The sequence below is a fragment of the Tiliqua scincoides genome, chromosome 1 (genome assembly GCF_035046505.1).
Source record: "Tiliqua scincoides isolate rTilSci1 chromosome 1, rTilSci1.hap2, whole genome shotgun sequence".
NCBI classification, from domain to species: Eukaryota; Metazoa; Chordata; class Lepidosauria; order Squamata; family Scincidae; genus Tiliqua; species Tiliqua scincoides.
In genome coordinates, this window is record NC_089821.1 from 50,677,041 (window position 1) to 50,749,129 (window position 72,089).

Genomic DNA, 72,089 nt, shown 5'->3' on the forward strand with positions numbered 1-72,089 from the left:
CCTAACCAGGTCTACTCAGAAGTAACTCCTATTTTGTTCAATGGGGCTTACTCTCAGGAAATTGTGGTTAGGATTGCAGCCACTGTCAATCAGAATGTGAAGAAGGAAGCATCTCATCTTCGTCACTGAGGCTGAACTGCTCCTAGTCAGCGAGGCTGCACGCTGACTGCTCCTGTTGCCCTCGTTAGTGGGAGGGGACACATGGCGGCAGGGGGGGGCTCGCCCTCCGGCGCAGCGGGGGCTCTTTGAGTGGGAGCGGCTCCAGCGTCCCCCTCTTCCTCCCGCACCCCCGACCCACCGGGAAAGCTGAGCCAGCTAGCTCAGCCGGGGAGGACAGGCGCAGGGCGGGCAACTGCTCCTGTTTCCCTTGTTAGCGGGTGGGGACACATGGCGGTGGGGGGGCTCGCCCTTGGGGGCAGCGGGGGCTCTTTGGGCTCCAGCGCCCTCCTCTTCCTCCCGGGCCCCCGACTCACCGGGAGTGCTGAGCCTAGCCGGGGAGGAGAGGCGTGTGGCGAGCAGCTGAACTGCTCCTCATCAACGAGGCTGCAGGCTGGCCGTTCACGCCCTCTCCTGCATTCTCCGCGCAGTCGCAGGAGGGTCATAGCTGCGCGTGCGCTCCCCAGCCAACAACCGGTTCTCCGAACCAAGAGGTGAACTAGGAAGCGGTACTATAGAACCGGGGCGAACCGGCTCAATCCCACCACTGGATGGGACTGAACACATCATTCAGCTGTTATGGCTTATCACCGCCATCATGAATTTTGAAACCTTTTTCAGTTCTGAGGGTGAGCAATCATTTAATAATAACTTAATTTTTTCCATATCTGGAAGACCCACCTTATTAACCTGGATGGGCATTAGATAGGTAGAGCGGGTGCTATTATGCTGAGGACAATAAAAAAGTATGTGCGGGAGAAATTCAACCAACCCTATGTTACAAGGGGAGAGACGATCTTGATAGGGAGTCTTATACCTCCCAACTGTCACCCTTGAGGGAATAACGTTGAACCTTGCCAGGGTTATGGCACGACGTTCTGTGGGGTCTGACAGTGAGGAGAGGTAGATTGCCATTTCCCTAACTGGTATGGGATGGAATAAGGGCGAGCAAACCTTTGTTGCCTGATCATTAAGATTTTGAAATTCAATATCCAACAGTCTGACTGTGATGCTCCGATAGGCCTCAGCATTTGAACACATGTTTAGATGGTAGTGAGATCCCTATTGTCTCAATTTTCTTCCTTATATAGGTTGACCATGAAGAAAGGACGAGCTCGCCTAGTATCAAATATAGCAGTCTGCCTGGTGGCGAATTGTAATGAATGTGCAACCAATATCGGATGGACAAAAGCCAGGCTCTGTTTAACAAGAGCTTTTGCAAGTGGCGGCATATGGGCACACCTAGGTAACCCCAGGATTGCCCTAAGAAATTTTGCCTGGACTCATTCCAGCTCATGGTTTGCTGCCCTAATCCAAATTGGAATGCCATATAGTAATTGCACAACTGACTTGACATTAAAGATCTTAACTGCCGCAGGAATGAAACAATTACCTTTTCTATGGAAAAACCTAAGGATAGCTTGGGAGGTAGCATGGGCTAGGTTAACTGCCAGTTTATGATGAGTACACCAAGATAAATTATATTGGAAGTGTACCCCTAGATATTTAAAACTCTTGACCTGTTCAATTTTCTCACCATTTATATTCCAGGTAAACGGGTTGCAGGATTTAGAGAACACTAATATCTTAGTCTTCTGGGTATTTAACTCCAATTTATTTTTTGAAAGGTAGGCAGAGCTTCTTTGTAATGGTTTTTTGAGGCCAATATGTGTTTGAGAAATCAACACACCATCGTCTGCATATAATAAAATGGGGATATAGGCTGAACCTAGCTTGGGACAGTGCCTGTCAGCTTGAAGAAAGAAGGAGGCCATATCACTTTAAAAAAGAGGAAAGAGGAAAGGTGCCAGAATGCACCCCTGCTTCACACCCTTTTCCACCAAGATTCTGGGTGTCCACTTCCTGGATGATGTACATTTAACCTGACAAGTCGTCCCCATGTGGAGTTTTTCAATAAGGGCTAGGAGCCTGGGATCTAGCTTTGGACTAGCTAGTTCAGGGGTGTCAAACATAAGGCCCGGGGGCTGGATACTGCCTGCGGAAGGTTTTTATACAGCCCTCAGGCTTTCAGCTGCTGACGTGTTACTGCTGAAAGGGCAGCACACATGAAAATTAGGCTCTCCTATATCTTGAAATACGTATGATCAAGATTCATATATTTTCTCTTTTTTTATTTGCAGCTAATGAGTTTCTAAGTGAGAAAAAAGTGTTTATTTTTGGTTATGACCTGTTTAATGACATCATTTCTTGCCTAATGACATCACTTCAGGCCCTCAGCAGACATCATTAATGCTTTGTGGCCCTCCATATGAAATGAGTTTGACAACCCTGAGCCAGTTTCTCCCATAGTAGGGCACAGTCTATGGAGTCAAATGCTCCTTTTAGATCTAAAAATGCCGTATACAGTTTTTGCTGATTGCTCTTAGTATACTTTTCAATAAGGTGGGCTAAAACTAATGATCAAGGGTTGAGAATGCCTTGCGAAAACCGACCTGTTCAGGGCCCGGTAACCCTTGGGCAGACATCCAAACTGATAATTTTGCCAGCAGATGTCTTGCATAAATCTTCTCCAGGACTGAGAGCAAACTGATGGCCCAGTGATCTTTGTGATCTCCTCTTTTATAAATGGGAACCACCGTTGCATTGGTCCAAGTTTCTGGTATCATGGCGGTTTGATCTATCATTGTGAAGAAGGATGCTAGCATGGGGGCCCACCAATCAGGTTCAATTTTCAGAGCTTCAGGAAGTATCAGATCTAGGCCTGGTGACTTTCCAGACCTTGAGTGGAGAATAAGATCCTTCACTTCCTCAGAAGTGACTGGCAGCCAAAATGGCATTTCTTGTAAGGTTGAGTCGGGAGAAGTGACATTACCAATCCCTACCTGCTGAAATAAAGAAGTGTAATAAAAACACTAGGTTTGAGGGGAAATGACCATTGGAGTGGGATTGGGTTTCCGGAGGAACCCTGTCACTATGGACCAGAACTGTTTGGAGTTTTTATGGTTAACTGCTACTATTAACTTTTCCCATTGTGTAAGAGCATATCTCTGTTTATTTTCTTGAATCAGCTGTCTTAGTTGATTTTTAATGGCAAAGTATATATCTGGGATCGTAACTTCCCCAGAAAGTCAGTACTGATGATAAACCTTCCGTACCTGGTTTTTAAGCTTCACACAATCTCTATCAAACCAAGAAGATGGTTTTGGATTCTTTCTATCAGTCTCACTTTCAGGATTATGGATTAAGGAAAGTGAGAGATAGGTAATTAGTGCCTCATAGATTTTGATCGTTTCCAGGGGGTCTGATTTGCTCATCAGATGTGTTCCATAATTTAGGCAGATCTCAGATTGTAATAACTTCCTCGCCTTTTGGCCAGTACCACTATTCCAAAAGACTTTTTGACAGAATTCATAGCTGGTCCCACCGATGTCAGAAGACTGAGACTGGCCACCACTGATGCTTATCTTTAGGAGTAATGGGAAATGGTCACTCATTATAAAATCATCGACAGTGAACTCCATTACATTAGGCCTTAAGGTAGAAGGAATCAAGAAATAGTCGATCACACTGGAACCCTTGGCTGAGGCGAATGTGAATTCACCTGAATTACTAAATTCAGCAAGCCCATTCAGCCAAATTTTACTGGATTTAACACAGAAATTGGCCATCTGAATACCTGCTGTGTTGTAATGTTTGTCCTTAGAGCTTCTATCCAAAATTAAGGTATCCAAGAAGAAGGCCTCCATGTCAATGTCCAGGGCTTTATAGAAAACTAGATCCATGTCACCAACCCTGGCATTTGTATCTTCAGCAAATAAGCACTCAGTAGATGGAAAATCTTCCTCCAATTCCTCGGCCAAAGAGCTCCAGAACTGAAAAAGGTCAGAATTATTCTGGCTGGGAGGAGCATATACATTATTATTATTGGGGTTTCACTGAGTAACAGTTTAACCACTTGAAAATTATTACCGGTTTTCTTAGTGGCGACAATTTCTGAATTTATTTTAGAGGACACAAGAATGGCTAATCCAGCTTGAGCTCGACCCTTGGCATTTTTTTTTATAAGAAGGTAAGGTATAGGTTTTGAAATCCTTAACCTGAAAAGGAGTCAAACACCATGTCTCCTGTAATACAACCACATCAAAGCCACCCAAATAATTCAAAAAGGCCTGATCACTAGCTTTGCTCCACCAGCCTGCTATATTCCATGAAAGGATCTTTAGGGGCTCTGAAGGGGAGGACTTTGGTGGTGCAGTTGAAAGTCAATCTGCTGAGAGGGTCTGTGCCCCTCCATTGGCACAACTATCTGCATAGACCCATTACTGGAATGATGGTACTGGGTTTCAGCTGCAGATTCGTGACTCTCCCCCTTATGTCCAGTTCCAGTTCCAGAATGCATTTTATCCACATCCTCTGGTGAGAACTGAGATAACTGCGCTGGAACTTTCTCTACGTTAGCATTTGCTGTCTGAGGATTAATTGGTGGAAGAAATTTAAATGTCATCACCCCAGTATTCTCCAGTTCTCTGTTTGGTTGGTAAAGACCAATAAGAGTGGACTCCCTAGATGGAGAGACCAAAGGATTAAAGGACAATTCCTTAGGGTCAGAGATCCGCACCGCATCTACAGAGAGTGACCCTGGTGAGGGGAGACATCCATGAGAAGGGGAAGGAGGCAAGCTTCTTCCACCTGGAGGCTCCTGGTGGATCTCAACCTGAATGAGCAACTTCCGAAGGGGGTCTGCTTCTAGGGATGATGTTTGAGAATCTTGTAGAGATGAGCTTTTCAAAGATGCAGAAGAAGAAGGTCAATATAATGTCTGTTAATTCCTGCCAGACCATCTCAATTTTTTTGACCAGCTGTAATTGCTTTTGTCGAGGGAGAACTCTGTACACCTCCAGAGCCTCCCTGGTTAGCGTGTCCTCGTCGATATCCAGTTGGAGTAGCAGGTCCATGGACTGGGAGCTTGTATCACTGCTGGGAGAGCCAGTATTCTGAGGAGGCGTTGTAGCTTGTGAAGAAACATTAGGCAAACACTGAGTGATATCACCAGTGCCTAAGATCTCCTCTGAGCTGAACGCTGAATTCCTCAGAAGATGATTCCTGGCACTGTGTCTAAGGCAGGCAAGTCATCCTGTACCTCTGTGATTGAGTTTGTAATCCTCACAGGGCACCTAGGAGTGGCAGGCATTATCTCCATTGGGCAGTCTGCTTCTGTGTGTGCACTGCTGATGTCCAAAGGTTCGCATGCTTGGCAAAGAAGGCCATTTTGGTTACTGATGGAATTGGCTCCAAGGATACAGCAGTTCCAGTTGAAATCCAACTGTTCAGGGAATTGTGCAGGTCATCTTGAAGTCTGAAGGTCTTCTTCCGAGGCAGCAAATTTACTGGTACCTTGGGTGGAGGCTTGGGAACCAGTGATTGAGCCTGGGAACTGCTGCTAGATACTGTGCTTTTCCTTTTAGGTTTTCCTTTCCCAGCTTCTGGGCATTGGACATTAGGTTTGTTGACATAACATCCAAGTGTAATGAGGACCAAGGATCAGCTGTGTTTTCAGCAAGTTGATTTCACTTATCACCTGACTGAGGGCTGGGCGGCTGGCCAAAATTGGCCGACCTTGGAGCTGCAGAAGAAACTGATAATGGAGGCTTCAGATGGTTTCTCTGGAATAATGGCTTAATACGCATTTCACCAAACATCCGGTTTTGGAAAATATTGAATTTTTCAAGAATGTGCTTCCTTTCATGAAGCAAGCGAGGAATCCTGTGCTTTACTTTGATTATTTATACTTTTTTAATTTGCCTGATGATGTCACTTCCACCATGACATCACTTCTGGTGGGTCTTGGACAGATTGTCATTCTAAAAAGTGGGTCTTTTACAGCACTCCAGTGCTAAAAGTTTGAGAACTGCTGCAACAAACTGTTAGTAAGTTGATACCCGGGGGGGGGGGGGTGTGTGACACAACTAGTGACCAAATTCACTAAAATCACAATTTGGAAGAATAATACCATCATGTTATCTATCAAAAAATGTGTAATTTCATGCAGAATGTGTTCTCTTTGTTCTATCGAAAGGTACAGCCAAAAAACCAGTGGGAGCGGAGTGATGGTACATCACCATGACCACCACCTGGGGTGTTGCCCCACCCACTACATGGGGGGTGATGCGTTGGCATCTCACACTGGGTGACACTAACCCAAGTGACGCCACTACTCTGGGGGTGGTTCAGGGCAGAGGAATAAGATCTGGGTGTATGCCACTGCCATCAAGATGCCCCTCCCACCCCCTGCCCAGCCTACCCTCCCCAAACTGCCAATGATCCTATTCCCTGAACTACCATTTCCCTGAACTGTTCTCACTGCTGACCTACATGCAGATGGCCCTGAAGCAACCAGCAGTTGCACAGCTCTTGCACCACTGGCCCAGGATTTATGGTGGCATATTGTGAAATCTGCCACCCTGATAGGATTGTGTGTGAATCAGCTGTCAATGTGTGAATTAGCTGTCAGGATTGTATTAAGAAAATCAAAAGCTTGAAGTTTTATTCTCTATACTGCCCCCTGAATAGAGAAGATGGTCATCATGTGCTTAGGGAGTTCCCATAAATTCCCATAAAATATTGTTCACAAAATGCCACAGAGCAAGGGATTTTCCTATTAATTCAACTGCCCCTTGATGGCCTTCTTTTCATTCTTGCTTTTGCCTACACTTCTCAGTCAGTGGCTTTTATTTCTACATTTTTGCCTTTGACTCTTTTCTTGTACAAATCTCCCTAATCTAAACCTCCATAGGGCTGACTTTGCATTCAGTGTCATTTGTCAATTTCATTGATTGCTCTCTGACCAACAATAGCAAAGGCAAACTTGAGGAGTCAGCAACACAGCAATTTGGCTTGTACTTTAAGAACCTCCAATTTAGAAGCAGGGAGCTTTCACGTTTTCCAGCTATGGGACCAACAAAATGAATTTTAAAAAAGATAAAAAGACCTACACTCAATCCACTTTCTTCACTCAACAGCAATTTTTTCCCTATTAATTCCTGCTCATTTTCCATAAGATGACTCTCTGGTGGAGAACCAAAATGAGTTTTGCATGTTTTAAATTATTTTAAATTTGATTTGGCTTCTTGTTAGGTCTGTGCATGCACATGAATCAAGCAAAACCCCATGTTTGCTTTATTAGGATACTATTACAGTTTCATAGATGATGATGCATTTCATTAGAGCCTCTGGTTCCTATCCCCTCTTGTAGCTGCTGGAGCACAAGACTTATAAGAGCTACTGCTGTACCCTGTGTGAGGCAAGTACAGCACTCCTAAGCACAGAGGAAAATCTCTTTTTTACAGCTTCTACCTGGAGCGATGCTGTGCTAGGTACCTGTTTCATGGGCATCATGGGGGACTGGCTGACCTGATGCCCCACCAGTTACAACATCTTTGCTGGTCACTTCAGCACTGAATAGGGGAGTTACCAGAAGGTAAGAGAACCATTGAGTCAGTGGCGTACTTGCGGGAGGGGAATGTTGCAGGCACCAGTTTTGAGGGGGGTAGTGCTGTGATCTGCTTCCCTTGCCACTTTTTTTTGTGCGGACCAGAACTGCACTGAGAGTTCTGCACTTCTGCAACCACTGTTGGCATGTTCCAGGGGTGCCCAAACCCCAGTCCTTGGGCCACTTGCGGCCCTTGAGGTTTCTCAATGTGGCCCTCAGGGAGCCCCCAGTCTCCAATGAGCCTCTGGCCCTCCGGAGATTTGTTGGAGCCCGCACTGGCCCGACGCAACTGCTCTCAGTGTGAAGGCAACTGTGAGCCCTCTTGTGTGAGCTGTGGGATGAGGGCTCCCTCCACTGTTTGTTGTTTCATGTCTGTGATGCAGTAGCAGCAGCAAAGGAAAGGCCAGCCTTGCTTTGTGCAAGACCTTTTATAGGCCTTGAGCTATTGCAAGACTTCATTCATTCATATAAGTTTATCTTAAACATATTCATTTATGTAAACTGATGTAAATTTATTCAGATTTTAAATGTAAATTAATTCTTTTTCCCCCCAGCCCCTGACACAGTGTCAGAGAGACGATGTGGCCCTCCTGCCAAAAACTTTGGACACCCCTGGCATGTTCCATGCCAATCTGAGCCACTGTTGGCATTGTTCTGTGCCAATCTGTTGACACTGTTCTGTGCCGATCTATTTCGCACTGATTTCTTTAAAGGGGAGGAGAAGAGGGTGTCCCTGAGAATGGCCAGCTGGCTGGCCGGAAGCAGCATTTGCCTCCTCCGATTTTGGAGGCAGACACTGCTTTTAGGAAGTCACTGCTTCTAGCTTCGATGGAGCCTTTCATGCCGCTTAGCAGCAGCGCAAAAGGCTCCATCGGAGTTCTTTGCTATTGCTAGAAATGGCACTCAGGAGGCAAGCACCACTTCTAGTGGCCAATTCCAGGAGGCTAGGAGTGGCACCCACCTCCTTGAAGGGCTGCTAGAAGTGGCGCTCGCCTCCTGATGCTGCTTCTAGCAACGCAAAAAAGCTCCAATGGAGCCTTTTGAGTGGCTAGCAGCGATGTGAAAGGCTCCACCAGAACTTGGACCGCTTCCTTCCTCTTTCCTTTTTTAAAAAGGGGAAAGGAGGAGGCGACCCAAAAGTAATTGCCATAATATGATGACCTCACTGCAATTACTTCTGGGTCAGGGGGGTGCCAGATGGTGGGGCAGGCCCTGGTGAGAAAAGCACTAGGGCTGCCACTGCGCTGAGTCATTGGAGGGCATTACAGGGGCTGGTGAGTTGGTGGTGATGGCGGTGGTGGCACTTCCAGGTTTGCACTGCCACAACTAAGTTTAAAAAGGGGTTTTGGGACTTACCCATCTGTGGCAGCAGTAAGAACCCAGGCTTTGCAGCATCTCCAACTACCGCCCTAGTGGGTAAGTCCCCAAACCGATTTTTTTGTTTAGTTGGTGGTGACACAAATCCAAAAGAGCCACAGCTGCTGACACCACCAACTCATCACTTTCCCTTATGGGGGAAATGGTGTTTCCCACTGCCCTGGGAGGGTTGTGACCCCCCAGGTTGGGCTGCTGTATAGTCAGACCACCAGTCAGATGGTGGCTGCTGCTGCTGATCTATTACAGAAGAACCAGGAGCAGAACAAAGGAAGCTCTGGAGCCAGAGCACCACAGATTTCTCTGCCTTACTGTCTCTGTAGAACAGATCACAGAACTGAGACTCAAAACTGGTCAGGTAATGGGCGGCCCAGTCCTATCCCCTACCAGCTATAAGATGCAGCGGTGCTGATGGAAAGGGAGAGAAATGAAGCAAGGTAAAGACAGGCCTCCACAGGTCAAAAAGAACAAAAGTAAAGGTATGAGATGGGCAGTCACTGAATCAACTGCATTGTGGACAATGCACTACACCCGCCCCCCCCCCGTGTCCTCCAAATGGTGTTGGGCCTACTTTCCAATAGGTGCAAACTCTTTGCACCTTCTTGTCTCAGTTCATCACCTGCTCCAAGCCCACACAGATATCCCCAATGCATCCTTTATTCAGATATACAGAGCACACATCCTATCATATTAGCCCCCCCACACACAACTTTCCTTTCTTCTCAACTACTTGGCCACTGTCCCTTCTTCTCACCAACTTTCCTTCTAACCCAAACTAACTTCCCTTCTAATCCTGCATTTATTTGTATCCCGCCCTCTCCCATTCAGGATAATTTCACATGTTCAAAACCAAGCAGATACAAATCTGTATGCCACATATAACTACAATTTCTTTTGTACAATTTCTTTTTTCTCTTTCATTTTTACTGTTGTATACCACTGCAATAGACCCTGATCACATGGATCTCATATGCACACTTAAGCATGCGTGTACCCTCTCCATTTTAATGCACATAGTCATTCCACAGTCATCTGTGGCCAAATAGTTTTGCACATTTAAGTAGGTCTTAACAATATGAAAATCCTATTTGATCAACAGGAGAAAGGGTATAGGCTACAAGGCTGCTATCATACCACCTTCAACTCTTAAAACTATAATCTATGCCTTCTTTCCTTCCTCTGTCTTTATACAGCTTAACCCAATTATAAGTCATGATGCTCTTAGCAATATCTCCTTTTCTTCCCCTTCCCCACCACCTCGCTCCTGGTTTCCAGGAGTCTCAGGTGATCTAAATGAACATATCTTACAAAACACCATGTGTGAGCCAAAATACTCTTTGTGTGCCCTTAGTATGACAGGATCTTTGATTTTCCACATTCTTGTAGTGAGTGAAGAGAACAAGGAATACAGTAACAAGAGGGATGAGCATCATTATATTTAGGCCAGGTAGATGAACCAGGAGTACCTGTAGGGCTTGTGAAAGTGACACGCTTTGGAAACGCCTTGGACATTATTTTTCTCTTGGTTCTGGTGATTTCTCCTTTCTCCCCTTGTTTGCTTTTGCAAGTGCACTTGTTTACTTCAGTACATTGCTGCCTAGAAAAAAAGGCACATTCACGAGAGGCATGTCCTGTACACACTATGATGTAGTGCTTTTGCTGCTCCTATGTCTTTGTGTGTTTGATCTTTGAACTCATGGGAACTGCTTTTGCTTCCATTTGCCGTCCTCTGCTCCTGCATCTGAGACTGCACAGAAAACTGTCACAGTGGCCCCTATTCTTCAGCATAAAGTAGAATTTCTTTATCCAGACTGACTGATATATTTATACTACCTACTTTCAGTACAACTGCTCAGGATAGGCAAACATAACATGTAGTCCAGAAGTCAAAATGTTGTTGACATGATGAATATTTGCTGTTGAGAGTATGAATATTTGCAAGTAACCTATGTTTCTTGACAATGAGTTAGGATACCATAGACTGCAACGCCAGCTGATCACAGTCAGATCAATTGCTTATGTTCATATTTCCATTACCTATAATTAGCGTGACTTTCATATGTAGAATATACAGGTGGGGCCTCCATATCCACAGATTCTGCATCCACGGATATGGCTCAACACAAGTCCACCAGACACACATGGAGCCAGATTTGGCCCCACCTGAGCCCTCCAGAGTTAACTGGAGTAGAGCTCCAGTTGCATCTGGAGGACTTTCTGAAACTTGCAGAGGCAATGCACATCCACCCACTGCCTCTGCAGGCTTCAGAATGGCCATTTCTGGCCAAAAAACATGACCAAAAGAATTTTTTCTGGCCAAAAAATTCCTGAGGGAAACTGGAAATGTTTTTGAGCCATATAAAGCATTCTGAGGTCCAGGGAAGCCCTGGAGGGCCTCAGAATGCCTTATATGAATGAAAAATGTCACTTCTGGTTTCCCTCAGGAAACTGGAAGTTGCATTTTTCGATCAGAAATGACCATTCTGAAGCCTGCAAAGGCAGCATGCAGATATGTTCTGCCTCTATGGGCTTCAAAAGCCCTCCAGAGGCAATGGGAGCAGAGGTCCAGTCACTTCTGGAGAGCTTAAAGGGGCCAATCACTGATTTGTTTTTCTGTAAAATTTGGTATCCATGGGAGGGGGGGGGGTCCGAGAATGAATCCTCCGCAGATACTGAGGCCCCACCTTTACCTAATAATGAACATGATAATCTTTTTTAAAAAAATACTGTAGTTACATGGGATATGAAGTGATTACTTAATTAGAAGTTGAAAGGGAGAGTCCACCTGGAGGTTATTTAAAACCACAATAGTCAAAACTCAGCTAGAATGTATATCTCACTTTATGAAAGGTATGGACAAGTCTGATAGAATGTCAGCATGGTCAGTGAGCAAGGCACTGACCAAAAAGGCAAAAAGGTTTTTTTAAAAGTTGGAAGTCTTGCTCAAATATGAAGAAGAGAAAGGAGCACAAGCTCTGGCAAAACAATATAAGTTGAGAATGAGGCATGGAAAAATGCTAAAAATATGAATGCAAACAATGAAAAAGTCTTTACGCACACTGAGTTGTCTCTTAAGGACTTCTTTTGTGGAACAAGGGGGAAGGGGCAATTTTTACTGATCTCCCTCCTCTCTGTATTTTCCTGACTATCTGCTATTGAGAGTCCCTCAGCCTCCTCTGTTTTGAAGCTGCAGAGCACTGCAGAGGGAAGAGGAGCCTGGCAAAAATGGTTCCTCCCTTCTTTGTCTAAACATGACTTATTCTGCAAACAGAAGAAGGATAGAACCCACTGGCAGCAGGAAATCAGGCAGGAAGTCAGCTAGCCCATGTGCTGTCAAAGGAGTTGAGGATTACTAAAGAAGGAGCAGAGGACTGCAGACAAGCTGAAAGAACTCTTTGTATTGATCTTCAATGTGGAACATGTTGGACTGATCCTCATTCCTTAACCTAACTGTGAGAGAAGGGTGGCTGAAGAATGAAGTTAAAGAGAGGTAACAAATGATGAAGTTCTGGGCAAAACTGACTAATCAAAAATTAACAAGTCACTGGCTTCTGGTGAAGTATATCTGAGGATTTTTAAAGAATTCAGATGTGAAATTGATGGTTTCTTCACCAAAATATGCAACTTGTCACTAAAATCAACCTCTTTCCTGAAGAGTTAGAAAATAGCCAATATGACACATTTTCTTAAAATACAATTTACAGAAAGTCAGGATATTGCAGGTCAATTAGCCTAATGCAGTGGTTCTTAGACATTTCGCACTGGGACCCACTTTTTAGAATGCGAATCTGTCCGGACCCACCGGAAGTGATGACATGGCCGGAAGTGGCATCATCAAGCAGGAAAATGTTTAACTATCCTAGGCTGTGATCCTACCCACATTTACCCAGGAATAAGTCCCATTTACTATCATGGTTAAAAGAATATACGGAGTAGCTTGTTAAAAGTACAGGTTTGTAACATTTCCCCAAATGCAGTCACATACCATCAAGACTATTATATTAAAAATAAAATATTGAAATGAAGGGGGACCCACCTGAAAATTGGCTTACAACCCACCTAGTGGGTCCGGACACACAATTTGAGAACCACTGGCCTAATGTATTTTCTGGGAAAATTGGTAAACAGCATTATTATAAGTGGAACTATTAAACATTTTGAAAAATAAATTGAGGAAGGATCAACACAGCTTATGCAAAGATTTCTGCCCCACAAACTTTTTGAAGTACTTCAAAGTATCAGCAAATATCTGTCATCTACACTCCACTGGCAGCCATTCTGTGTGTGCTGCTGCAAAAAGCGGCTGCGCTGTAGCTTTTCCGCAGCAGCCCATGATGCTTGCTATAGCCAGTAAGCCACCAGTAAGGGTGGAGGGTGAACAAAATGGGGGTGGGGATCAGGACCTTGGGTGGGCAGATCAGGGCCTGACCATCATTTCACCCTCCTCAGGCCTCCTCAGGCTTGCACTAGCAAAATAGCTGGAACGGATCTGAATAGACGCATTGGAGACCATGCGGGTGCAGAGTACGTAAGTAAAAAAAAATATTTTACTTACCTCTTCACCCTGACCTGGCCTCCAGCTGCCTGCAGGATGCACCTCACAGGTAGCATTTAGTTAGGACTGGGTCCAAAGTCATCCAAAACGTGGCTCCTTATATTCAGTGGACTAAACCAGGGGTCTCCAAACTTTTCGGCATGAGGGCCACATTGTATATCTGATACGGTGCTGAGGGCCAGAAAATTAATAAATTTAAATAATAAATACATTAGAGATGGGAAAGGGGGGAATGAATTTTGAAAAAGGAATTGGGGGAGCAGAAGGCAAAATTGATTTGTACAAGAAGAGGGGGGAATGGATTTTTAAAACGGAAATTAATTTTGGGAGAATTAATTTTTGAAAGGAGGAATATGGTAGAGAATCAATATTTTGGGGAAAAATTGATGTGGAAATTATTTGGAGGGATTGTGGAGAGAATATTGTGGAGGGATAAAGAGTTGGGGAACAATTGAATAATAAGTAAAGTTGGGAGAAATCTGAGAAATGAATTTGAAAACAGAAAACATGCTTTCAGTATGTGTTGGATAGACATAACTGATTGGCCAGCAGACCGATCAGGATATGTATCTGGAACTCCTCTCAGGTTTCCAAAGGGTACGTTATAACTTTGGAAGTTGAGAGGCAGAAGTTACTCTTGTGTCGTCGTTCCCCAGCCTCCCCACCTTCTGGGTTGATCTTCAGGGAAACCTCTTCAGCAGAAGCATCTCTCTGCACAAGACTCTGCATTCCTGATTGTCAGCAAGTTTATGTGGGCCAGAAAAGTCAAGTTTCCCCACCATGTGCCACAGGCTGCATAAAATCCTCCCGCGGGTCGAATTTGGCCTCTGGGCTGGGGTTTGGAGACCCATGGACTAAACTAATGGAGATTAATACAAATGTACTGTGTGTGCCATATAGAAGATATAGGACACATTTATACTCTTTTATTTTAGTCTATTGAACATTTACTTTGGATTCTAGCTTTGCCCCTGTTTGAATTAATGGCCCAATTCTCATTGTTTGCAAAGGTCCAGGATCAAGCCTCTGCTGGTTGCATTTCAGTTCATGTACGCCTCCATGAAGCTACCACTTTCTGCTGCAGGCTAGACAAAGATGAAAGAAGTGTAGGGAAAATGGGAAATTACAGAAAAGAAGCAGTGATGGCAAGATCTTCTGTAGAGACTGCTTCCCACCAGAGACTTCTGATCACAATTCAGTCAGACAATAGGCCATGAGGTCAGGAAAGAAAAGTACTGCTGGAATCTCTGAGCAACAGAAATGCTCCATTTGTTTGTATTTTGAATTTTATACTTTGTTTAAAGCCTCCAGATCTCATTTTCTATGGCCACAGGAGGCCTTTAAAGTTTTTCTTGAATCCACCTTCTCCTCAGATGACAAAAGGGCATGACACATCACTTTTTCACCTTTGCTTTTTACTCTGGTGCAGTGCCAGTGAAACTATATCGCACCACACACACACACACACACACACACACACACAGAGAGAGAGAGAGAGAGAGAGAGAGCAGTATATAGCAGAAGTATAGTGAAAGGTCAATATCTCAAGTGAAAAAGAGATACTCTTCATGTAGTGCTGGTGCCTGCTCTTTATGTCCTTGACACTAAACTCTATGATCTTGCAGTTTGTGACCTTCACCTCTCAGAGGTGGCCAAGATGGGGGACAGATACATACAATGCATAAAACTAAAAACAAACAAAATTGTGATATGATCTCCATAGTGATATACCTGTTTGAAAGTACATTTGTGCATATACTGAAACATGAGAAATGAACTTTAGCACGTGACTGTATATTTCATTAAAGTAGCAACAATGTATGGTTTAAGCTGGGATTAGACAAATGCCATGGAGGACAAGTCTATCAATAGTTATTAATCATGACTGCTATGTGCTACCTCCAGGTTCAGAGGTGGTGTGCCTCTGAATACCAGTTGCAGGGGAGCAACAGCCGAAGAGGGGTATGCTTTTATCTTCTGTTTGTGGGCTTCCCAAAGGCAGCTGGTTAGCCACTGTGAGGATTAGGATGCTGGAGTAAATAGATGCACTTTTGGTCTGATCCAGCAGAGTTCTTATGTGCTCTAAAACCCAATCCCATTGTTTTCCCTGCCAGAGGATGCAGCTGTCCCAAAAAGGCCTGCACTACATGCTATAGTGGGGGGCTGACTTAGGAGAGGTAAAATAAGCCTGCCAATCATCAGTGGGTCTCCATGGACCTGTGCCGGATCTTTAGCTAGCACAAGTCCGAGAAAACAAAAGAGGTGTGGTGGCTCACTCCAGAGGAGATAGCATCCAGTGCAAGTCATCAGCACAAATGCTACCCCCTCCCGTCTCCAACATACTTCCTGCCATTCTCCATTCCTCCTCGTTCCGCCCTCCTCCACCCCATTACACCCTGCCCCATTATGCCCCCACCATGGACTCATCATCCTTGGTGGGTACTCCTCTTCCCTCTGTTGTGTATGGCTACGCACATTTCTGGATTGCCATTTGTGACGGCCACAATCATGGGACACTAATGTATTTATTCAGCACATTTGATTCTTGTGCACCACATATAGTGCTCAGACTGATCCACATGGTACAGTAGGTGACACATATGAGGACTAGAAGTCTGAGACATAAGCAGAAATGCTTTCAGCAAGCCAAGTGATAGGGTATCCATTGTCACTCACTAGTGCTGTTCGGTATGCAAGGAATATAAAGTGTGAACCACACAACTAAATCCTAGGCATGTCTACTCAGAAGTAAATTCCATTAAAGTCAATAGGTCTTACTCCCAGGTAAGTGTGGCTATGATTGCAGCCATAATGCCCTGTTTTAAAATCCCTGTTCACACCACATTACTTTGCAACAAAACCTTGTGTTCTGAAATGACGGCAAGAGCAGAACAAATGGCTGTTAATTTTGAACTGAACTCTATACCTCTAAAAAACATTTTATGTTAATTTCTTGATAAAGATGCCCTGGGTCTCTTTAAATAACATTCAAATACTCTTTTAATAACATTGAGAGTTAACTGGAGATTGAAGTGTAGCTGATCTCACAGGCAAATTTAAATAAAAATGGCATTCTGCTGACATAAGTGTATTAGGAAGGAAACCTATGTAAAGGAGCCGTTAGCCCAGATCTATTGTGGGATATATTATATATTGTCTGACATACTTTCATAAGAGCATGCAGAAGTATCCCATCCTTTAGACTCTGGTAATGTGCCTTATTGTTAAATTCAATAGGAAAAGCTATTCATACAGTGGTATGACTGAAAAGAAAATTGAACCCTTTTGATGTTATAAATGTGTCTATTACAGCATGTGCACACAAATTTTCCATGGAAATTATTGTGAAAGCAGTGATTCTCCTAGAAAAATGCATTAGTGTTGACATGTTCAATTTTATCTGCATCAGAATATAAATACCTTTTAACTGTGGCAGAATTGTTTGGAACGTGCATCCTATAGCCGTGTGAGTTGGTTGTCTAGCTACCCAAAACATGTATCTTCCTCTAGTCAAATTGTGTTCTCTTTCATTCCAGTAATGCAGGCATTAAAAATAGGGTCTTAACATTGCAATATATTTCAGATATATGTTGTTATGCAATTTTAAAGAAGATTTTTAAAGAAACTGCTGATAACATGGGAAGGGAAAAGCTTTATTTCAGTATGGTTTTGAGCTGTTTTATTTTGCATGTACAGTAATAAGCAGTAGAAGTATAGTACTTGTAATTTTAAATGGGGACTGCTAAGGAAAATACTGTCTGGCCTCAGACAGTGTTCAGAGAGCTAAGTGCTGCCGAACTGTGCAGTGTGGCTTTGTTCATTTATTTTAAATTACTGCTGTTGTTATTGTGATTGATAGTAAGCTGCTTTGAGGACAATTAAACTGAAGGCAGCATGTAACAGCCCAGTGGTATACAGGGCCTATGCTGATGGATCTCATGATCCATCAGGATAAGTCCCAGAATGATGGCACAAATGTCATTCCATTGTTCTGTGGGCTGTGGCCTCCAGGGCAAACAGTCAGAGACCATGTAGGGGTGACAGTGGCCCTCTGAAACGCCTCTGTCCCGCACTGCCACAAGTAAGTCAGAGGGGGCAAAATAGGTGATGATCATGGGCAGGAAATGGAGTGAACCAGAGGCAGGAGGGGGTGGACGGAGCAGGATCTCAGCAACAGTGGCACATGCCAGCATCCTATCCCCTTTTTCCTGGCCTGACATGCTCCATAATTCTTCTCAGACTTATGCCGGGTAAATAGGTCTGGTGTAGGTTTGAGGAAACCCATTGGAGGCCACGCAGTCTATGCGGAGATAGATTTTACTTACATCTCCTGGACTGGAGGGGGTTCCCCCCTCCATAGTATGCCGTGCACACTTAAGGCCCAATCCTATCCAACTTTCCAGTGTCGGTGCAACCACAATGTAGCCCTGAGGAAAGGGTACAAATGTTCCCTTGCCTAGAAGAGGCCTCCATGACTGTTCCCTACTACAGGATGCAGGGCATGCCTCATTGGCACAGCCACACCAGCGCTGGAAAATTGGATAGGATTTGACCCTTAGTCAGCAGCACTTCATGCTGTGGACCTGAAGGATTGGGCCATAAATTGCATGCATCTTCTATGAGAAATAAGTATAGAAATAAAGAATTCACAAAAGTATTACTACTCTTACCATGTGCTTTGTCAGTATTGGGGTTGCCAGAGACCTCGCTTGAATGTTCAGGCACTATCACTTGTCATCTGTAGCTCCAGTTGAATTTGCCATGTGGTGGGGTGGCAAGACCATTTTAGATTATAGCACTAGTTCATCTTTTCTTTCCCTGACCATTTTCATAAGTGCTTAGGAAACAGATGGCTCATCTATACCATTACTGGATAACTGTGTGGTGACTTCATAGTATATATGGGGGGATGGGAATGTAATTGATAGAATTCAAAACTTCTCAAGTCTACAAGGTATTTCATTTCTTACCAAGGAATTGATCATTACTAGATCACAGAAGGTCATTACACAGGTAAGCAAAACATTTCAAGACAATGTTGTGGATGGGTCAGATCCTGGCATATCAGAAACAGGAAGAAAAGTACAGTATGAGGCAGTTTCAAATGTTTTAACCAAGCTTAGTATAGCTTTCCGTTCTGCATGATTCCTAACACAAGTGAATCACTGTTCCAAACCATCACATCACTCATTGTTCCTTACTAAATCGTTTGGTTTTATTCCTGTGTTTAAAAATGCATTATTACAGCACATTTAGGATTGTATAAATCAAGAGGCAACTCAGAAGAATATTACCAGTTTCTTTTCTTCCATCATGGGCATCATATATTAAGCCGTTTCTGTCTTTCCCTTTGCAACCTTTACTTTACAACATCATCACCAAACCTCGGTAAGCCAAATAGTTTTTCCAAATGGAAATGTCAGAGTTTTAACAAGCGTATAATAGTTAGGCACTGGAAAAGATTTTCCTAAGCAACAAAATGTCACAGGTTCAAAATAGAATCCAACAACGTCATATGCCAAGAAACTACTGTTCCAGCATGATGAACTGGGTGGCTTGGAACAGGAGTAGTCAGGAGACACAATGAAGCGAGGGGTTTTGCAATGGAATTTGTAAGAAGAAAAACAGAAGTGAAATCTCTTAACTACCAGATTCGCTCTATGATATATCAAGAGCATCACAGTAACAATACTATATATTAACTCTCTTCCGATAAGCATATGAGAGGCCTTCTTGGTGGTAGTTCAGGGTTAACAGGACCTATTTCAATTTATGCATCTATTTCTGATTTGCCAAAAAGTGGCATTGCATGATTAGGCCACTGGTCCACAACTGGATACATGCGGAACTAGAAAATTCTTTGTTTTAATCCACAATGACAGATCTGTGATTTTCTTTCACAGGGCTAGTATTTGTCAGTGGTTATTTTGCATGTTGTTCCATATGCTAGTTTGCATTATTGCATGATCTCACATTGTTCTCCTTTTAAAGGCAAAGCAATCTGGCTTAAAATATACTCCTTTCCCTTGTAAAGAAAAAAAAAAGTCAAGAGTCTCCATCAGGTTACTGGGAGGTGGCTCAAGGTCCAAGGCTATTTGTTCTCTTTTTGAATGATGTCTCACATCAAGCTGAGCTACTGGTTCTCTTGTTTAAACATGGGCCTGCTACCCCAATCGGGCATCAAAAGCAAAAAAGGCTGGTCAGCAAGGGGTGTGCAATCTGCTCTTCATGTTTCTGCTGGTACTCTGTTCCCCCCAGGTATTTTTCCCCTCAGCAAAGCTTTGAAACAGAACATGAGCTCAATTAGAAGAAAAGTAATTGACAGTGGGGCTAGGAGGGAGAAGGATGCACCTTTTTTGACCCACAGAACTTTGCCAGTAATGTTACCAAAAAGGCTGTTTTGTTTAGGGGAATTATTTGTATTAGCCTTCTGGAAACTTTTGGGACCATAGGCTGGATACAAGACAGCATAGAGCAAAGAAATCCCTTGTTTAGCTTAATGAGGAGACTGGGATGAAGGTAAATTTCAATCAAAGGATTATATTTTTATTGCAAAAACACACAAAGGTAACATAATACACATGGAGAATCGATAAGTATATACTTGTCTGGTGTACCTAACTCTTGGTGGATGCATGTGCTATGTATTTGTGTGCATCCAAAAAGGAAACAGAAATGGTTAGGGTGTAGGAAGGTATTTTAGGGGTTCCTTAATCTGCTAAACCCAGTTGCTGACTAAAGATGGGGGGAGAAGGGAGGAATAGGTAGGGAAGAAGGGGGGGAGTTTAGACGCACGATATATTTACCTGTCGGGGGGGGGCAGTTGGAGGAAGAGTCCCGCAGGACCACTCTCGCAGGAGAGCAATCAGAGAGAGCGCACGTGCTCTGAGTTCTCTCTTAAGAGTTGTCTTTGACCTGGAAGTCAATCCAAACTGACCAGAAGTATCCCAGAGCTGTGGGCATGCTCAGTAACACTTGGAGTATATAAAGAAAAGGTGGAAGGGTCTAGAACTCAGTTATCAGCAAAGCTTGACTCTGGGGGAGGGGGAGTAGCTTACTTCCTGTTGCTACTGGATTTGAGTCTGGAGGTGGCTTAATGGTTGTGATTTAATTAACAATAGGTGGTAGACTTTGCTGCCAAAGTCCTCCTCCTTTAAGGTGTTTGCATATTCAGTGATTGACTTAAACAATAAAGACATTTCCAGTGTTTCTCGAGAAGATGAGTCTTTCAGACTGGAGGTGGCCAACAACATGAGAAAGGAGTGAGCTTATGACTTGACTCCTTTTGTGGCCTGAAAGAGAAGTTTTAGGCCTGCATTTTAGTCCAAAATACATAAAAAAAATCACAACCTGGAAGGGAAAAAGGGATTTTCACGTAACAGTAAAGTCTCCCCCCCATTTAATCATCAGAATTCCTTGCCATTTTTCTACATATACCAATGCTTGTATGCTCCCTCAAACAATATTCTTTTATTGTTAGGAAACTGTGCAATTATTCTTAGCTTTGTTAACAAATACATTCATTTTAAAAGTTGGGGGTTTGTGTCTCTGTATGTTTTTTGTTCATAGCATTCTAGCATACCACCACTGAGAGGTGTAATGCAATCATTTTACTACTAGAAACTGCAGGAGAAGGTTTGATTCAGTGTAAGTACTGTGTGGTTTTGCTTGTTCGTGTGTTTTGTGGGGGTTGCATGTGTACGGTTGTGTTTACTGTAGTATGTTTTCTTTATACCAGAAATAATTAGAATGCTCTATCTGGGATAGAGTAGGAGAGGAATAGCCTGTGCTTTGTAAAGCAGAATCAGACTAGGACCATTTTAACAGTGTTTTAAAGAAATCCAGGGAAATTCACTAGATCAGTGGTTCCCAAACTGTGGGTTACAACCTGATTTTTTGGTGGGTCCCCAAAGAATGATGGATAGATCAGATAACTGATTGCCTCAAGCCTGAGGCTATTCAGAACTCAAATACTGTATCTGCTAACTGCCCTGCAAAGAGCTGAGCTCTTGCAGTTTGCAACCATGTGTAAACATAGGGAATTAAGGGCCCAATCCTATCCAATTTTCCAGTGCCGGTGCAGCCGTGCCAATGGGGCATGCACTGCAACCTGTGGTGGGGAGGTGGTCACAGGGGCCTCCTCAAGGTAGGGGAACATTTGTTCCCTTATCTCAGGGCTGCATTGCAGTTGCACTGGTGCTGGAAAATTGGATAGGATTGGGCCCTCAATGTTTGTGGGTCTTTCTGATTATTATTAATCATAAATAAATAAAACATTTTTTCTTTCTAGATCTCCTTTTTTTAAAAGTCTGGTAAACCTCAGTGGGACCCATTAGAATGTGGTTTTAAAAAGTGGGTCCTGGTGCTAAAAGTTTGGGACCTCTGCCCTAGAACAGCCTAGATCTTTGAGGAAATTTGTGGCTGGCAAATAGATAAGAGTAATTTTTCACAAAATATTTTAAGGCTGCTCTGCATGTGAATGTGTGGAAGATTTAGGTATAAACCAGAAGAAATCTAACTACAGTGTGGCCACAAAGTTCCTATTCAGGCTTAAATGGCTTCAATCTCAAATCAGAACCATCTCATGTGTAGGGACTATTGCATGTGAGCACCTTTCACTTTGCTGGACTGAGCCTTAGGTTAGGCTATTTCACAGGAACTGGTGGGTCAGAGCTTCCTCGATACTGACTGTAGAGTTATTCCCGGCTCAAATGAACAATAGCTCAATTATAGTGTGATTTGGAAACTCGCACTCATTTGTGGTTCTGGTTAACCTTCTAGAAATGAGATCACCATCCTGAGGTTGTATTCTAGTTGTCTAGCATGTTAAACCATCACAGTAACATCTTACGGTTGAGCATACAATGAATACTGCATTGGCAACAGCTTGAATGTAAAATGTTCTGTTTCAATAGGCCTTAGGATATAGACAAATTTAATGGCAAAGGCTGACATCTAAAATTCTGTATGCTCTGGAATTTGCCGTTTTCTTCTGTGAGAAGGAAATGTGGTGGGTATAGTTATTGAATATCTTTGTGATCAGATCTTGGAAGCTGAACCAAACTGCTGCATCCAGAATACAAGGCCCAAGGTGAGGACTATTGCATGAAGAGTAGGAGAGTTAAGCGTATGCATAATTTTTCCACTAAACTGAATGGGACTTAAAAGTGCTCAGTGTGGGCCTAATTTGCCCATAGTGCGTTTTGAAGATATTTTCAAAGAGGCTGGGAACTTTTTTGGTGCAGGTAGCATTGATTACCATAAGCAAAACATTAACACAGAGGATGACTGAAGGCTCCTCTTCCACACCCCTCCTTTGAAGCTGGGATATGGATTTATTGCATATTTATTTATTTATTGCATTTATTGCCCAGGACATAGAGAGAATCCAGCACTCTGAATGATAAAGATATGCACTTTTGATCATCCAGTGCCAGACATTTCAGAATGCCAAGGAGCAAATGTGTGGAAATTAGGGACAGATCAAATTATTGTATGACTGCATTTTAAAGCCTTTAAAACTATATGTGAAACTATTAAAACTCAACTTACTTTAGGGCTAAACTACAGAGTACAAGGAATGTGTAGTTTGGTCCCAGGTCTTTTGCTTTTAGATTTTAAACAGCAGTGGGATTATATAACAGCCAGCAACCATCCTCTCTGCCTATCAGCCATCTTCTCTGTGCCTCCCAGCTCCTGGGAGTTGTCTCTGTTCTCACTAAGCTGTTCCCATGAGAAGCAAGAGAAGTTGGATTCAAAATAAAGACCTCTATTACCAAGCTTGTTATAGGGAGAATACACAATGGTTATGTATGAAACTCTGACTAAAAAACTGGGCTATCATAAGTTTTGTGCAAGGTGGGTGGCCAAAAACCTCACAGACATTCACAAAAAGCAGTGATGGTGGTGCAATTCATATGGTGATTACAGTGATAAAGGGTGCAATCCTATCCTGCACTGGAACAGGCAAGCCAGTTTTTTTAAAAAACAGCCCTTTAAACAGCCCTTTTTAAACAGCCCTATTTTTCTGAATAGCCCTCATATATATCATTTGCTGTCAATTAGTTTATTGCTTACTAATTAGCATTATTTTCCTGATAAGTGAGCACCTAGCCTATATAATAGTGCAATGACTTAGCTTGTCGCCCAGGCTTGGCTTTAGACACCAGCATGCCACTGCATTGCTCCATGAACCCACCTGATAACACTTCTTTTTACTTTGCTCTATATGCTTTGTTTTAGACTTAAAAGAAATAAAGTGCCTTTTAGCATCCTGACCCTGGACTGAGAATATTTGTGGCCGTGATTCAGCACCATTCTGGGCTGCCCCCTCCTCTCCTGCTTTGTAGGAGGAGAGGAGGGGGGCAGCCTAGAGCTGCAGGGCCCAGAACAGCGCTGAATTGTGGCCAGAGTGGCCGCAACTCACAGCTGCTTCAGCCGCAATTCTGGGTGCCATAAATAGGCAACGGTGGGGGCGAGGCTGTCAGCACCACCCCTGTAGGCATGCTGCCCAGGGCATTTGACCTCATTGTTCCCCCCATATACGCCACTGGCCCAAAGTTGATTTTGATCACTGGAGGCAACCCGGACTGGCATTCCACAGCTGAAGACGGTGTGTAGGTCTTACCAGCTCATATTCACCTCTCACAGGGGTGGGCCCCTGGAGTGCGGGTTCATGCAAGAACAAATTATTTTGCCTTTCTTCAGTGGACAAGATATTTATGACAATTCAGACTTGGTATCAGTCTTGTCCTAGAATTTCAGGCATCCTAGTTCAAAACTATACAGGTGTAATACCAATAATCAAAGACCTTATTACAGGTTGCTAGTGTAAAATTATTTTTTTTCCTTTTTGCACTCCTGCATAGATTTCATTTGCATTGCTTCTGACAAGCTCTCATATCTATTACCAGAAGTCTTCAACCATCATTTCTTGCTTTTGTTGTTTGATGTTTTTGTGTGTTGCCAGTCGATAGTCTCTTCTTCATATTGCTTCAGACTATAACATGCTCAGGCTTGTTTCAGCTGCTCATTCCAGAGTGTTGAGCATTCAATTAAACAAGGAGATTTTTATTTTATTCAAGGGGGCTACATCATGTCTAGTTCAGTAGCTATTTGACTAGATAGCAACCAAGGCAAAAATTTCCATTGGAAATGTAACATCTTTAGACAAACATGGGGAAAAAAAATCACAGGATTAGCTTTTCTCTAACAGTATTATTTTTCTTCCAATACAGTGTAAAGTTTTAAGAGGGGAACTTTTATGCTTTGAAATACTGGGACTAGATTGCTTTGCCTGGTTAACATAGCAGCCAGTGATTTGGAAATCAGAGTTTCAGATACTTCCTGTTTGGTACATGTTGCTGTTTTCTGCTTTCTTACACTCTTTCATTAAGATTTAGACAGCAATTTTATACACACTTACCTGGGGATACATCCCATTGGTGAGTAGATAAGTATAGGATTGCACTGTTAAAAAGTTATTCCCTCCCTACCTATAAGCATAAATATGACTCATGTATAAACTCATAAATGACTTTGTATAAAACACTGTGCACATCCCACTTGCTACAAATTTCAGTTTTTCAGTTATACACTTTCCCCTCCCCACTGCATTACCTGTGTACAAGTGTACATGTATAAAACACTGCAAAAAAGCAATCTTCTTGCAAATGCATTTATGATTGTTTCAACTCTACAGAGGCGCAAACACAAACCTGATGAATTGTTTCAGATGATATGTCCCGAAAGCCCTCAGAATCATGTGAAGAAGGAATGTGTGCCCTCATGTCTCATTGACCCACCAGATCATATTGTAGAAGGTGTTGCTGCAGTGGCTGGATAAGCTGCTGGCAGGAGAGGGGAGAGGAAGGAGAACCTCTGCAGGTTGAATAGCCAAGCTACCCTGGCGATAGGGCAGTACCCTGCAAAATTAGGGTTATTTTGAGTGAAGAAAGAAATTAGCTTAAAATGGGCATAAATTTTCTAGATCAAGTTTGGAAAGATAATATGGCAAAACAGGAACCCTGGTGGATAATGAGGCATGACCTGTAATTAGATCTCTGTTTTTTTCAGTAGCTTTTGGGGACAAGGTTTGAACTCCAGGAGGATTTAGCTCTTTTTCCCAAGGCATTTTACTAAAGTCAGGGCCAAATCCTGTTGGGCTGCTGTGCCACCAGAACTCACATTCTGATGGTGCAGCATGCTTTAAGGCAGTCGCAAAAGGTGACACACCATAGAATGTGGCTGGGCCACCACTGCAAGCTGCAAGTGCCTGCAGCTGAGCTCCATTGGCCTGCAAAGGAGCCTTCGCACCAGTAAGTCAGCATGGGGGGCGGACAGGCAGTGAGATGAGGATCAAAGGGCCTTGGGTACATTTTTGTGAAGAAAGGTGGGGTTAATAAATGAATAAATAAATAAATAAATAAATAAATAAATAAATAAATAGAGTAGAAACTGAGCCAGGGAGGGGGCAGATTGAGGCCGGGCAATATCAAAGGCAACAGCCATTGTTGGTGGTACCTTATCACCTTCCTGGCCTCAGGCTTCCTGTGTCCACTCAGACTTGCACTGGCAAAATTGCTGGCCAAGTAGACCCATTCAGGCAGCAAAGACTTACTCCTGGAGAAGGGTATGAATTCTTCCTTATCTCAGAGAGTCCTAGAACTGACCCCCCCCCCCCACAGAATGCAACACTTGCTCTCGTGGCACAGCTCATCGGCGGGGGAGTTGAGCTTTGAATCCTCTCCTAACTGCTATCTACTTCACTAGGGAAAAGGTATGGGTACCTATAATTTTACTCCCCAGTGAGGTGAGTAGCATCTTTGCGATGTGAGATGGGAAAATGGAAAAAGGGTTAAACTCTACTTCCACCAGTGCTGCAGACTGAATTCAATTAGACGGTGGGCCATTTTGCTGTTTTTTTGTTTTTTCAAGAAATCTCAGGAGATCTGACATCTGGAGCTCCTGCATCTTCTCTACTTTGGCCCCAGTGCAGTAGTCTTCTCATAATCTCCTGCTTTCCACATTGTGTAGTTAAAAAAAAAAAGTGCCATGATCCTCTTGGACCAGTAACAGGAAAGTCAGCCACTTAGGAATAGATTGAGTCAATTGCTTGTATCCTGTTGGCTTTTTCTGTCCAGTCTTGTGGGTTCTTTTTCAGTGTCAATATAAAAGAAAAGGATCTATGTTTAGCAGCAGAGATACTGACTGTGCTTCTATTTTCAGCATACCACACAGGAGACTCTTGCTGCCATCTCCCCAATGCTTCACTTCTCAAATGCATTGTCAACATCGCATTAGCTCCTTCTTGTGTTTTAATTAATATTGCCGCCTGGATCTATCAACAGCAAATCAGCATGCTTCACACCAGAGGATAAAAACAATCTGCACCTTGTCAGCCCTGGCACTTTGGAAGCCGTTGCAGGGCTGCAACCTCCTGGTAATTACTCACCTGGGCCTTCACACTGCCTTCATTTCCGTTTTTTGATTGTTGACATTGCACAACATTGCATCTTCTGTATTAAAAAAAAAAAAAAGTAGAAAAATTGTGTCGGGCCTGGTAATTATGCCTCTGTCACCTCTCCCTCTCCCCACATTTGGACCCCCAGCAGCAAAAATGATAGACATCATTTTCATGTTAACTGTTCCGTTAAAAGAGAGTGATTATGTTAAGCTGAGTGAATGAGTTGACACTAAGAATCAACACCTCCCAAGCAGCTGTGAAAACATTTAGAATACATTTATGTACCAAATGACTAAGTCAAGGCTGGAAGTGTATTTTTTTAAAAATAAAACAGAAAAGGTGAAAAAATCCCACTCCCCTTCAGATTGCGTGTACAATCTGGGTGCGGGAGGGATCATAAACCTGCCCCCCAGTTTTGCACGTTCTTTGCTAGCATGATGAGATTCCTAAGGAATGCAAGAACCATCCTGAGTCAAGGATGTCTGTCTTCACATTGTGCATGGAACTGGAGCACAGAATAGTCACACTTCACATATTTCACATCTGGGAATAACAACAGCAAGAGCAATAATATAGTAAATAATTTCTTGGCAGCTGTCAGTAAAATAAGCAGATGCTTGTTTTGTTGCTTGAGCCAAGCCAAGAAATTTAGCCACAGATAGAGGAATTTTCTCACAAGGCAGGCTGAAGAAGGAGGCTTGGATGATGATCTTAATTGGTTTGAAAGTTGGATTGGAAGTTGCCTTGAGCATTTTGGAAAGGTGGAATAAAATAGTTTTAAATCAATTAAAACAGAGTAAGAAGTAATGGCTTGTTAACTTGCAAAACCTCAACACTTTTGCCAAATGCTTTGAAAAAACTTGCCCATTGGATAGATCAGCGGTTCCCAAACTTTTTAGCACTGGGACTTAAAAAGCCACTCGAGTTGTTGGAACCTAGGTTTATGAGACTTTGAAAACGTTTACTGGGAGCTCAAGCCTTTGTTTTTTTATCCTTTTTACTATGTTTGGGGGAGCCTTCTGGAACAGTGTTGGGGGACCACCTTTTGGAGCATTTGTTGAGCTCCACGTTCATCAGATCGGGATCATTCTGGTGATCTTGCATTCCTCTGGCCTTTGATAAGAGCTGAGGCATGGTCACTTACTCATGAGTAAGTACAAACATGTGACTCGGTTTTGCTTCCAATAGGGCGCAGTACATTTTCCTTCTCAGCTTGGGGTGGGGGGAACAACTTCCTTGTCAAGAGTTTCTTGGGACCTGCGTTCATCAGATCAGGTCAATTCTGGTTCCTTTGCATTCTTCTTGTCCTGCCCTTCAAAGTGGACCAAGGCATGTCCACCTACTTGTGAATAAACACACACATGCTGCTCCATTTTGGTTTCCATAGGGCTCAATACATTTTCCTTGTTCAGCTATCAGAGCAAGACTGCTGCAAGAGCACGTCTCAGCAGCCTAACTTGGCATTAACCAGGCTCAAGCACGCTTATCTTCAGTAACTTGGCTGCCATGCATTTGAACCATGCCCTTAGATAGACTTGTTTGGTAGTGGTACCTGCATTATGGAAATTCATAATGGAAATTCATTCAGCATACTCTGTTGTGATCTTTAGGATACCAGTGAATATATTTTTACTCTTCTGGATGGTCTGAAAATTACTATTGTTTCTATTTTAATATGAGATGGACTGCTGCTAGTGCTTGAAACAGAATACAGACACCAATGATTAATATTTTTCTTGCTCATTAATATTTTAATAGTGTGTTGATTTTCTCACTTTTGGCTTTCTTTCATTATCAATGGATATGATATTATTGATAACACACTACTATGCTTTATGGGAGATGAGGCTGTTCAGGGAACCTACTTTGCATGCAGAAGGGTCTAGTTTTGATCCCTGGCATCTCTAGGCAGGGCTGGGAAAGAAGCCAGTCTGAAACCCTGAAAAGCAGTCAGTGCGGACTATGGGATCCCAATGTGGGTGCACATAAACTCCCTGTGCACTTGTAGGCTCATCATCTGAAACCACCTCTTAAACTATGGAAAAGCATATCAAGTTGTACTACCTTTTGTACCTGATATTACCTTTTGTAATGCTTTACCAGTGTATGAAGTCAGTGTGCACATCAATATAATTCCTCACAAAATGAATAATCAAGGTTGCTTTATTGTGGTGTTCTACCAAGAGTGGGGGCAGGGGACAGAACACATGAATTAATTGAAGGAACTAGAAGCTGTGGCAAACTGTGGCACCATACTCGGTCCAAAATTCCAAAATGAAACATGAAACAATTTTATGGAGAATTTCTCATGAATCACTTCCACTTCAGAAACACAACCAGGTAATTTGGAATTCCAATAGCTAGGAAAAAAATTCACATGAGGATCTTTTCAGAAGCAAACCTCACATGTATGAATAGTTCTATTTGGTAAATTGGACACACAATTTAGCTGCTTGTGTGCTTTTCAACTGACTGATTGTTAAAGTGGCAAGAGAGATGGTCTGTACTGCTACTTCTATTGTTCTGGGTGGGTTTTTTCCCTTCTTTTTTGGCCCTTTCTGTACTGGATTTTTCAGAACAGCCTCTACTTGTACACACCTGTATTTGTGCAAATAGTTAACATTAAATATTACTATGATGAGTGAGACAGGAAATTAATGTGAGATTATGGGCTTATCCAGGAGATGTTTTTCTTGTACCTCATGCCAATATAGCCAGCTGTGTGAGACCTTGTCTTTACGAACTGCCAACATAAGGAATTCAGATAAACATCATAAAGGATATTTAAACAAACCTTTCCACAAAACTTGATCAATAAAAAAAATAGCCACCTGGAGGCAATCCACCCTAAAAAAAACCAATCCACTCTCTAAAAATAGCATGTCTACCAACCAATAGATAAGGGATAACTTTTTTTACTGCCATGCATGGGTACAGGAATGAAACTGGTATTCCTTCCCTCTCTCACCTGAGATGTGCTTCTGTTGCTCTTCAATATTTTTTTCATAATTGTGTGCATAGACTTTTGAAAGGATGGAAAGTAAATATAATAACAAGAATGTTAAGTGCAAAAATGGGGTGCTGCCTGAAATTAGGCTGCTATGAGGGGCTTTGGATGCCCATTCCCACAACTGTTACCCTGCACATGCTCAATCTCCTCTGATCTCGGAAGCTAAGCAGGGTCAGGCCTGGTTAGTACTTGGATGGGAGACCGCCTGGGAATACTGGGTGCTGTAGGCTTATACCATAGTCTTTCGAGACTGAAGGTTGCCAACCAATGGAGAAGTCTTAGGACCCAGTCCTAAACAGTAGAAGTGCTGGTGCTGAGCTCCAGCAGCCGTGTTGGGTGTTGCAAACATGCTGCAGGGTATGTCTGCAGCACCCAGAGAGGAGAGGCTGCCGGCACCGAGCCTCAGCACTGTTCAGAAGGCTGGCTGACACTCCAGCAGCACCGACCAGCGGTCAGTAGTATTCATTTACCAGTGGGGGGAGGAACTGGAGCAGCAGGGTGACAGGACAGCTGGCACTCTGTTCTGCCAGATCTTGAACTTCATGTCAGTCTAAGAGGCAAAATAACCGGCTCAGACTTGAGAAGCTCCATTGCGGGGCTTGGGGCTTTCCCTGGAGAAAAGAGACAAAAGAGGACACTGGATGCAGTGGTAGCTGCTTTGACACCGCTGCACACAGCAGCAATGTTTTTTTTAGGATTTGGCTGTTAGAGAGGTACCAGCTTCGATCCCTCTGTTAGGAGAAAGGCCAGGTGCAGTCAGTGACAGTAAACTGAAAGCCATTTTATTGACTTACAGCAGGAGGTAGAGAACACTATGATTTAGCTAGGTTCCCCAACACATGCACCTATTCCCAGGCAATCACACTCAGAGCTGGTCAGAAATCCACTGATCGTTGTTACCCTGCCCAGACTGGGAGAAGAATGATGGTGAAGTCTTCTACCTTGCGTTTCCCTGACCTCTTAAACCCATGGGGCAGTTCTTCCTCGAAAGGGGTTGTCTCCTGTCTTCCTCGAAAGGGGTTGTCTCCTCTATCCTTTGTATTTAGGCTGGAAAATTCAATTTCAACCTGCCGTTTCAGGGGAGGTATGCAGAATTCCATCTGCGCGACATTTCTGCTATTCCTGTCACACAGCTTCCATTGATCAGAGGGTCCCACTCCCCTCCTAGTATGTCTTGGCATCTCTTTCGCCTAGATGAAGTACATCTGGTTTCAAGGGGTCTCATTACTGCTAGCACCCCACTCTTGCTGATAAGAAATGGTTGTGGCCCCCTCTCTGACCCCAGCCCATTCCCAGCAGTAATTCATCTCCTCCTGAGGTGGTTGTGCACTCCACTGGCTCACTCAGTCACCAGCCTTTTGCTCTAGTGGCACTACTACATGCATTGTCGTTGCAGCCATAGTATTGACATAGTGAGTCCTCCACTGACAGAACTCTCATTCCGTTAGTGGAAGGCATCGATAGGATTGAACTCGTAAGGCCCAATCCTATCCAACTTTCCAGTGCCAATCATTCCTTTATCTTGAGGAGTCCTCTGTGACTGCCCCACCATCACAGGATGCAGGACACACCCCATTGCCATGGCTGCATCAGTGCTGGAAAGTTGTAACCCTTAGGGCCCAATGTGCAGCAGCAATGTAGCCCCAAGGTAAGGGAACAAATGTTCCCATACCTTGAGGAGGCCTCTGTGACTGCCTTTCCACCACAGGATGCAGTGCAAACCCCATTGGCACAGCTGCACCAGCACTGGAAAATTGGATAGAATTTGACTTTAGTTGCTTATGATTTCTCAGTGCATAAAGAAACATGAATGGGATAGCATGAAGTACATTGAATCTTTTAATGTTTTATATGATAGAAAATACCTTGCTCCAGGAGAATTGTCATTTATGGCTCACCACCATGTATGCAATAATATACCTCTGTATTGTTAGTATTGTTACTGGGTGTACTTTCAAACACAGGGTAATATGTACAAATGGGGAAAGCTGCTGTCTTGTGTGCTAGGATCCTGTATTGTGGCATGAGGACAACAAGGTGTTGCTACAAAGAGGCTGGGAAGCCTGATTAGCAAATAGATCAGGGTGGTCCAACTTTTGGCAACCGGGGGAGGGGGTAGCATGACCCTTGCATGACCCCTGGCTGTTCCGACCCGGAAGTAACTGACACTGATGTGATGACATTACCACCACATTCTGAGCCTGCCAAAGTCATTCAGGCAAGACCAGAGGAGCAGAGGCGGCGGTGAGTGCAGTGCGGCATTTAGATCTCTCTGCCACACTGTTCTGGCTTCTTCTTCTCCAAAGCTGAAACAGCACGGCAGGGAGATCAGAAAGCTTTTGAAGCAGGTGGAGTTGTCAAAAAGAGCCTCAGGGGCTTCATGCAGCCTGTGGGTCTTGTTTTCTACCACCATGACATAGATCCTTCTTTGTCAGTACTGGCAAACTTACCAAAATTATGTTTTTTGTCTCCATTCTAATCTGTCCTTGGGATTCTTCATCTGGATTTCCTGAAACTTTTGTGCAAACTGTACAGGAAACAAAATAATTATAAGCTCAAACCTCAAATATAATTTCTTACGGATCGTTCCTTAACCACTGCATCTAATTTTCTGACATTTCACAGAGATTATTCTTCTCACAGGTAATTTCAGCATTATCTGTGAGTTTCATGCAAATTAATCACAAAAACACATGTCAGGACCACTTCAATTGCCCCTAGAATGAAAGCCCCAGCACCATTAGGATGAACTTTAGCTGGCTTTAAAAGGCTTCCATCCCTGTAAATTTCATTCAGTTCTAAAAAGAAATGCACAAGTTACAATGAATTGAATTATGACCATTGGCATTAATGGGAAACAATTAAAAAAATGAATCAAAATGGGAACAAAGCAACCATTCGAATTGGGCATGAAATGAAACACATAGTTGAAATGAACGAACAAAAGGAATCAGGCCACCAAACAAAGAAACAAATTTTTTTTTTTTTTTGGAGGGGGGGGTTGCACAGCACTCATTTCAAGTAATTCTGTGAGCAAATTACTAGAGCCTGGAGTTTTGGCATTTCATTTCGGCAATAATTGGTCCCATTCCCTATTTGCTTGTAGAAGCAATGGGCTCTGTCTTGTGGGATTAATGCCATATGCTGTCCTGGAATAGCACATGCGCACACACATGCATACAGTATATATGTCTGAAGGGATGTTGTGCATCCTGGAGCCTTCTCAGGGTAAGGGAACATTACCCTGTGTGAGGTAATCAGACCTGTGTGGATGATTTCACTGGCACCAGTCTGTGTGGACGTGGGTTGGGAGATTGAGGCCGGGAAGGGGAATACGATGTCAGTGGCACTGCTGCCACCGATACTAACCCCCATCAACCTGTTCCTCCCCCTCCCTGCCTCTCTCCCACCCCCTGCACCGACTTACTAGCTGTGGTGAGCCTTCTCCAACTTATGTGCAGACCCAGACACACTGAATGGTGTGCTGCATTGGTGACAGCTGTAAAGTGCCTTATGCTGCCAGAAAACTTGTGCTGGTGATGCAATGCCCTAATAGGATTGGGCTAAGAACCTACAACCCCCCAGCTCAGTTCTGTGAGTGTATACTGAAAGGAAAAGAGATAGTTTTTAGATTTTTGGCTTGGGCTGCTACTCTATTCCTAGTGCTTGCTTATCTGTGTAGGATTCAACACCTGTTGAATTGGCAGAATTCAGCTTTCTAGTTGGTGCACTTGTATGTAGCAACCTGAGGCTCAGTACCTTTCAGAACAGCAAGCAAGAGGAGAATCATAGTGGCTGGGTAGATGGGTGATACACTGGTGGAAGTGGTGGGCAGGTATGGAATGTGAGGTACTCTTAGGCCAACATTTGTTGCTGTCTCTTCCACTGGCCACATAGGTGTGCCGGCTCTGACAACTAGTGTTGGTTGCTTGTGCAAGTGTTCCCCTTTGCATTTAGTATATTAAGCAGTTTTGTCATTATTTTCCATTGCCTGTTCCTTCATTCCATTTTGCATACTTGTTGGTTCACAATTCCATGGCATTTATACAGAAAGTGAAGCTGCTCTATGGGTATATCTGGACTCAAGAATGCATCCCTTTATTGCAATTTATGGCCCAATCCCAATGAGGCTTTATGACAGCCAAACAGAGGCTCCACTGTTGTAAATGACAGTGGGCGCAATCCTAACCCCTTACGTTAGTGCTTTCCAGCACTGGCATAGCGATGCCAATGGGACATGTGCTGCACCCTGCAGTTGGGTGGCACTCACAGAGGCCTCTTCAAAATAAGGGAATGTTTGTTCCCTTCCCTCAGAGCTGCATTGCCCTTATGTCAGTGCTGGAAAGCAGTGCTGGAAAGCACTGACATAAGGGGTTAGGATTGCACCCAGTGACATTTATTGTCAGTAGCAGACTGTGCTCACCACTAATAGTCATTTCAGAAACGACACAGCAAACAGTGTTATTGTCAGCAGCCCACTGCAGCCAGTGGGAGTGCAGGTAAGCTGGCTTGGGGGATATGTGGTGAAAGGAATGGGACTAGGAGGGGAAGAAATGGGGTAGTGTATGGGCAGGAAGATGGGCAGGTAAGAGGCAGAAAAGGAGAGGGAGGGGTGGATGTGGTACTACATGCCTGTATTATAATTCTCATGTGTATTATAAATTAGCTCAGTAAAATTCATTCATTCATATATGTTCAATCTCCATTCATAAATGTGTTCATTTATGTAAATTTATGTAAATTTATTCAATTTTGAAATGTAAATTAATTCTTTCTTTTCCTGACACAGTGTCAGAGAGATGATGTGGTCCTCCTGTCAAAATGTTTGCCCACCCCTGCTGTAGAGTGACACATTACCTTTACTGTTCTGAAGGCTTCTGTTATAATCACTCAGTGTTTTCCACGTGCAATGTGAGATACAAGAAGCACTAGCAATTCTGGAATAACAGGTAGATGTCAACCAACCTGGCTGCCATTCTGTCTCTCCCCATCATTCTCCACCTTTCATTTACTTTTCGCCTTGTGCCATGCAACCATGGTTGTGGCTGCTCTGTGTAGCTGCACAAGCACAATCTGTATTGCACCAGAGCAAGGGGTCATATTGTGTGATTTCCCCCACTCCTGCAGTTTTTATCAAAGGATGGAACTTTAGATGGAATGTCCTCACCTAGTTTTAAGGTTAAAGTTGATCAAACTGGAAAATGTATTGTGTGAATCAGGCTATTGTAAAATGTCTACACATATGAATGAGTCACTTCAGCACAGTATTGAAGAAATCACTTCCAAAATAGAACTTTTAAAACTTTCAGAAATGACTTATTAATTCTGGTTTGGCTTCCATTAAAGTCAATTACTTTTTTTTTTCTTGTTTTGCCAGCCTCATTCTTCCTGCATTAGCTACAAGTCTGACGGTTTCATCCTGCTTAAAACTCTCTTATGTGGAAGCCAGATAATAGCAGTAAAAGAATGACTCACAACCTACTAAATCATGAATCCTGTGGTACCACAAAGCACTGGCTGCCCTTTCCAAGGGAGTTCTTTGTTACTTTACAGAAAAGAACAATATATTAAAAAAAAGAATTCAAAAAGATTTCCAGACAGATTTCAATTGTCATCATTGTCTGAAGTAATTTACTGTCGTATTTTAAAACAGTTAAAATCAAAGGATTATTCCTGTTGAAAATTATAGCAAACAGTCAATCAGGAAGTTCTGCTGCAGAAGCCCCAATGAAATTAATGGCAACTGTACAAAGCATTGCAGTAAACTACAGTGCTCTGTGCCACTCATCCATTTCAACAGAACTTGTGCAAGTATTTTCTGGTGGACTGTGCTCTCAGAGTGCACTGGGAACCCCATTTTTAAAGCACTTTCCAGTATATCATGTAGCTCAATTGCAATCCAATTACACCACTTAACCCATTTCTGCCTGGCCCACAGGTGTATACATTTGGTCCCTGTTGTGTATATGCACTGTTGGGCTGAAATGGCTTGGAGCCCAATCCTGAGCTCAACGCACTGGCTTACCGTAAGGCATGTTTGCAAGCTTTAACGCCAGGCGAGCCAGTGCTAGCTGGAGCTGGGTTAGTGCCAGGCGGGCACCCAGCCTCCGCTGCCAGGTGGTTGCACGGACTGCGGAGGAGTGGAAAGTGGGGGTGGGGGTGGGGGAGGCAGGGAGGAGGTGTTCCGGGGAGGGGGGAGGCGAGTGGAGGGCAGGGAGAGGTTGGGGAGGAGGCGTGACGGGGAGAGGGGGGGGGAGGCGTGCCAGGGGAGAAAGGGAGGCGTGACCGGTGGAGTGACACTCCACCAGATCCTGAGCCTTTGTGTCAGGTTTGGCGCCTGACATGAAGGCTCTTATCTCACTGCCGCCTTTCGGTCAGAGATTAATCAAGTCGCCCAATTGCGGGGCTACTCCCTTTATCTGGGAGAAGGGGACAAAAGTCCCCTTCTCCTGAGGTGCCAGCCATGGCTGCCATAGGCGCGCAGGATGCAGCGGCAGCCATTTTCAGCCACAAGCCCCGGGAGCTCAGGATTGGGCTCTTAATCAAAGCAAATGCATTTATCATTATTTAATTTTTGCCTACTATCTTTCTTCCAAGGATCTCAGAGCAATGGCCATGGCTCCTCTGCTTTCATCATCACAACATCCCTGTGAGGGAGGTTAGGCTGAAAGATAGTGATAGTGGCTGGCTCACCCATTGAGCTTCATGTTTGAAAAAGGATTTGAACCTGGTCCTCCTCCTCATAATCTAACACTCCAGGCACTATACCATACTGGCAATTGAACATTAAGAAATATTCTTTTTTTTAAAAAAGGTAACTTATGCTGTTATATGAAGAGGATTCCTAAAAATAAAGTTGAAGAAGAGAATCTCTTGCCAATAATTCCTGTAGCCAGTTTTATGTGCACATTTCCTAATTTCACTGTGGTCTATAGCTTCTTCAGTTTTGATAATATAACCATGGTCAATACTATTTCCATTTTACACAAGAGAAACAAAGAGATACCGATGTTTGTCTTATTTGTCCAGTGAGTTGGTAAATGAACAGAAATTCGAATCCTGATCTCTCAGATCAATGCACAACCTCATGAATAGCTATGCTTTTTCAGTGTGCAAATGCTTATGGATTTGACCTTAAAACCTAAAGCTGCATTCTTATGTTCACAGACCTGGGAGTAAGTCTTATTAAACACAGCAGGATTTACATTTGCATAAAGACTCAAACATTACATTGATGGTCCATCCTCATTGGCAATCTTTCCAATGTGGTCGACGCTCGCTCTATGTTTTTTGGTCTAGTGTGACTGTTGTCCAGTGTGGCAGTCCCTGTTGTTTAAATGACCTGCAAAAGGTATCTGACCAGCGAGTAGCTGGTCAGCCACGGGTTCACAGGTTCTGGGCAGGAGGTCTGGTCTAGAGGGTAGAGCCTCTGTTTGCCTGAAGATAACATCTGCAGGTCGCCAGTTCGAGGCCACCGGCACCATGCGACCTTGAAGCAGCTGACAAGCTGAGCCGAGTTATTCCATCTGCTCTGAGCGTGGGAGGATGGAGGCCAGAATGTTGCGACCAGATCAGAAAGAAACATCTGAATGTTGTGGTTTCTTGAAAGATAGAACCTTCTTTCAAATTGTAAAAATCCCTACGGGGATTTAATTAGCCTGCCTATGTAAACCGCCTTGAATAAAGTCCAAGGAGAAATCTGAGGATCAAGAAAGGCGGTACAGAAATACCTGTATTATTATTATTTCTTTTGACATGGTATAGGATCCAGTGCGTGATTCTGGTGCTCCATCAGTCGTCTGTTTGGCAGATGACATGTCCTGCCCATCTGTGCTTTGCAGAAGCCATGTACTTGAGCAGGTTGCAGATCTTGGATTCTTGCCGGAGGTCTAGACTTCTGAGACCATGTTGCCATTGCTTTCAGCGGTTTGTCACGAAGAGGAGGCATCTTTCAAGTGCCCGGTGGATGATTTGCATGGCAGTAACTATGATCTTGTTATCGGCCTATGTTTCTGTGGCATAGCAAAAAGCAGGAAGTACTATGGAGTCAAAACAGGTAGGCTCTCAGCTGCGGATCCTGGATCTGACTGGTGACTTTTCAAATTGATCCCATGGCAGCCCACGCAGCTTTCCTTCATCTCCCGATCTAATTCGTTAGATTGTTGGCCATGTTCACTTCACATCCCAAGTAGATGTAGCTGTCAGCTTTATCCAGGGTGGCACCACAGAGTTGATTGTTGCTGTTATCGCACCATTGGTTGGTCATCATCTGAGTTTTCTTCATATTCATCTCCAAGTCGATACTTTTGCCTACTTTATTCAGCTCATTCAGCATCTCATAAAGTCTCATGGGATTAAGAACTATGGTGTGCATGCATGTGTGTGCATGATTGTTTGGATACATAAAAATAGCAGCACACCTCCTCTGATAGCAATAAAGAGTTAAGTTCACAGCCCACTAGGAAAGCCCAGTACATAAATGTAGGATAAAGTATGTGTGTGTCAGGCAGCCCAGTCCTCCCTAACTTCACCTGAGCTGATGCAGGCATGTCCACTTCATTGGCACTGTATCCTGTGGGGGATTTTCTTGTCCTGGATTTTCATGTCCTGTTCCTCCAGGTAAGAGAACATTTATTATTTTGGCACAGGGGTAAGTCTCTGCTACTTACATGGTTCTACTCAGATCTGCACCAGCTACTTTTCTAATGCAAGTCCAGGAAAGCAGATTGGGATGAAGGATAAGATATCCTTGGCAGCACTGCTCTTCCTGGCCTTGACCTGCACTCTTCCCCTTCACCTTGTTCCTCCCACTCTTGCTGCCAACAGACTTACTTTCTTGGGCCTGGTGGGGGTCCTCCAGTGCTACCACCAATTGCAGCAGTTGCTCATAAAATGTACAACTGAACTGAGAGCAGCTACATCTCTATTTTGAAACCTATGAAAAACTTTCCTGCTTCCAGTGCCTTAGCCTCTTGCTAAGTGCTTGGCTCACAAATATTTGTCAATATTAATGTAATTCTTTAGGCGAGGTACTGGACTGGGGGAATGCTTGCAACAAAAAACTTTTCTAGAACTATAAAGAGCATGAGGCCCCCTGACTATTCTGGTGTGTGTTTTGTAGTGAATAAAATAATGGTGTACATTTGAAACAAAAGAGCTTTGTTGACACCAGAGTGATCTGTACAGAGCTTTAAACCATTTGTGTGATTTCTGATACCTTAACTTTGTTTTGTCAGGGTAAAACTTTGACTGATCAGTCTATCCTTTTGTGCATTTCCCCCTGCCTTTGGCTTGTAATCTATTATTAAACTGCACATTTGAATTTGGGAAGGACACGCGTTTTCTTTTATTGACGAAATTCAGCACTTAAAAGAACTCGAGAGGAACTATAAACTGGAGGAATGAGTGCATACGGTGTACTACCATGGGGAGATTGAACGAGGATTAATGAGGTCTCCATATGCACTGTTTTATATTTAAATTAACATTATTTATATAAACATTTTACATTGCCTATATGCTCACATTGTACCTCAAAGATTTTTAAGATCTCATGTAGTGCTAATCATTCAAAGCTTTAATATCACTGAAAATTTTAGTCTAATGCTCCGAAGCACTGAAGGCAGCTCAGAACCTCTCTGTGCATATTCCTAGCTGGATGAGGGAATCCACATAAGGCTGCTGTCTGAACATTCCTCTGCCTGATCCATTAGCTGGGCTACACATACACAGTCCCAGATAGAACTCTGGCAGGCAGTCTGAAATGGAGACCAGGTTACTGGATTTATTCCACCCTCTCAGCTCTCCTGTCCCCACAGAGCATCTAATTGGCGCTATTCAGAGTCTCAAATTAGGGCTGCACAAGTGGAGGGCTTGACTGGGGATGAACTCTCTTCAGTCACTGTGGCTGTCATTACAGGTGAATAACTTAAAGCTTTGTGGCATCAACATTCCAAGGAGAAACATAGGAGCCTTTTATAAGACTGATGAAGTTTCTCAAGGGGTTTCTGTACAACCCTAGCCATTCAATGTAACATTCTAGCATTGAATTGATATATCACTATTCCTGAAGTGACTGATAATACACTTGAAGTGGACTATTGTTACCTGAAGTGACAATAATCCACCACAGGAAAAATTACAATGCACCATATCTTCAATTCCCTTTGGGCATTTCAGCACAACTCTAAACAAATCCCTGTACTGTTCTGCAGCGGGGCCGACACAGCCTCCTCCACATCCATCATGGGAATTGTGGCTGCTGGAGGTTTCCTCAAGGTAAGGGGACCATAGAAGCTTCTGGGGCTACTCAGATTTATGCCAGCTCTATAGTGGGCACAAATCTGGGCCACCCCATGGTGGGCTTTCAGGCTTGGGAGAAGGTACAGGATATGGTGGAGGCCTCTTCCCCTTTCCACTTCTGGGTCTAATCTAACATCATCTAATATAACATCATTCCTGCCCTCCCCCACCCTCTTCCACCAAGAAAGGCCCCCTCCCTGCCTTTATTCTACCCTCCCCTTGCCCTTCTGTCATCCTGTGGAGTACTACCTGCTCTAGTGGCCACTGATCTTCAGCTAGCAGTGGAAGGTTGGCACAGGCCTTTTCACTGGCAGGATGGGCCTCTGTGCTGCACATTTGTGACAGTGCACATGCTCATCTTGCCAGTGGAGACTGTGACAATCAGGATGACCCTCCCTTATGGGCCGTGTAATCCATTTATTGCCCTTAGGGTAATCAAGTGGCCATAAACCCATATAACCACCTGTCACCCCTCAGGTCTTTCCAATTCCAGTTACCGATTGCTCTTTAACCGTAGAGCTTCCAAACCTGGTAGCCAAGCCAAATTTGGGGAACCCTCCCCTGAACCGTGCACCAGCCTGAGCCCCCTTGAACTCGGCTTGAACCTCAGAGCAGGCTCCTAATACTGGGTCTCCAGGTTCCACCCAGTCACACTGGATTAACTCCCACGACCAGTCCCCTTTGCTTCACCAGTCCCAAGAATCCAGTCAGTTGTAATAGATAGGATTTATTGAATATAGATTTAAAGAATAGTTATACAGACAGCACTGCATCAGTCAAAGGTTTTAGAATTTAGGATAGAGCATACCAATACAATACAACACTCAGCACTGATAAAACAATAAAGAGATAGCTCCTAACTCTAACTATCACTCACCAAAGTCTTAGATTTCCAAAGTCCAGTCTAACTCATCTTGCTGCAGTCAAGTTGGGTCCCTCTTGCCAGAATGGTCAAAGCTCAGGCCCCCTCAACCAGAGGCAAAGCGAGAACAAAGAGAAGCTCTTTTCCCTCACCTTTATAGGTCTCCTGACCCACCAATCAGAACTCGGTTCCAGTCAGACATGCTAGGGGTGGACATGCCACAAGCCTTCTTACTCATGGTGGAATCCCCCCTCCCAACTTGAGAAGTTCACAGCTGTACCTTGTTGTGAATCAAGTTGGCCTTGAAGCCCACTTGGTAGTTGATACGGTATGGAAAGGCCTCCTCCACAGTTTTCTCAGACCTAGTATACACTAATTGGAAGTTGGTTACAGCTGGGCCTTGCACTCAGGCCTAGCAGCATGGCTACAAGCAGAAACTTTCCCTGTTCAGATGTTACCTGCTCCTCAATATTCACTTTTCTGTCACAGAGACTGGCATAGGATTGGGCTGTAAGACAGTCAGAGCAGGCGTCAGATTCAGCTCTTCAAACAACTAAAAGAAAATTTGTCATTTTACATGTGGTCAGACTACACCACAACTGACCAGGGCCTTACTAGATCCAGGTCTGTTGGGGATACAGAGCAGTAGGCCTCTACTACACATATAGAACACACTAAAAATAGTGAATGCAAGTATCTGTCTTTATGTGGCTATCCACTGCATGCTGTCAGTTTTCAGTTCTATTCGCTTGCGGTCTTGTTGTTGAGCTCCAAAAGGAAAGTCCATTGTATGGAAAGCAGAAGATCCCCTTACGTCTGCGGAATTCCTTTCATCATGGTGCCTGTAAAGGATTGAAAATGAAGTAAAAGCACTGCTTTGCACTGTCACAATCTCATTGATCTGTAAAGCAACAACAACAAAAAATGCAACTGCTGATCTAAAAGAATATAGCTCTTTCGGTTTCAGTGATTGTGATTGGCATGGCCTTTTTGTTTCATTTTTTTTAAACTAATTCCAAAACTAATAAATCCAAACCTAAGACAACTGAACTAATAAGTGGAAATTGTGACAGAATGCAGTTCCCTTTTAGTATACTGCAGACATGCATTCTGTTTTTATCCCTCCCTCCAGTCCTCTTAAAGCACATTGTTATCGTAGCCTTTGAAATGTAAAAACGCAGGGACATCAAAGAAATATTGTGATGGTCAAAGAAATGTAGAAAGAGAGACTACATAATAAATGCTTAACACAGGAGATTTACTTCATGGCTCATGAAGCTATCCATTGTAGCAACAGACCTGGAAAACAAGGCATGAAATTGTTTGTAGAAGAGCCAATACATTGCATATTAAACGACTCTCGTATTTGTGGGCATTCTGGAAATTGTGCTTTTAATTTTTTATATAATTCATGGGTTTACATACTAGTCCTTTCATATATGAGAAATGGCAGTAAAACTAGCTGCAGGATGGCACTGTTAATAAAGTAGCAGGTCACTAGATTCAAAAGCTGTTCACGAAGCCATGCCTTGGAGCTTTTCCGTTCATGTAGCTTAGAGAAAGCACTGCTAGGCTGGGGGCACAGTGGCAAGTTTCAACTAGTTTAAAAGAACTGAGAAGGCAGATGGGGAACCACAATTCACTGTAATCCCCATTTTCAGGACAAAGGTCAGTGTTTTTAAACTGAGGGCGCAATCCTAACCCACTTTCCAGCACCAACATAAGGGCAATGCAGCATACTTTTACTATTAAAAATAAAATATTGAAATGAGTGAATATTGAAACCCACCTGAAATTGGCTCATGACCCACCTAGTGGGTCCTGACCCACAGTTTGAAAAACATTGATATAGTCCGTTCCACTGATAATTGCTCTTTCATTTAGTACAATGTTTCTCAAACTGTGGGTCAGGACCCACTAGGTGGGTCACAAGCTAATTTCAGGTGGATCCCTATTCATTTCAATATTTTATTTTGAATCTATTAGACTTGATGCTGCCATGATATATGATTGCATTTGGGGAGATGTTACAGATCTGTACTTTTAACAGGCTACTATGTATATGCTTTTAACAATGAAAGTCAGTGGGACTTACTCCTGGGTAAGTGTGAGTAGAATTGCAGCCTAGAATTGTTAAAAATTTTCCTGCTTGATGATGTCTCTTTCGGTTGTGACATCACTACCAGTGGGTCCTGACAGATCCTCATTCTAAAAAGTGGGTCCCTTTGCTAAAAGTTTGAGAACCACTGATTTTCTAAGAATTGATTGATTCTCTACGAATGTGTAGCAAATTTATACAAGTATATGCCAAAGATGTTTTAAGACTATCATACTCAAATTCACCATGGGCTAAGGAACAGACTACACAATCTGCTGAACATGTTTAAGCATTATGAATATATGACTCCCATCCTCTGAGCTGAAACAAGCTCAAAATGTTTACCTGTAAATTTGGTGCCTGTTGTTGAATTTCTTGTTTGTAATTGCCTTACAAGTACATGTCCTTAATTTCATAGTAGGGATAAAGATGTGCAAGACAGCAAGCATTCTGACAATGCAAAACCCAACAGTAAGTGGGGGGGGGGGAAACAGAATTGGGTAGTTGACATGCCCACAGCATTTCATTTGAATGTGACTTTGCATTATGAGATCAGTTTCCCACTAACAAATCAAATTACCCTTCTTTTGATGAATATAAAATCTCAGTGCATCTGGATCCCTTTCAAATGCCACATTCAATGCAGAGAAATGGCACATGAGGACCAGAACAATTGCCCCACTCAGGCCTCCAAATTGCAACATCATACTTCCAATGGGGGAAGCAAAAGTGGACTGGTCAACCCATCCCCACACTTACATGCTACCCACATTCCACTTCTCACACATCCCACATTTTTCCACCACAAAAGAGGCTGTACCAGAGAGATACCTGTGACCGAGAATGCTGAATGCCAGGTTTGAACAGGGTACTTTACTATGGACCAAAGTGAAATGAGAACTGAGCCTCAGTTTTCTAGAAGATTTTGTCAATATTATTAGCCAGCATTGGGAAAACCCAGCAAGGCTTGACTTGAGTCACAGAATCACTGCAACTCAACTCAAAAAAGAGTCTAATGGGAGCACTTTCCAAGTCTCTGAGTCACCTTTTAGTGACTCTAATGGACTCGAGTTGAGTCCCCCCCTTTAAAAAGCCTGCCACTGAAAAAATAGGGCTGCTGCCAGGTTCTGTATGTGTGTTGGAGTTCGTTTACTCACTCCTCTGCTGTCCCTGCCCATCTGTAAAGAGGGCAGGAGGGGTGGGAGGGACTGCGTGAGAGCAGGGACAGAAGCGGTGAGAGGGATGAAGGTCACGCGTAGCAGCTGATAGGCTTACCAGGATGACCCAATACTTAGCAGCCCTACTCAAAAGTAGTCCCACTGTAGCCATTCATTCAATGAGGCTTGCTCTCCCAAGTAACAACAGAGTCAAGAAGTCATAAACTTGGAAAGCAGAATTTGGCAAAAGAGTTTTCTCCACCTTCCTGGGCTTCTACATCCAATTGTAAAGCAAGAAAACCCTTGGGCTCCTCCTCTTGCTCTCCCTCAGCCAATAAAAATATCCAAATGTCCATTCTTTGTCCAACAATCATCCATTCCTTCTTAGAGATTGAGAAAAAGAGCTAATTCCCATCTCCCCCCCCCCCCAATTCATTAACCCTCCCATGCCTCCCAGCTGGAACTTCTCTGCTGCTTGCCGTCGGAATGCTGGTCCCACGATGTTTTTTTTACATCGGTGAAAACATTAAGCAAGCACACCCAGACACTTGAGTCAGCATGCATGGGAACGAGTGCCGAGTCAGGGGGCCCTGACTCAAGTCTTTCAGGCATGCAACTCATGAGTCAGTGACTGAAAAAGGCACATTTTCTCAACTTGTGTCCGAGTCACCTGACTCAAGTTCCCAACAGTGTTATTAGTCAATATTAGTATGTTTCATTTGATTGTTTGGCTACCTCCTATGGCTTTCTTAGTTATTGTGTTTTGTAAACCTTTCCTAGCAAAATGTACCTTTTTAAAAAAATATGCACTAGTCATTGTCATTACTTCACTCTCTGTTCATCTCTGTTTTGCCCCTCTACTGTAGAGTGGAAGGTCTCTGGGCTGGAACTATGTCACTCACTTGTATGTTCTCCTAGCAGACTATGGACATTTAATAGATAAGCAGTGGTAGCAAAAGTTGTAGTAATGCCTGCAGTAGCAATTTTCACACTGGGCCTTTCCCCCACCCCCATAACATGGTTTTGTAAAGCTACAATTTCCAGCAGTACCATTCCTGACCTAAGTAATTCCATCCTGACATTCATGCCTTGCTTGCTGGATTCCATCTTGCACTTGTCAGGCAATTCCCTTCAGTTTTTCCTCTCTTCAGCTTTCCAGCTTGAACTAAAGGTCCCTTTACAGCCTGATCACTGAGAGGCAAAATTGATGAAGCAGAACCTCATCTAATTACATCACCTGGGAGGCAGCTGACCTTGCAATTGAGTTCTAGGGCATATTAAAAGGAGAAGAAGGCCCTCAAAAATGGTACTGAAACCTTACCTGACCTATCTTATACAACCTGTGTGACTGTCTAAGGACTGTGTAGCTCCAGTGGCTCAAGGTAAACCTTGCAGTTGTGAAAATCTTGTTGGGTTCACAAGCCAATTTCTTTTGTGTACATGGCTACAATGGAAGAAAAAACCCTCTTCATCTCTTTCTTATGCACATGTCTGTTTTCTGCATTCTGTTTGTGTTGGAGAACTATTCCATGGAGTTCCCAAGGCATAAGTGTATGGAAACACAGGCTTGTGCCCAAATCTTCCAACATCTCTAAAACAAAACAGATCTGTGTGAAGAATGGGGTGCACAATTACAAATCTTGCTGGGGAGAGGGCATGGGTAAGGTCTCAAGTGTTCTGTCAAGTTGCTTGCTGAATGGATGCTAGGGAAATACTTAAACATAATAGTAATAAATTATAACTCCAAAATTTACAGAAACCCATCCATTTAATGGAATTCAATTCACTTTGGAAATAATAATTTTCAGGGTGACAGAGATCCTACCTTACAGAGCTCCCTCAGCAATGCCAAAAGAGCTCTGTAAGGTAACAATGGAGACGTTTCCATTCCTGAGACTACTCTTGGGATGGAGAGTTCCTAGAGCACCCTGCACAAGGACATCATGGAAAGTGGCAGCTCCAGCATCAGCCCTGGAAGTTGGTAATCCTGCCCACCCAGGTCACTCTCAACCATTACCCACTTTAGAGAGCTCCATCCAGTAGCTTAGCCAGGGGGTCAGCACAATAAGTACTGCAGGTGCCACAAGGTGCCATGTAAACCCTCCCACTTGTTATCAGAGCCATTTTGGGCAGTGATGACAATGCAGTACTTACTATGCTACTGGATCCATCTGTGCTCCAGCTCTTCTCTCTGCCAGGGTATTCATGGAACATTGGGGGGGGGGGAGCAGAGCAGAGCTGCCAGCTTTCTAATGTTGGGGTTTAACTGACTAGTGGGAGGTATTTGGATTTAACAGACCCCTTACCCCTATTTGTCCATTGAATTGTGGATTCAATGTAGTTGATTCATCTTTGCATTGGGAGAAACCCATGTCCATGTGGAAATTGTTTCCCAGGTGGTCTTTCTGAACTCGGATACATTTTTGACTGTATTTAAATTGTCTTCTCCAAGTTGGAGATACTACTTTTTATTCATACTTCACCAGTGAGTTTGCTTCTGCCGAGACAGTGTACTTTCACTCATGCAATTAATTTTTTCTTCTACACTTCATCTGAATCATAGGCATCCACAAAGATGTATGTGATTGCAGGCTACATCTTAGAACTCTTTTTTCACTTCTTATTGTCTCACACCATTTTCCCTTTTCCTCTTGACACTTTTAGATGATTTTTGACATCTGAGAAAATATATACATCCAAATTATTAGAATGTCACTGCCTGGTCTCTGCTCGAGTCAGCCACAAGACATATAAAAGAGCATTAGAGTAAGAGGAAATTAAAAGGCAATGATATATGATCTCCTTTCTGTGTTATTTATTGAAAGATCAGGTGAATGTCAACTAGAAAACACTTTTGCCTCTCTGGCTTGATTTTTGATCAAGCAATTTCCACGTTGATATTCATGTCAGCATATTTTTAGTATCCCTGCACATTCGAAATTGAGTGCTCTCCATGTGTCAGCTTGGGTTATTCGAGGCAAATTGCTACTATATTTTAGCTTCTTTCTTGTCATTGCTAGAATGAATTTTGTCCTGTTCTTATGAGTTGTTGAAAAGAAGAAAAAGCCTTCTTCAACTTCAAGACATCAGGAGTACCGATGCCCTCTTCATCTTCCTAGATAATGAGCAACAGGGATGATAAGTGTCTGCCTTTTTTTTGCAGGAACTTACTGCCAGTGGGGGCAGGGCTCACAGCACTTTGTTAGACTACGATCATGATGATACCCAGTATTTATATGGCACTTTAGAGTGTTTGAAGCTCTTCAGCTCTGTAATTCTTTTAACAAACCTGGAATTCTTATCCCCATCTTGCAGCTGGGATGGCTGAGGTCAGAACTGGCAATTCCTGATTTCCTAATTCAGAACTCAGGGCCCAATCCTAAACAGTGCGTGCTGGCTCACTGCCGGCATGCATGCTGCAAACATGCCGTAAAGCACATTTGCAAACCCTCAGCCCTGGCCCAACACCGAAGCTAGCACAGCGCCAGCTAGCGCTGGTGAAAAGCCAGTGCTCCACCGCTTGGTGGTTGTCCAAACCGTCAGGCACCGGAGAGTTAGGTGGGGGCATGGGGGAAGGTGGGGAGGAGGCGTTCCAGGGTACAGGGAGGTGGGGAGAGGGTGGGGAGGAGGCGTGCTGGGGGGAGGGAGTGGGGTAGGAGGAGAGCAAGACGCTCCACCGGATCCTGAGCTCCAGGTCAGGCCCTGCGGCACAACACGGAGCCCTCTGGTTCTGCAGCAACTTCAGAGCCTCATTGTGTGGCTACTTCCTTTACTTGGGGGAAGGGGATGAATGTTCCCTTCTCCCATGGAGCTGGCAGCGGCTGCCCAGGGTGTGCTGGATGCCACAGCAGCTGTTTTTGCTCCATGAAGCTCAGGATTGGGCTGCCTGTGTTTTTGCTACTAAACAGCCCTTTCTGTACAGTATCAACAGTGACCTGCTGATCCCTAGAAACAGCACTTTGCATTGTTCGCACAGGTTTGTCCCACACATCACCAGTTTGTATGTGCGTGTGTGTGTGATTGTATGTTTTTGCGTGTGTGTGTGTGTGATTCCTGAATTTCTAAAAAAAAAAAACTGACTTGAAAGAAAGAGAAGATTCTATGTTCTTGGATAGCGGTGTGCCATTCTGGAAATTCCTCTAGTCACATCAGATGCTCAGATAAGATGCTCAGACTCTAAGTACATATTTGTCAGATATCTGTTTCAGAAGAATATCCATCTTATTCAAAAGGAGGATATAGTGTAATATAAAGTTAGAAGCTGCTTCAGTCCAGAAAGTTGCAATCTGGACAGAATTCTTTAGTGGGGGTGATGCAAAACCATCTACAATAATCTAGGAACTTTAACCAGAAAGCTGACAGGTCCTACTTTTGCTGAGTTTGGCTTATGGCCAGTCCAAAATCTAGCCCTTTGTTTTCAAGCAACATTTAGCAAGTACTTTTATGTTTCTCATGGAAAATGTGAGCAAAACTTCTTTGGAGGAAAAAATGTGGGATTGAATGTCTTATTCCATTTCCTTTATAAGAAAAACAAAAACAAAACACAAACCAACAGTGATTTACTAGTTGTACAAGGTCACAAACTAGGATGGCAGACCACAACCTCACCACCCACATCTGCAATACAGGGATTTTAATACTGATTGGCCTTACAGTGGTGTTGTGCAGACTACAAAGAAAATGTATGTGAAACATGTTGATCATTGTGCAGAAATATATAAATCACAAGCAGTCTTTCTTGGAGACATTCAAAAGCAGTGTCCTGCCACTTCCAAATACCTCTGAAGCATGACACAAGCCGAGTGAATGACCTTGGCCTTTGCTTGAGTTCCCCAAAGACTTGTGGGAACAGAGAGGTCATTGTCTCACTTCATGCAGTGAGCCACTTGCTGCTTGAGAAAGGGGAAGGGTCTCTTGCATCATGAACATCCACATGTGTTCTCCAGAAAAGCATTCATGGTCACCAACATTCTTCTGGTCACTGAATTTAGGAAACCCTGAAGAGGAACTTAACAAGCAAGCAGAGTCAAGTATCAGATCAGAGAGAGTGCAGAAATCTAGTGGAAAAAGCTATCAAATTTAATCCCTATTTCCTCCTTGATCCCTGTTTCCCTAGTTTGATCCTAGCCAAGCTGTAGACAAAATAAAGGACAGGCCAACTGAACATGGTTTGGTGTGAAGTGTCAAGTCTTGAACTATAAGCCAGTGAAAAGTGAGAGCACAAAGTCAGGGTAGAGGAGAATGCTTTTGGACTGAAGTACTTAACTTCAGCTCCAGAAAGTTGCAATGATTATAAGTTCATTATTACAAGTCTAGCCTGGTACATTTGCCCTGAAGTGCTACTGAGCAGTTTAAATAAAAACAAAGGTCAAGAATATGTCTTACTTTCACAGAAAATTTACAGGGATTTGTACTTTAAGGAAGTAAAAAGAAAATTAAATATTGGCTGTGCTGATGACAAAATTACAACGTGCACAATTACAATCATGCCGAGAATGTTTGGTTATTAAAACAACTACACAGCTGGTAGGGTTTTACAGTAGCCAATTAGCAATATTACATTTCTACCAGGCAAATCGATGCTTATGGTACAAAATCAGCTCATTCTTTTTGGCAAGGAATATCCAGCATCATCTGGGATATTTTCCTGGAAATTACTGAGTTTGCTATGTAGTTCTTGTTCATGACAGCTATTGCAAACTTCTTCATTGCCTCATTTAAGGAGACTTTGACCCTATTAATGAAGGATAAAGGAAATTTCCATCACATAGAACTGTGTCCCACAGTGGCTTAGCTACTATAAAGATGGTGCCAAAATAGCTCCTGACATTTGAGATCTGAGTCTTTGAAAAGTGTAGCAGAATATTCAGCTTCTTATTGTTGTTGAACTGCTACCCTTCTTAGCTTTTTCCCCCCCCATTGTCACCTCTCAGCTAAGGGTGAAACAGCCTGTGATGTGGCTGGATGCATCATATGCTCTTCAATTCTTGTTTTATAAAAATTAAAATAGCAGTGGCACAGGGTCCAATCAGGACCATGGCACACAGAGAGGGGCTATTTCCTATCCTATCTTTCCTATTGCACTTTTGTGTGATAGGACAAAGCCTTTCCTATCACACCTATGTCCCAGTGCAAGCCGTGAAATGTGGTGAACTGAATGGTTTAGGAAGTACTTGCTGTGGCACAGGCCCAAGGCATTCTGGGGGCTGCCCAGAAGCCACAGCACATGTGCGATCATAGGGGAAGCCGCGCTCTCACTGCCACAGCTCCGGTCTCTGCCTGTATTGTAACAGGCACATGCTTATTACTATACAGGGAGGGATTACAGCAGTGGTAGCGAGAGCTCAGCCTCTCCTGTGGTTGTGCAACCCTCAGAAAATGGTTGGAGCGCATGCACCTTCACAGGAGAGGATGAGGCTATTTTCATTGGAGCATGACTGCATGTCCCCGAGTGCAAATGCCCCTCGAAGTTGCTATGAGCTCCAGGTCAAAAATTCAAAAACATAATCAGCCCAGTCCTAATAAAGCTACCACCACCACCACCACCACCACCACAAACAGCTCCTACTTCGATTTACAAAAAGAAAATGGATGCAAAAATGACACCATTAGTGATACTGGCACTAGGTTTCTGAGGGATCTGAAACAAAACCCTGCGCAGGGCCTATGTTGCACCTCTCACCCAGAAGGTTCATCGGGTGTTTTCCACTGCCACTGGTACTGAGGGTTCAAGAATCAGGTCTGATGAACATGGGCCCTTGACCAGTGCTTGATCTTGCTGACCCCTGCCCCTGCCCTGGTGGTTTAATCCAGATGAAAACAGAACTGAAAGTATTTTACAATCAATTGTTTGGCCTGTACAGAGCTCAGTTGATAGAATATACTATTAGGGCCCAATCCTATCCGTCTTCCCAGCCACAATAGAGCCCCAAGGTGAGGAAACAAATGTTTCCTTGCCTTGAGGAGGCCTCCATGACTGCCTCCCCACCATTGGATGCAGCGCACAACCCATTCACATGGCTACATCAGCATTGGCTAGAACTGGGCCCTTAGATACTAGAAACAAAGTACAGTATTGGGTCTCCTTGTTTATCTCTATAGCTCAATCACCTATCTTTATAAATTAAAACTTCTGTATTTATATGATACTGGGAAACCCTGGCCTCTGAGCGGCCCGCTTGGAGGCAGGCTGTGCAGCATGGCCTTTCCCAGTTTGAAGAGACACTTGGCCAACAGTCTGAGGCTAAGAGGCAAAGAAGGAAGGCCCATAGCCAGGGAGACAGACCAGGGACAGACTACACTTGCTCCCAGTGTGGAAGGGATTGTCACTCCTGAATTGGCCTTTTCAGCCACACTAGATGCTGTTCCAGAACCACCTTTCAGAGCGCGATACCATAGTCTTTCGAGACTGAAGGTTGCCAACTGTTGGACAACGAAAGGAAAATGTAAAATGTCTCTTTGTGTGTGCCCAATAACACAAATGAACGTGTGTATCTTGTTCATCTGCACTAATAAATTGATCTTAATGGCATTTTGATGTATATTGTCTTGCCACTAGAGCTGGAACACATCTTCAGAGTAAGGGCAAAGTGGGCCTGCACTGAAGTCAGGATGTAGCTAAATCTAATTAGCTCCATGACATCCAGTGATCCCTGGTTGGCTAAGTAGAAGTCTTATTAGAGCTTTTGTGAAAAGGGACTGAAGTAGAAACAAATTGGGGGAAACAAACATGGTATTAAAAAGTGTTAACAAAAATAGCGGAAAATAGGCATGATTATAGCACAGCCCTAATTGTAGTTTATTTGTAAATTGTATGAAGATATGTGTTATGTATGTATGATGAAAGACATGTTAAAAGTTCAAAGAGTTCTGAAATGTTTTCAAATTATAAAACTGCTTCTTCTAAGTATCTAAAATATTTCTAGGATATGGGCTCCATAACTCATGCCAACACATTATCCCTGATGCCTGGATTATTCTCATTTGCCTTTCTGAATAAGCTGAGTTCCCCCCCCCCCCAATCTTGGTCCTCTCTTTGTTAAAAGAACATTCAGCTGGATTCTCATATACTTAGGAACAATTGCTCAATTTCTATCCTCACATGCTTTTATTTCAAAATTACTTGCGCAGGTGGTTGCCATTTCTTCCTTTACAAAGTATAGTGCAATAGAATATTATCAATTCCCCCCCCTTTTTTTGTAGGAAGCTCATTATGCCAAAAATGCTCTATTGAAGATTCCTGGTCACACATTTTTTTGTCAGTGCCCCAAGACTGTTCTGGCTCCCAGCTAATTCTGGTTTGACTATGGTTGAAGCAGTTGATTGCTCTGTTCTTCATCGTGTTTTATTTTTCCTTCTTCAGTAGTTCCCAACTTGGTAGTAAAGGAATGTAGCTAGTGTCTGACATCAGTGGATGCTTCTTTTAAACACACTTGAAAGCATTATCCACTGAAGTTAATATGTTCTTTTGACATTTTTCCATTCTGATCTCCACCACTTATGCTCCAAGTCCTCTCAAATTTAATCTTGGAAACTGTTTATCAAAAATTAGGCAATTCAAAGGGAAAAGAAATCCCAAACTGATATGTCAGGTGTCATTTCGCATTTATATAGCATTGTTTAGCAATTAAAATGTTTTATAATCCTTTTTTCATTCTTTTTCACAGCATATGTGTAAGGTAGAAGTCATTCAGCCCAATGCTATCCACACTTTCCTGGGAGTAAGCCCCATTTAATCTAATGGAACTTACTTTTGGATAGACACGCATAGGATTGGGTTGATTGTCATTTTGCTAACTGGGTTTTTGAAGCTGAAATGCAGTTTCTACCCTCAGTTTTCCATACATTTAAGGTTCCTAGTCTTAGCAGCACAGCAAGCACAGGTTGCTGCTTCTCTCATAAACTGCTAGGAGTGTCTATAGGTCATGTAGAATATGGCTTCAGTCCAGTTTGAAACCTTTCCACTACTTTATGTCCATAAACCAGCTCACATCAGTGGTGTTCTTTTTAAAAAAAATGGGATTGACCACAAGGCATCGTAGGGGACGGGCATTTTGCCTCACCCCCAATTGCCTAAGCAATAAGGTGACAGCCTATTAGTATTGCCTGGGTGATGGGACAGTGCATTACGTATCTGAGGGGACCTGCACCAAAAGGGGGTGAGTAGCAGTATAATTAGAACTAATGTAAGTCTTGTGTATATATTTAAATAAAATTATAGTTCATTTATCTGCTTGTGCCATGCTTTAGTGAGAAGGCAAATACCTTCAGTTCGGAAGATGTCATTGAACCTATTCATTTTGTAACTTCTTATTTGAAAATTATTTGAATTATTCAAATTCAAATTTTTATTTGAATTATTTTTCAATAAATTGAATAAATTGAATAAAAATTATTCAAATAATTCAAATTCAAATTATTAAATTTGAAAATTATTCTTATTTGAAAAACCACTGCTAACATCAGCGGTTCCCTTCAAAAGATGTTGATTGTTTCCTAGGGATTGCTTCAAGATTGGTTTTATTTCCTGAATATTTCTGTAAACAATTTGGTCATGGGAAGAGTGCACGCTAAGTCAAATTTATTTATTTATTTATTTATTCATTCATTCATTCATTCATTCATTCATTCACATGGTTAACATGGATTCTCAAACTTGCATTTTTTAAATTAATAAATGGTGTGTGTGTGTGTGTGTGTGTGTGTGTGTGTGTGTGTGTGGTTTTTACATTCTTAAATAATTTTGGTTTCTTAGTGACCCCATGAGTTCACTAGAGGATACATGTATAATAATGAACCTCACATATTTCTTCCAAAAGAGGGCGCTGCTACCCATCTCTCAAACTCCCAAGTTCAGGGTTACTTGTGGACATATAATGCAACAAAATAGTATCATACAGTTGTACCAATAGCAACTACTGAAATTTGTATTAATACAATTTTTATTTTTTCCAGTTATGAATACATTGGAATTTTTATTGTGCTACTGTGAGGATTGATGCCTGGAGCGATCATCAGAATATGGTTTGTTGTATTGTTGTGTGGTAAATTAACTGACAGCAAGAACAAGAGATGAAAGGAAAAGGAAAGGCTTTGGGGTGTGAAGTGAAACAAGACATTTATTCATGGTTTGTTTGTATGTTTTTCCCCTGGAATTAATTAACCCATATTTACATATTCTTGGTCACTTTATTCCATTCTGAGTGTTTTGCTAGACATATTTCCATGCAGACTAAGATCAATGTTTAACTAGTTTCCAGCGAAATTCTATTTATGTTTTCTGAGAAGTGTCACTGTCTCAGTGTGACACTGAGAAGTGTCACGGTCAAATAGCCAACGTTCCCAGAGGCAGAGGCAGTGAATCGATCTGAGAAACCTTCTCCTTTGTTGCTGCAAGTATTACAGTGGACATAGCGAGGGGCCTGTCTGGGTTTTTGTTGATAAAATAAATAGCTGCCCCAGCTCCCCCCACCACTTCTGGTGCAGGAGAGTTTTGCTGTCTGTCCCAGAGACGCAGACTCGGGGGCAGGTTGAGTCACCGTTGCCTGTGAACAGACACCTTGGCAAAAGAAAAAAAAAAGCCTTTAACACATTTCCTCTGCTCTAAAAGATGACAAAATCCCCAATTTTCTATGATACAAGCATATTATAGGTTGCTTTGCTGTGAGTACATACACCTGTGAGTACATACACCTGTGTAAAGTGAGTCTTCGGTGCTCTTACCTGAGCAGTAAGTGAGCAGTGTGAGGAGGAGGGCGGCCCAGGCCATGGTGGAAAAAGGCAAAAGGAGGTTGAGTTTCTGAAGGAGAAGGTGTCTCTCTAGCCTGAACCTCTCCCCTTCTAGTTTAAATCCCCCAGGAGGGGAAGAGGAGCCAGCCATGCAAATTAGTTGGCACCCATTGGCTTTATTAGAAATGGCCTGTTCGGAGGTGTGACACTGGATCCAGACCAGTGCTCTGAGTTTCAGTTTGCAGGATGACAATTTCTTTAAATTTAAAACATGGACAACTCCTCTGTTGTTGGGTTTTTGCTCCCCCCCCCCAGGACGGTGAAGTCACATCTGTAGCACTCACTGTGGTCAAGGAGAAGTTGGAGCTGTGGTTGGAACTGCCTGGCTGCTCCAATTCTAAGGTTGTCAAGATACACCTCTTGGGTGCTAAACCACAGATTATAGTTTTGAGGGCGAGTTTGTTTGTGGCTGTAAGTAATATCCACCAGGAAATTCCACCCGTAATGGAGGAAAAATCCATTACGGGTTACAAGCCATGATCTGTATGTGCAACCTCCTGATTTTAGAAATGGGCTATGTCAGAATGCCAGATGCAAGGGAGGGCACCAGGATGAAGTCTCTTGTTATCTGGTGTGCTCCCTGGGGCATTTGGTGGGCCGCTGTGAGATACAGGAAGCTGGACTAGATGGGCCTATGGCCTGATCCAGTGGGGCTGTTCTTATGTTCTTATGTTTAATGGGACTTCCAGGAAAGTGTGCATAGGATTGCAGCCTAACAGTGCAATCCTATGCATATCTCCTGGGAAGTAAGCCCCACTGGACCCCACATACATAGATAGATTTGTATAGAATTGCAGTGTTAGTAAACTTAGGACCCAATCCTATCCCCTTCCAGCCTACAGCATGCAGCACTGCTGACAGAACACATGATGCATGCCGGGGGACAGGGGTGCCAAGCAAACAGGAGAGGTAAGTAAAAAGGAGGAAAGATTTTAGGAAGAGGGCAAGTGGAGAAACAAATGGGGGGACAGGAAGAGCTGGCCAGTAACCCCCTACCAGAGTGGCCCCCTTTACCTCGCTAAAGGATTTAGCCTTGCTTTACCACCCAGGCAATCATGGCTACAATCGGTAATCATGGCTGCATGGGCTTATCACATGCTCCTCTGAAAACAGAACTCTGAAAATCTGAGCAGTAAGTGCTACATGAGATTCTGTGTATCCTAGATTTGCTCCCTGAGCACCTAATAATATTGTAACTAAAGCAGCTTTGTGAGGCAATACTGCAAACATCTGACATGAGGATGAACAGGGTCAGCCTGAAATGGTCATCTCAGGTAGCAGATTGACAGAGGGACCCCACCGTTGTCTGCATACTTACCTCCACTAGTGTACATGTGGTGGAGAGGAAAGTGGTGGGCAGTAGTGTTGCAGAGAGGGGGTTGCATGGTAAGTATGACAGGTGCTGCAATGCGCCATGTAAGTGGTCCCCCACTTGCCACCGGAGCCATTCTGAGAAGTGATGGCAGCATGTTGCTGTTGCTGCCCAGAATGGCTACAGTGGTGAGTGGGAGGGGCCGCTTACATGGCGCACTGCAGCACCTGCTGTACTTACCGGGCCACCCCCCTCTGGTTATGCTACTGGTGGTGGTCTGGTTCTGATGCTGAAGGATGGCTTTCCTTTCTGCAATTGGGGTTTACAGTAGAAATCCATCACAGCTTTCAGGTCACAATTAGATGTAAAATTAACAACTGTTTTATTTTTAACCACCAAGACAGATTTTGTAGAGTGAAACACAACACGCACATACACATACATGTACACTACTGACTGGGGAAATCTGTCTTCTCTGGAATGTGATACCAAATGTTCCATTCAAGTGCTGGCATTCTGGAAAGATTTCATAGCTTCATAGACCCCGGAGCATAAGGATGCTGATGACAACTTCATGTGTGTGGCTGCTTTACAAAAAGTGAAATCTATCTATGCATTTGGATTAATTAGACAAGTAATATATGCTGATAGCTAATCAGCATATATAATTAACTGTGTAAGTAGGGGAAGTCCCATGTAGAAAAATGCTCATATTACAGGTGCAGGTAAAAGAAAAAAAGGGGGGGGGGAGATGACAGGGTACTATAGGAATCACTTGAAATGAAGAACTGTGGAAGAAGAAAGATAAAAAAATATGCCAGTCTGTCTTACTTACAGAATCTTACAGAATCTGAGATTTGGTAGCCCAGAAGCAATACATAATCCATTCGTATAAGCAAACAATCCACAATAACGGTCGTTGTCTGACATCTCTGTGCACTGCTGGTGAAGTTTATTGGGGTTTAATGCAACTGAGAATAATTTATAGAAAATGCATTTCACATTTAGTTCTGCCATTCTTGCTGAAGACTTCCTTTTGGCCTCGACAAGGTTACTATTGCTTTGCCCAATTAAAAAATAATATGGGATAAAAGAAAGGAACAGCAAAAGTACGTGTGATGCAGATTATAGATAACTAGATGTATGTTTGCAATCACAAAAGCTCAAGCAGAACAGTATAACATGATTCAAAAATAAAAATTATCTACTCTACCAATTCTTTTTAAAAAGTATCTGTCATGGAAGCTCAAGGAAAGAGAGTCATGCTCCTGTTTGCAAAGGCTGTTAAAGGCAGCCGCAGTCCCTGTAAATCACCTGGCCATTGCTTAAAGTTTCTTAGCGTCACCATAAAAATGCAATCCTATTCATGTTTTCATAGAAGTTAGTCCCATCGAATTCAGTAAGGCTTACTCTAAGGTAAGTGTGGATAGGCTTGTAGCCTTACAGCCCAATCGTATGGGCCTCTCTAGTGATCTGCTGCCATAAGTCACCTTAAGAACAACAGCCCTGCTGGATCAGGCCAAAGGCCCATCTAGTCCAGCTTCCTGTATCTCAAAGTGGCCCACCAAATGCCCCAGGGAGCACACAGACACAATCTGCGTCCCGGTGCCCTCCCCTGCATCTGGCAATCAGAGACGGCCTGCCTCTAAAACCAAGAGCTTGCACATACCTACCATGACTTGTAACCCTTAATGAACTTTTCCACCAGAAATTTGTCCAATCCCCTCTTAAAGGCACCCAGGCAAGATGCCATCACTACATCCTGTGGCAAGGAGTTCCACAAACTAATTACACGCTGCGTAAAGAAATATTTTCTTCTGTCTGTTCTAACTCTAGAACCCGACACTCAATGTCCGTGGATGTGCCTTGGTTCTGGTGTTATGTGAGAGGGAAAAGAGTGTCTCTCTCTCTCTATCCACAATGTCCACCCCCTGCATGATTTTGTATGTCTCAATCATGTCCCCTCTCAGGCGCCTCTTTTCTAGACTGAAGAGGCCCAAACACTGTAGCCTTTCCTCATAGGGAATGCGCCCCAGCCCAGTAATCATTTCGGTTGCTCTCTTCTGCACCTTTTCCATCTCCACTATATCCTTTTTGAGATGTGGCAACCAGAACAGGACACAATACTCCAGGTGTGGCCTTACCATCGATTTGTACAATGGTATTACAATATTAGCTGTCTTATTCTCAATGCCTTTCCTAATGATCCCAAGCATGGAATTAGCCCTTGCAACAGTACAAACTCCATGCCACTGTCACATGCTATGGTGCTGCCTGTGCAAATGGCTGGAGACTCTGCATGTGCCAGAACTTCCTAGACACTCGAACAGTGCAGGTAAAGTGGCAGAGGGTAAGGTTTGTGGGTGGATTCAGGGAGGATCAGGATGAGGATCCCAGGATCAAATTGGGGGTTTTTCAAGGGCAGGAGGGAGTGGGTCTCACTGACAGTTTCATAAGACAGATCATATTTCCCATTCCAGGCCCAGGCCCATCTCCTTCTTTGCCTTGGGTTTATGCCAGCGAAATAGCTGGCTTATGTCCGAGGAGACCCACTGGTGATCAGGCAACCTACTGGAAGGTAGGTTTTTTATATTTTTCTTACCTCTCACTAGCTGTCTGATTTCCTCCCCCTACCATTGCATGCACCACATGCTCCATCACCACAGCTGCATGGCAGAAGATGATGGAGGATAAGATTGGGCCATCAGTTATTTATACTGATTTCAATCCAGACCAGAATTTACAAGGCCATATGAGACATTTCTGTTTGTGCACCAGGAATTCTGAGACCCCTGTTCCTATAAAAACTTTCAGCTGGGCAAGCTGAAAAGCCACTCCACAAATCAAGGACCCTTCAGATCAGGGGTATCAAACTGAATAGCATTCATGGTGCCTGCTGAGGGCCAGAAGTGACATCATTAAGCAGAAAGTGATGTCACACAGGCCGTCCTTTCAGCAGCGCCACTTCTGCTGAGGTGTCACTTCACAGCTCAGCAGCTGAGAGGAGCTCTGTGAAGTTATACATCAGGCAGAAATAGCACTGCTGAAAGGGAAACCCATATGATAATTGGGGTCTCCCAGTGCTTCACCAGTGCCTCCTTCTCTCACCCGTCTTGGTGTGCCCCTTCTCCGATCGAGTTCCTTGCCTTCTGAGGCCTCTTTCTGTCTCTCCCTTCCAGAGCATCAGCAGAAGCAATGCTGCTAAAAGGGCAGCACTGGGAGAGCCCAGTTATCACATGGGCCAGCCAAAGAGCTTCCATGGGCTGAATCCAGACTGTGAGCCTTATGTTTGAGGCCACTGCTCCAGATCAACCTTTGTTCCAGATTAAACACAATAAGCTTTAGCAGGAAGGGGAAGTCACAGAAGTTCCCGTGTGTCACCAAAGTATTTGGGAAGAGAATCTTGGCCAAATAGTCAATATTATCAAGCAGAGAAACAGGCAGGGTCTTTCTTAGCTCCCATGTGGATCTTTCAGTAATATTGTATTCCCAGAAAGTGGTTTTTGTTTTGTTTTGTTTAAAGCTTGCTGCTCCCAAGGGAAAAAAAGGAAAACCCTGGGTAGTACCCAATAGTGTGAAGTGTCTGTAGATCCAGCAGATATTCAGAGTGGAGATAGGTGCCAATGATTTCATTCATTTCAATTAAATCATCATTTCTTTAGAATAAAGCAGCCCCTGCTGTGGAATCAATTGAAATTAATTATCCGTGTTTGCTTTTTACTGACTAAAAGGGGTCAGAGGCTATTTGGCCATGGGGAGCAGTTCGTTCTGTAGCTTTTAACTGTTTGCACAAACAAGTGACTGTGTGATCAAGGAACGCAAGCCGAATCGCCAGTCCTGTTGGTCTTTCAAAGCTTCTGAATACAGGAGGAGCACTCAACCTTTCTGAAGAAAGGCAAATGCATGCATTTAAAAGATTTACATTCATCCTTCCCAGGCCTCTGAAATATAAATATGAAATATCCAGAACCTTGTCACTTCAGTAATAATTAAGCTGATGGCCTATTATGTTCGATTGCAAATCAATATAGTATCTTTTGGTGCCACTTGAGTTCTCAAGGGTTGGCTTGGGGCCAGCACTAGTTATACAATTGAGGAGCTGCAGCTGCATCGAAAAACTTCACTGCCATTTCCATTCAAAAAGAATAGACTGGTAACAATGGTGGCCAGCCTCTTCATAGTAATTGTGTGCAAGTACACATTTTGAAATCGTGTTTTGTTCAGCAGGTGCTGTTATTTTAGTTTAATTTCAATTTTGAAATATTGAGGAGAGAGGGGGCCTAATCTTAACAGCATCTAACCTACAGCTGTTCAGAACAGGACAGCAAACAGCATATGTTGCTTTAGATGGAAAATCATAATTGCTCATTCTTCCTGGCATATTAGCAGACCAGATCTGCGCCTCTGAAATTATCCAGCATTTCAGCCTTTTCTTACTTTACAGAGTACTCTACAATGCTCTGGAAGTACAATTCTAGAACATCTGACTGTGTTTTCATCACAAAAAGTGGCTTTGTTTCTTTCTCTACCCTCACGGGTAAGGGGAGTTTACATGAAATCAGGATGCTCACTATATTTACTGTCACATGCTCTGCCTCAGTGTCTGTCCATACCACCCACTGCTTTCCTATCATCTTCACACCAGTACTGTGCTTGCAGTAATCCAGAGTTCAGGGATATCCGTGGGTGGATAGCATGCAGTACACTTGCACTAGACCTTGAGGAATAGAGCCAGCATGCATGTTAGTCACTACTAGTTCTTTGAGTATGTTGGATCATGGATGCCACAAGGATTGTCATAAGAACAGCCCTGCTGGATCAGGCCATAGGCCCATCTAGTCCAGCTTCCTGTATCAGCTTCCTATCATACAATGCTGGGGGAGGGGAGGGAGAAGAATAGTCGTATAGAGTTACATTCAAAACTGTAACTGAATACTCAAAATTGAATTATTTGCTCACTTGGAGAAAATGCAGGACTGATTCCCTACAAATGTGTGCCAGAGTTTATCAAATGGCTCCAATGAGCAATTCAGCTTGGAAAGATGCATGCATAAGTATATTATCAGATCTACCAGAAGGTATTTGCCCCTGAGATGATTTCAAAATCAACAAACTAATCTCAGGGGGAAGTACCAAATCACATCCGGGGAAATGAGCCATCAAACAAAACCAAAGAGTCACAAATTCTGTCTGTGAAATAATTCCATATGAACATTATTTACATAGAGATATTTTTTGCTGAAACTGTAAAATGAAAAGCAGAGGAGTGATGTGGTGAGACAAGCACCTCCAAGAAACCTTCAACTTTAGTGAGACTTGTCAAAAAGAGAACAAAACCTAAACTTGTGCTGACAGGAAGGAGAAGTTAGAACTCAGCTCATCAGCATGCTCATTCATTCAAAACCCCACACCACTCTTGGAAGTGCCGTTCTGTTCCATGGGGCCTTCTGCCATCACAGTGCTTGTTAGTATGCTACTTTTTCAGGATTCATGGTTCTGCTTGAGCCAAACTCAGGAATTTTACTATGACTACCCCACCAAGCAATGTAACGTACATGGAAAAGAATAGACTCTCTGAACCTGCTGCAGTATCCATTCATGCTGACACAACAACCAGGTTACAGCTCTTGCAAAGGGCAAAACGGACATTAAAATATAGCAGGAAATAGTCTTTTTCAAAATGGAATCGAGAAGGTTCTTCTAAGTAAATAGTTGTAAGCAAGTTTAGAAGGGCTTAGACCACATTGTCCCAGCCACATGACATAGACATTTTGTTGAAACATAACAGATCTTAGGTTACAATCCAAAACACATTTACTAGTGAGTAGGCCCCATTGAACACAATATGACTTCCTTTTGTGTAAACATGTTTAGGCTTGAGCTTAACAGTCCAACCCTGAGCTGCCCGGCGCCCAGGGATGCAGCAGCGCCGAAAATGGCTGTCGCAGCATCCTCCATGCTCAGCAGGCAGCACCAGAGGCTCCTTGGGAGAAGGGGACTTTCATCCCCTTCCCCCAGGTAAGGTGAGTAGCCCCTTATGGTGACCTAAGGGTCGACAGGCAGCCCGACACAAAGGCTCAGAATCTGGTGGAGCAAAGCTCCACCGGTTCTGCCTCCCTCCTGCCCTGCTCCCTCCCCCCAGCATGCCTCCTCCTCACCCACTCCCTCTGCCTCCTCCAGCTCTGGAATGCCTCTTTCCCCAACCCCCTCATCCCCACCTACCTCTCTGCTGCCCAGCGGTTTGTGCAACTGGTGCTTCTCCGGCACTGAGGACCACAAACATGCCTAGGATTGGGCCCTAAGTTTGCTCAGTGACTTTGTGGGAATTCCATGCAGAATGCCTTGAGTTATATGATGGAAGAAAGGCAGAGCGTAAATTGAATAATTTTTTTGTTTGTTTTCATATTGACCACTGAGATTCTCTGGAAACTAAATTCTGTTCCCACTTCTACATTCTGGATTGTTGCAGTATTTCTGCAGAATCACAACATACACAATTCTAACTATTTACTAAAACATATGATATTCAATAATCTAAAATTTGCTGACATTTAAGCTTTGCATGGTAACTAACAGCCCAATCCTGAGCTGCCCAGTGTGCGTGGCTGCAGCGCCGCCAAAAATAGCTGCATCCTACATGCTTCGGGCAGCCACTGGTGGCTCCTCGGGAGAAGGGGACTTTTGTCCCCTTCCCCTGTGTATAGCCCCACAATGGGGCTACTCAATTCACCGTCAACAAAAAGGTTGGTAGTGAATCAAGAGCCTCCATGTAGGGCGGCGAGGCCAACACAGAGGCTCTGGTTCTGGTGCAGCATTGCTCCACCGGTCCCACCTACCTAGAGATGTAAAATTTCCGAAAATTTTGAAGCTCAGAAAAAACCCGGTTTTTTTCCGGTTTCTTTCAGAACAAAAAAAACAGAATTTTTTGGAAAAATTAAAAAAAATGCTACATTAGCACTTTTTTTTTCTTTTTCAGATTGAGTCATGTTACGTACTTTAGGAACATAAAATATGACTGTGGACAATTTGACTTGGCATAAAATTATCACAACTAGCAAATTAAAAAAAATATAATTCCAACATTTTGTGTTGCTGCTGATGTTACAGATGGAGTAGAAAGAGGACTTCTTGAACGAGCAAGTTGAGGAAAAACTATGTGCATTTTCATCATTGTGGTCCTCTTCACTTAGATCCATGAAGGATTTTTTAATATCTACAGGACACTTGTTACATACAAGAATGTGTTTTGTCATCCTGGTAGCATTTGGAAATGCGTATTTCATCTGACAATATTTGTAAATCACATTTCAAAGCACCTGGTTTCCGGTGCTGCCGAGCCTGGGTGCTCTGGGCAGCTCAGGATTGGACTGCCCGGGCCCAATCCTATCCAGTTTTCCAGTGCCAGTGCAGCCATGCCAATGCAGCATGCACTGTATCCAGTGGTGGGGAGGCTGTCACATTTGTTCCCTTACCTCAGGGCTGCATTGCAACTGAACCAGTGCTGGAAAATTGGATAGGTTTGGGCCCTCCGTTGTCTGGAATCAGATAAATGGAAACTCTTACCTTTTTAAATAAGTATATACAGTACTTTCAGGTTCTTTCTGTTGCTCTGTTTTCTTCCAATGCTTTGAGGCCTTGTGAAGAGGACAGGACAGAACCAAACATACCCACCCACATGCAAAAACAAAACTTTTTCTTTTCTTGTGACAATGGCAGCACCTTCTGAAGGAAGAAACGCATCTTGTACTTGCATTGGAGAGTTCAGTTTGTAACCTAGGACTTGCTTGTCCTCAGTGCACTGAAATTAGAATAATCTGATACCATACATATTTTTTTAGAAATGATTTGGAAAATCATTGTCTTAAAATATTTTATTCATCATGTTAAAATAAAACATTCCATAATCAATTTTTTCTTTTTTTTTCTTTTTTCAATTTTTCCAATTTTTCAGAAAAAAACGAAAAAGTCTTCAGGAAAAAACGGAAAAAACTGGTTTTTTCTGAATTTTTCTGGTTTTTTTCCAGGCCTTCACATCTCTAGTCCCGCCTCCCTCCCTCTCCAGTTCCTCCCCAGGCACACCTCCCCCCACCCTCTGTCTGCCTCCCCCCTCCCTGGAACGCCTCTTCCCCGCCTCCCCCCACGCCCCCACTTACCTCTCCGCTGTTCGGTGGTCTGCATGACTGCCAAGCAGCAGAGGTCGGGTACCCACCTGGCAGTAGCCCAATGCTGGCCAATGCTGGGCTACCACTGGTGCTCACCAGGCGGTAGGGCCTGCAAACATGCCTTTGGCATGTTTGCAACAGGGTGCACCAGCGGTGAGCTGGCGCACTGAGCCCAGGATTGCTAGATTTGTCATTTAAGATTTTTTCAAATGAATTTCCTGGGGACAAAAATTTTATTTGAAATGCATTTTTTCTTTGACCTCAACATTCTAATAAACTAACAGCCCAATCCTATTGACACTGGCCACCATAGGAACTAGCATTCCAGTGGCGGAATGCACTTTCTGGCCATCGTAAACAGCAATTCAGAAACACAGGAAGCCGTGCACTTCCAGACCACTACCAGAGAGACCACAGCAACCCAGACTGCAATAGCAGGAAGCAGAGTGAGTCAGTGGTAGCGTCTTAACAAGGTATGACCCTTGTTATGGCTCTCATGTCTGTGCTGGTCACAAGGAGAACCATTGCCAGGGCTTTGGCTTTTGTAGGGAGAAGGAACAAAAGTCTCCTTCCCCAAGGAGGCCTTGCTGAGGGAGAATCAGCATGGCTTCTGTAAGGGTAAGTCTTGCCTCACGACCTTTATAGAATTCTTTGAAAAGGTAAACAGGCATGTGGATGTGGGAGAACCCGTGGACATTATATATCTGGACTTTCAGAAGGCATTCGACATGGTCCCTCACCAAAGGCTACTGAAAAAACTCCACAGTCAGGGAATTAGAGGACAGGTCCTCTCATGGATTGAGAACTGGTTGGAGGCCAGGAAGCAGAGAGTGGGTGTCAATGGGCAATTTTCACAATGGAGAGAGGTGAAAAGCGGTGTGCCCCAAGGATCTGTCCTTGGACCGGTGCTTTTCAACCTCTTCATAAATGACCTGGAGACAGGGTTGAGCAGTGAGGTGGCTAAGTTTGCAGACGACACCAAACTTTTCCGAGTGGTGAAGACCAGAAGTGATTGTGAGGAGCTCCAGAAGGATCTCTCCAGACTGGCAGAATGGGCAGCAAAATGGCAGATGCGCTTCAATGTCAGTAAGTGTAAAGTCATGCACATTGGGGCAAAAAATCAAAACTTTAGATATAGGCTGATGGGTTCTGAGCTGTCTGTGACAAATCAGGAGAAAGATCTTGGGGTGGTGGTGGACAGGTCGATGAAAGTGTCGACCCAATGTGCGGTGGCAGTGAAGAAGGCCAATTCTATGCTTGGGATCATTAGGAAGGGTATTGAGAACAAAACAGCTAATATTATAATGCCGTTGTACAAATCTATGGTAAGGCCACACCTGGAGTATTTGTGTCCAGTTCTGGTCACCGCATCTCAAAAAAGACATAGTGGAAATGGAAATGGTGCAAAAGAGAGCGACTAAGATGATTATGGGGCTAGGGCACCTTCCTTATGAGGAAGGCTATGGCGTTGGGGCCTCTTCAGCCTAGAAAAGAGACACATGAGGGGGGACATGATTGAGACATACAAAATTATGCAGGGGATGGACAGAGTGGATAGGGAGATGCTCTTTACACTGTCACATAACACCAGAACCAGCGGACATCCGCTAAAATTGAGTGTTGGTTGGTTTAGGACAGACAAAAGAAAATATTTCTTTACTCAGCGTGTGGTCGGTCTGTGGAACTCCTTGCCACAGGATGTGGTGCTGGCGTCTAGCCTAGACGCTTTTAAAAGGGGATTGGACAAGTTTCTGGAGGAAAAATCCATTACGGGGTACAAGCCATGATGTGTATGTGCAACCTCCTGATTTTAGAAATGGGTTGTGTCAGAATGCCAGATGCAAGGGAGGGCACCAGGATGAGGTCTCTTGTTATCTGGTGTGCTCCCTGAGGCATTTGGTGGGCCGCTGTGAGATACAGGAAGCTGGACTAGATGGGCCTATGGCCTGATCCAGTGGGGCTGTTCTTATGTTCTTAAGGAGACATCCGGCCGCTTCCTGGCACCCCACTGGATACAACATTAGCTGCTTTGGCGGCGCTGCTGCAGCAGGTGCTGGGAAGCATAGGAGTAGGCTATTAATACTTACTTAACTTAAGTAGGTTATTAATACTTACTTAGCTTCTTTCAGGAGTACTAATAATTTTTAGCACTCTCAAGATGCCAACCAGAATTTGTTCAAAGAAACCATTGAAGGAAACACAGAAAGTTTGATATTATGGCAGGAATATGTTTTCAGGGCAAAAAACAATAAGGTCAAATTAGTGGAGGCCTGTGTGCAGTAGCAGATCTCCCTAGCCCTGAGCCCTGGGGCAAAGGTCCATGATGGGCAGCCAGCCCTCGGCATGCAAATCCACTCCCCCCCCCCCCACTTACATGGAGCACACAGAGCCTCACACAACTCCAGGACGTGTTGGGGAAATCTCTTGAAGCTTACCAAACAGTTTAAACTGTGCTTCTAGCAAACCAGCAGCATAGTTTCCAACCATGTCGGGAGCCTCAGGGAGGCTTCTGTGTGGTCCTAGAGGTGTGCAAGTCCCTGCACATAAGCCATTTGCCCCATTCATTTAATGGTAGGTCCGCCACTGCCTGTGTGTGTAAAATTCCTATACATCAGCATGCATGAACAATAACAGCCAGTGTACTGTGGGGGGGGGGGGGGGGAAGGACATGATGTGGCAATTAAAACACTAGCATGGCATTCTGAAGTATCAGATCCTCGTTCTTGAATGCAGCAAATGAACAAAATAACACCGCCACTAGCATGCTGTGTAAATAAGCCATGTGACTTCTATATGTTGGATGTTGTTTCTGGATTTTATCAGTAACCCTGTGCAAACAGGTGTAAAGGGGAGCACAAGCATTAGAGTTTCTTTTTTCTCATGGACAACTCCTTTATTCCTTTGCTAATGGACTATTCCAGCTGGCCTGGGATGCTCATCACTAACTCTACCTGGTTATTAACAGTCCATTTGCTTAAGTACCTCACCTAATTACTTTCTATGTTACCTCAGAGAGGCACACTTAATTTAAGAAAGTCTAGCAAAAGTTCTGGTCTGACTGATCACCACACAGTCTCGCATCTACCACCTGGTATCCGTTCTGGAGCCAAAAAGAGTGAATGATCGCCAAAGCACTCAGTGAGTCAAGCTCTTACATTTCAAGGGAGCTTGAGCTAAAGAGTCTGGGAGAACTTGCATGCTGGTTGGCATGCGGAGTAGACAGAGCAAGAAAATCTATTATTTGGAGAACAGAAATCCTTTCGCTAATTATTTTTCCTTAATTTGTGAGCAACAGGGTAGGGCTTCATCTGGAACTGCAAGTCATTGTATTGAACAGTCTTTCGCCCATTATGGCTTTTCTCATATACGTACTTCAGAGTACAGACTGCAATCGTTACTTTCAAATATCTTAAATAGATTTGATTTAATAAGCCTATTCATTATTCCAAGGTGAGCACAAGCACGTAACATGTTTGGGGATATGGGTTAATCCAGATTTGATTTTTTTCTCAGATATCAGGAAAAGAAAACAACTGTCTGTGGGATCAACCAGTGTCACTTTGTTAAGGTTTACCTATGACAGTGGTTCCCAACAGTGGCATCAGTAGGTTTTGTGACACTCGGTGCAGGTCAGTGTGCCACCCGCATGATGGACCTCCTCCCGTGCAGTGGGCAGAGCAATGCCATGAACGGTGGGTGTGATGTTGCACCACTGCCATGGCCCTGGTGGTTTTTGGCTATAACTTTTGATAGAATATAGCTATTTCAATGCAGTTTGTTTCATTGCATTCTGCATGAAATTACACATTGTATGATTTATAACATGATGGTATTATTCAAAAACACCAAGATAGAAAATTTTTTGGCTAGTAGTGGTGTCACCACCCTCTCCCCTGTGCACGTTACCCAGTGCAGTCCATACCCCGTAGTGACATCACTGGTTTTCAAATGTTTCAGAGGTCCTAGAGGCTGCTGCCACCTGATTTATAAATCCCAAGAGGTGCGGCTATAATGGTGATTGAGCAGCACTCCCCCACCCCCCAAGTATCAGCTTGTTTAACCCTGGATGCACATAGTCTAATCTATCCTGTTAGTTTCACAAACCACCAAAAACTGGGTCATGACCAATTGGTGGGTCCCAGATCCACAGTTTAAGAATCGCTGATCCGTTGCCCCCAAATGGTTAGCAAACACCTGTTAAAATTTGTACTTGTTTCTTTGAGCAGCAGGGGCAGAATAAGACTTGAACAGACCAAAATGATATCACCAATAAAAAGTTCAAAGAATTTTCATTTTCCCAGTTTTAGGGTCATTATCGGAGGTCAGCATCATCAAACTGACCAAGACTGCCAACTGAGATTCCCCCCCCCCCAACATGATGTAATGCCATTAAATAAGGAGGTCATGTGAAAACAACCAGGGCTGCTTTCAGTAGGCCCCTGGAGATCAATGATGATACTGGGAACTCCAGACCATTCCTGGAGCATAGGCTACCCTAGCTATCAAGACCCTGACCTGAGCAGGAGGCCCAATGTCAGACTTTGAACCCCTTGGTTCTGCTACTTTTCTTCTTTGCTGTTGCTGCCTGTTCGGTTGCCCACTTCTAATAAGCAGACAGTGATAAGAGCGATGAGAAGTAGCAGCAGCCTTTGCTCACGTCTCCTCTGAGCAGAAAACAGTCTGAGCCCAGATGAAGAAGATAAGCAAATGGGCAGAAATGTTAGCAGTAAGGAGAAGACAGGCACGCTTGAGGCAGGAGCTTCACTGGGGGAAACGTGCCCAAGGGCCCTTCAAAATCTGGAACTGGCACTACCCAATCCAAATCACAATCTGATGGATTTCTACTGCCCCAGGCTCCTAGCTGGTCAATGAAAGGGACTGAATTTTTTCCTTGCTGGATAGACCTCTTCTGGGGGCTGCTGATTTCTAGAAACTTGATATTATCCACTCACATTCTTAGAGTGTTGCCCTACTTTATGCATTCATTTTATTATTTGAGTACCTATGGCTCTCAAGAAAACACAGGTCATGGTTCAGGATGTGGACTCACCTCCCTGCATTACAATCTCTGAGCATGAACTGGAGGTTGTCCATGACTTTGTGTACCTTGGCTCAACGATCTCCGACACTCTTTCTCTCGATACCGAGCTAAACAGGCGCATTGGTAAAGCAGCTACCACGTTTTCCAGACTCACAAAGAGAGTCTGGTCCAACAAGAAGCTGACGGAACATACCAAGATCCAGGTCTACAGAGCTTGCGTCCTGAGTACACTTCTGTACTGCAGCGAGTCATGGACTCTTCGCTCACAACAGGAGAGGAAACTCAGCGCTTTCCACATGCGCTGTTCCGACGCATCCTCGGCATCACCTGGCAGGACAAAGTTCCAAACAACACAGTCCTGGAACGTGCTGGAATCCCTAGCATGTATTCACTGCTGAAACAGAGACGCCTGCGTTGGCTCGGTCATGTCGTGAGAATGGGTGATGGCCGGATCCCAAAGGATCTCCTCTATGGAGAACTCGTGCAAGGAAAGCGCCCTACAGGTAGACCACAGCTGCGATACAAGGACATCTGCAAGAGGGATCTGAAGGCCTTAGGGATGGACCTCAACAAGTGGGAAACCCTGGCCTCTGAGTGGCCTGCTTGGAGGCAGGCTGTGCAGCATGGCCTTTCCCAGTTTGAAGAGACACTTGGCCAACAGTCTGAGGCTAAGAGGCAAAGAAGGAAGGCCCATAGCCAGGGAGACAGACCAGGGACAGACTGCACTTGCTCCCGGTGTGGAAGGGATTGTCACTCCCGGATTGGCCTTTTCAGCCACACTAGACGCTGTGCCAGAACCACCTTTCAGAGCGCGATACCATAGTCTTTCGAGACTGAAGGTTGCCAATACTAATGGCTCTCAAATCAGAAAGAGGGAAGTTCTGAAACAGAACCTCCCCCCACAGCTGAAAATAAGTACACAGTTCCAAGTAGGGTCAACAACTTCCTGAATTCAGACTCAGTTCACTCTGATGTTTTAGGTCTTTCTGCCCATTTCCCCTTGTTAAAAACTTACCATGACAAGAGGAAGAGAGGTTGATACAGATGTCTTCTACTGTTATCCAAACCTACATGTCTCAAGTGTTGATTTTTTTTTTTTCCTCAACATGCTCAAGATTACCAACAGGAAACCTTAGAAATAAAGTTTCCAACACTACCTGACAACATTAATTCTTCAGAATAATGGACTGAGATAAAAGGTTCTCCAGTATTTGTCTTGAGCATACTGGGAAGAAACTACTAACATCAATGAACATAAGACCTTGAACACTTGTGCGAGCCCTCCACATCAGTCCCATCTTTAGGTGGCTTCCTTCCCTCTTGCCAGGGAAGGTTTTGGAAAGGGGGACTAGCAATGAGGGCTGGAGGGTTTGGTGGTCTTTCCAAATGTCCTTGTGGAAAAGATTACAAGTTTCTGGTAATTCTCTGTGAAATTCCAGAAAAAACTGAACTGATTACAGAATGAGCTAGTGAGAGCACACCCATCCCTATCAGATCAGTTTAGGTAGCATTTCCTCAGTGCTTCTGATGGACTCACATTAGGTCCTTCTTATTCATAAGTTAAATAACATTTTTGCTCACACATATGTTCACAGAAACAGACAGCTGTACTTCTACCTATGCTTTTTGTAGTTTGGAAACATATTTTGTTTTCTTGCTTGCACCTTGAATCAGCAGCTAGTGGCCCAATCCTATCCCCTGCTACATTATATCATGTAGCCACTCCAACAGAATGTGTGCTGCAAGCTATAGTGGGAGGTGTGTTCAGGTAGCCAGCAGGCAGTAAATACAAATACTTTACTTACCTCCTGGTAGACTGTCTGATTGTCTGTGGTTCATTTTGCTGGTGCAAGCCCAAGCAGAGCCAGGAGGCAAAACAGACTGAAAAATAGGGAACAGGATCTGTTGAAAGTTTCTGCTGTCAGATCCAACCCCTTCTGCCTTCAACATTCCCCCACCCCCAGTTCCACTGCCCAGTTACTCCCCATGCCCTCTCCCTCCTCACCCATGAACTGCCCGTCAGCCTACCTGCTCTAGCACAGTTCAGGGTCTGCAGCAGTGAAGATCGATCGCTGCAATCACTGTGCAACAGGGGCCTTGAATGACCCAGCGGCAGCTCGATCTTTGTGCTGTCGAGGTGCCTTTTACGCTATTGGGACACTTCATGTTGATGTAAAAGGCCCATAGGAATGGGCCACAAAACATTCACTGACAGCATAATCTTCTGTGTGTCTGCTCAGAAGTAAGCCCTTCTGTGTGCAATGGGACTTTCTCCCAGGTAAGGGAATAACAGAATTGCAGCCTTTTTTGTTTACTAATATACCACTCCTAGCACAATCTCATCTATTTCCCCCCAC